Source organism: Setaria viridis, chromosome 2 (genome assembly GCF_005286985.2).
Source record: "Setaria viridis chromosome 2, Setaria_viridis_v4.0, whole genome shotgun sequence".
Lineage (NCBI taxonomy): Eukaryota > Viridiplantae > Streptophyta > Magnoliopsida > Poales > Poaceae > Setaria > Setaria viridis.
In genome coordinates, this window is record NC_048264.2 from 24618510 (window position 1) to 24689712 (window position 71203).

General features: G+C 49.8%; 2 protein-coding genes across 6 annotated transcripts; both read right to left on the reverse strand.

Annotated features, from left to right (window-relative positions):
• Window positions 1-19232: 19232 nt before the first annotated feature.
• On the reverse strand, window positions 19233-22445 carry LOC117842331 (ethylene-responsive transcription factor ERF118). Of its 5 annotated transcripts, none has more exons than XM_034722733.2 (5): window positions 22178-22445; window positions 21610-21792; window positions 20831-20943; window positions 20470-20690; window positions 19233-20376 (listed from the first exon to the last, which is right to left on the reverse strand). In XM_034722733.2, exon 5 carries the CDS (start codon window positions 20345-20347, stop codon window positions 19508-19510), a length of 840 nt encoding a protein of 279 aa, XP_034578624.1. In that variant the 5' UTR covers window positions 20348-20376; window positions 20470-20690; window positions 20831-20943; window positions 21610-21792; window positions 22178-22445; the 3' UTR covers window positions 19233-19507. The 5 variants fall into 5 exon arrangements, with proteins under 5 accessions (XP_034578624.1, XP_034578626.1, XP_034578623.1 ...); XM_034722735.2 differs by having other exon boundaries at window positions 22174-22445; XM_034722732.2 differs by having other exon boundaries at window positions 22010-22445.
• Window positions 22446-38974: 16529 nt separating this feature from the next.
• On the reverse strand, window positions 38975-39859 carry LOC117844187 (uncharacterized). The gene is made up of 2 exons (XM_034724946.1): window positions 39491-39859; window positions 38975-39319 (listed from the first exon to the last, which is right to left on the reverse strand). The coding sequence occupies exons 1-2, from the start codon at window positions 39857-39859 to the stop codon at window positions 38975-38977; spliced, it is 714 nt and encodes a 237-aa protein (XP_034580837.1).
• Between the last annotated feature and the right edge of the window lie 31344 nt (window positions 39860-71203).

Consider the following 71203-nt stretch of genomic DNA (forward strand, 5'->3'; position numbering starts at 1 on the left):
CATTCAACCAAGACAAAGACACTAAAAGAGGATAGGTAGCTGCAAATTTTGCTCAAGTGCAAGTCAAGGATGTCAATGCCACTTATTAATCAGGTCCACGGAGATGGAAAACTGTTCATGTCACTCTACAAGCACAGGAAGACCAAACACTTCAGAAAACCAATAGCCATGATATTTTGTTTTCCCACTAGCTGATATCAATAAAGCTTTAGTGGAAACTGAAGTTACCCACTTGAACTATAAGTATAACTGTATTAGGACGTGAGGAGGACTTTTGGGCTATCAAAAATTTGTGTGACACTTGTGTTCTATTCAGAACAACCACTCGTGAGTCTTGAGAGACTTGCAAAACTTGTTCTTTCGATTCCTGAGGGAGTTGTAGAACGCCGAACTGTGGTTCACCCAGTTTGTGTCTTCATGTCTTTACGGCGTGATTGCGTGGGCTGGTTTCTTTGGTGTGTGGAAGGACGATTGTCTTGGCGGTTCGTTGTGTGTGTAGAACTCGCGGTGCACTGCCTCGTCGTTAGATCATGCAGCAAGAGTTATCAATTTCGTGGATCCTTCAAGAAGATCCAGCCACATCTACTCGTCACACGTAATCCCTAGGCATGTGCACGTCATCTGGTATCAGTGCCTTCGTTTACTTGGTAGGATCGTTCTTCTTTTGGTAGGATAGTTTGTTCCTTTTCCTATAGTCCACAAACAGCCACACCACCAGCAAATTATATACCTATCTTTTCAATTTTGCATCTGAATTTTAGTTTGTAGTTTTGAGTTTTAATCTGTTGAGTCTTGTCTAGTTGCTAGTTCTCCATTGTTCTTTTCTTTTGTTGATCATAAATCACATCATTGATATGCTCCAAATTTTTCTTGTGATTGAGCATTGCTATCTCTAGTTCACAATTACATAAACCTGAGCATTCAATCCTCAATTTTTTTCTCACCAAACGCTTTGCATCAAGTTCCTTTCTTTTTGTTTTGCATAACCCAACCTGCACTACATCCTTATTGTAGCAAGTAAAAAAAATAGAAAAACAAAAGAGAAAGGAAGTGTTCCTATTTTGAAAAAAAGTATCACAAAAAAAAGAGAGGGGGTTTGAACTGCGGTTCAGTTGATGCAAAGTGTGTCACCTCAAATTTGGGTAAAAGTTCTTTCCATCCACATAATTCTTTCTTTTACCGGCAACATAGGTGTGGCGTCCCGCCCCCCAGGGGCCGGGCCCGCTTACACCTGGCAGCTCTCTAGAATATCAAGAATTCCCTCACAGACCAACACAAGTCTTTTCTGCGCACTTTGTCCTCACTCGTGCGCACCCGGGAAGAACTTCCCGGTCGGTCACCCATCCCGAAATTGCTCCGGGCCAAGCACGCTTAACCTCGGAGTTCTTTGAGGATGAGCTTCTGGAAAAGAAGTTGCAACTTATTGGTATGAGTATTCTATCAATCCTATTAAGCCTTGGGCCAGGATGTTACAATAGGCTTGTGGTTCACTTGGATTATTATTCGATTTTGCATCACTAAAGTTTCAGATTGTAGTGACGATACATCCCACCCAGCCTCCCCTCCCCACAGCATCGCGAGCTACCTGCGACATCTCTAATACAATCGTTCTTCCACCACTGATTTGCTACTCCGGTTCTCTCTCTTTCAGGAAGACAAAGACTTGTTTAGTAAGTGGTGAGGGAGTGATTCCACATATTGTTCTATCCTATAGTGTTGCTTGTACTAATATGTCAGGACATGGAGATGGTGCCGCTTTTTCAGTGGAGGAATTCTAGGAGCTACGTACACAAATGAATGATTTGATTCAACAGCTAGAAACTCTCCAATTGAACATGCCACATGGCAAACGGCCACCAAATGAGGATGATGACAATGAGGAGGATGATGAGGCAGCACGTCGTACCGTTGGCCATGGATGTGGTGGGTTTGTTCATGGTTTTGCTAATTTTGGTTGTGCTCGGTGCATTCCTATTGGAGGTGGAGAAGGTTTTGATGCTGATGCTAATTTTGGTCGTGCTCGACACATTCCTATTGGAGGTGGAGGAGGTTTTGATGCTTATCGCCGTCGTGATGATGATGGTTTAGGCAAAGTGAAAGTGTCTATTCCCAAATTTAGTGGAAAGGAAAGTGCTGATGATTATTTTGAGTGGGATACCAAGGTTGATCAGATCTTTGATTTATATGGTTATCCTCCTAAAAAGAAAGCAAAGCTTGCTGCAATTGGGTTCACAGGTTACGCAATCACTTGGTGGAATCAAGTGCGTGCTGAATTGTGTTGTATAGGACATGACCATATTACTTGGGAGGAAATTAAGCGTGAAATGAGGCACCGGTTTGTTCCTACACATTATTCTCATGAGCTGCATTTGAGGCTGAAACGTCTTGTCCAAGGTCATCGTAGTGTAGATGAATATTTTCAGGAAATGGAAATGTGTCTACTTCATATAGGTATCATTGAAGATGAGGAATCTTTGATGGCTCGATTTCTGGTTGGTCTTAATAAACCAATCGTAGACAAGGTGGACATGACTAATTACACCAGTCTTAATGAATTGTTACATTTTGCTAAGAGAGCTGAACGGCAGGTTGTTGATTCTACAAAAAGTTGTGTTTCATTTTCAGCTAACAGCACTCAAGGTCGTCCCCTACCATATCAAAATTCTAGGTCACGAATGCCTTCGTCTTGTGCACCTTCACGCTCATTTGAGGAAAATAACAAGAGTGTTGTTCCATACCAATCTAGTTCTTCATCATCTCAAGCTATAAAGAAGACAAGCAATATCAAATGTTTTAAGTGTGGTGGTCATGGGCATACGCAAGATGAGTGTCCTAATCATCGCGTCATTGTTGTTCTTGCTGATGGCTCATATGATTCACAAAGTGAAGAGGAAGACAAGGAAGATGAAGTTGACGCAAGTGATGCAAACGTTGAAACTCATGAGTATGCTGCTGAAGATGGTGAGTTAGAATTAGGGCTGAATTGCTTGGCTCGTCGGTTCTTTTCTACTACATATAAAGATACCTCATGTGAGGCTTTTCCACATGCCACTGAGGAAATCAGTAGCACTGACTTGGATGAATTGCTTTATGATTCGAGTGATGATGTCCCTAATGAATATAACAGTTCTATGGTTGTTAGCTCCTCTTTTTGTCAAACATCTATGTCTTTGTTGGTTGCACCTCCTGCTGTTGCTACATGTGATGGACACCAATCTATTAAAGATGTTGCTTGTTACCCTGAAGTGGGTATGGAATTGGCATTAAATTATCCAACAGATGATTTGCAGTTTCTTATTCCATTTGAACCTATATGCTTGCCCTCGAACATGGCTGCAAAGGGTAGTTCATTTGTTGTTCGGTGAGTCCTTTCCACACAACTTGTTGCAGCTAAATAAGGAAAACGACATAACTTATTCCAATCATGGTGCAAGATTAAAGGGCAGGTGTGTCGTTTCATTATTTATGGTGGGAGTTGTAATAACATTGTGAGTGCATTGCTTGTTGAGAAGCTCCAATTGCCAACACGTTGTCACCCTCATCCTTATCATATGCAATGGTTGAACAATTCTGGTACAGAGAAGGTTTCCTCCATGGTTCGATTGTCTTTCTCTATTGGGGATTATCATGATGTGGTAGATTATGATGTTGTTCCTATGCAAGCATGCCACTTGCTTCTTGGTCGTCCATGGCACTTTGATGTGGACTCAATGCACACTTGCCATCTTATTCTATCCACCAAACTGAAAAGACAAGAGTGCCACAAAAGAATGAGTGTTTACTGGTGAGCAAGAGTTCTCAAGTTGGCGGATCCTTCGAGAAGGTTGGGCCACATCTACTTGTCACATGTAATCCCTAGGCGTGTGCACATCACCTCCATAAAGGAGCCCCCGTAGCAAGGAAAAGAATGCAGTCTGATGCAAGAAAGTAAATTGCGATAAAGTAAATTTGGTACCCTCGACATTGTTTATAACTTCACAAGCCGAGGGTAGCTCCGAACAAGATGTTTTGGGATAGTACTTACGCAAATTGTCCATGTTCCACGAGTGAGGTAGATCTTGGCCTGTTACTTCGTGTGACAATGTACGCCCCTTCCCAAGCTTCCTGCAATTTCCTGAGGTTCTCCCAATTTTTCTTTCTCTTGATGATGAGGTCACTCACTTTGATCTCTTTGCGAATCACTTTTTTGTCCCTCCACCTCCTTGTTTCTTGCTAGTACTTGTCAAGATTTTCTGTTGTTTGCAGTATTTTAAGTTATATCATGTCTTTTTCAACTTTTACATCATCTGGGCTATGCTCGGCCCTCAGCCCTCTCAAGCTTTTGTTTTTGATTTTGTCAGGTGTCATTGCCTCGGAGCCAAATAGAAGCTGAAAGGGTGTGAATCCCATTGCTCGGAATGTTGTTGTGTTGTGGGACCAGATTACCCTAGGGAGCTCATCCACCCACTTTCCTTTCTTTTGATCGAAGAGACATTTTTTGATAGCTGAGAAAATTAAGCCATTTGCTCTTTCCACAACCTCGTTTGACTGGGGATGATATACCGAGGCAAATTTTACCTTGGTACCGATGCTTCACAGAACTCCTTGAAGTCATAGCAATCAAATTGCTTGCCGTTGTCCACAGTCAGTCCCCTGGAGACTTTGAATCTGCAAATGATGTTTTGCCAAAAGAATTTATGTACTGCGCTCGAGGTTACGTTTGCCAGTGGCTTAGCTTCGATCCATTTTGTGAAGTAGTCGACTGCTACTACAACGAACTTTGCAGTTGCCTTGAGCTATTAGGAGTGGGCCCACTAGGTCCATACCCCATCTTTGTAATAGCCAGGTTGGTGAGATGAGCTGTATTGGGAGTGATGGTGCATTCTGCTGGTTTGCCGTCTTTTAGCAGGCTTCGCAGCTTCTTACCAGGTTTTGTACGTCATGGATTGCGGTGGGCCAATAGAATCCTTGCCTTAGCGCTTTGCTTGTCAGAGCTTTGGCTCCGATGTGCAAGCCACAAAAACCCTTGTGAATTTCTACGAGCAACTCTATCCTGCTTTCTGTGTCTATGCACCGTAGCTAGGGAGTTGATATCCCTGACTTGTATAATTCTCCATCAACTATTGTGTAGCCCCTGGCCTTTTGTTTTAGCCTATTTAGCTCAACCTCGTCGTGAGGCTCGAAGTACCCTCTCTGGTATGCCATAATTTTGGCTCTCTAGTCAAAGCTTTCAATTGTGTTTACAGTCCTCGAGGCAGGTTCCTTTGTTAATGGTGTGCGGATGACCTCATAAAAAACATCATGAGGCATGGGCTGATTCTGTGTTGCTGCCTTTGCCAGCGCATCTACTTCATCATTTTCCGCCCTTGGGATATGTTGTACAGTGAAGCCTTTAAAATATTTTTCCATTGCTCTCACTGCGGTGAGGTACCTGACTAGCTCCGGATCCCTAGCCTCTATTCTTTTCTATATATTCTTTGATTACTTTTGAGTCTATTTTTATTATGAACACTTGTTGGCCCAAGGCCTTCATTTTCCTTAGCCCCATAAGCAGTGCTTCATATTCAATGGTGTTGTTTGTGGACCTCGCATCATTTGCGAAGTTGAGCTTGGCGGCGTATCTCATTTTGATGACCGATGGCGAGGTTATGTTGGCTGAGATTCCAGCCCTCCTATCACACTAGGCCCCATTACAGTGTATGATCCATGGGACCTTGATTTCTTCTTGGCTGACACACGGGGATGTCTAAGCTACAATGAAATCTGCCAGGACCTGTGATTTTATTGCACTTCTTCTTTCAAAGTCCATGACATATTCCGACAGTTCTGATGCCCATTTAGTTATCCTTCCCGAAGCTTCTCTATTTGTAAAGAGATCTTGTAGTGGCTGGCTGGTGACTGCTATAATCTATGGCCCTCGAAATAAGGTCGTAACTTGTGTGCTGCCATAACTACTGCATACACGATTTTTTCAAGCTCCGAGTAGAACAATCTTGACCCCGATAGCGCCTCCAACACAAAGTAGACTAGAATCTACTTCAGCTTTCCATCAATTTCTTTCTCTTGGATTAGAGCGGCGCTGGCAGCCGAGTTCGAGGCTGACACATATAGTAGGAGAGGTGATCTTGGCTCGGGTGGGCACAGCTTAGTCATGTTCGTCAAGTGGTCCTTCAGCTGTTGGAAAGCCTCACTTTGTTGCCCTCCCCACTCAAACTTTTAGAGCTTCGCAGAACTTGGAAGAATGGTAAGATTCGCTCCGCGGCCCTTGGAATGAACTTGTTAAGGGTTGCGATTCTTCCCGTTAGCCTTTTCATATCTTTCATCGAGGCCGGCTCTCTCATATCAACTAGTGCCTATATTTTGTCTTGGTTGGCCTGGATGCCCTTCGTTGAAACTAAGCACCCTAGGACTTTGCCCCATTGGACCCCGAACACAAATTTTTTCTGGGTTGAGTTTCAGGTTTGCTTCTCTTAAATTAGCAAATGTCTTCGCAAGGTCAAGTATGTGATCTTTCCTCTTATCACTTTTTATGACTATGTCATCGACGTAAGCTAAGATATTTCTGCGAAGCTGTTTGGACAAGATTATTGCTATCATTCTTGAGAAAGTTTACCCTACATTTTTTAGCACATCAGGCATCCTCACGAAGCAAAAAGTTCCAAAGGGTGTTATGAAACCTATTTTTCCTTTATCTTCTTTTTTTATTCGAATTTGGTGGTACCCCAAGAATAAGTCCAACAATGATAACATTTCGCTGTTTGCGGCATCGTCCACCACCTTCTCCACTCTTTCTAATGGATAGTCATCTTTAGGGCATGCCTTGTTGAGGTCAATGAAGTCTATACACATTCTCCACCTGCCATTCTTCTTCTTGACTGGTACGGTGTTGGCTAGCCATTCTGGGTAGATAATCGGGCATATGACATTAGCCTCGAGGAGTCTTTCAACCTCGGATTTCACAACTTGGGCTTTTGTTTCTGACATTTTCCTGAGCTTTTGCTTTTTTGGCTTCGCACCTAGCTTTATCTCGAGTCCATGCTCCATTATATCTCTGTCAACCCCTTGGAGGTCACTTGCGGACCAAGTGAAAACATCTTTGTTTTTGTTGAGGAACTTGATTAATTCTTTCTCCTCCTTGGGCTCAAGGTTAGCCCCTATTGTGATATATCTGTCTATGACATAATCATCTAGGAGAACTCTTTTTGTTTCGCCATCCGCGCTTATCTTCACCTTCTCTTTGTCCCTCTTGGGCTCAACAAATGGCTTTTTCGCTTCTTGCTCCTCAACCTCGTTAGGAGTCGTTAGGTGATGGAAATTCTTTTGTCCTAGCGTTACGCTTTTTTCTATATTCCTGGTGGTTTGCTGATCGCCATAGATCATGATGACTCCTTTCAAGGCCGGAATTTTCATACACAAGAATAGTTGCATGATTGCTGCATCGAATCTGTTGATGAACCCTCTGTAACAACCTAGCCTAATTAAACCCTGTTTAATCCTAAGTAACGTCACTAGAGCATAAAGAAGATCAGTGGCAGTTGTGAAGACAAGTAAAAAGACACTTTTGCCCTCACAAGCTAAACCACTGTTTAAAATATAACTCAAATTTTTGCTTAAGAACATAAAATTGTTTCCAACAAAGAGTTGTAGAACACAACTTTCCTAACAACTTTTATTTTTGGTGTTTTGTTTGAATCTGAGCAGAAGACCTTCAAAAACTTGAAGTTCAAAATTGTGTCAATTTAAGAAAAATAGATAAAATTCCAACTTTGAATCTCTTTATCTAAATTTTTTCGAAATAAACTCAAGCTGAACTCTATACAAAAGCTTTAGAGCTTTGAGCCCTTAGCAACTTTGACTAAAGGAGTAAGGTTGAAATCTGCACAAAAGGTTTTCAAAATCTAGGTCAAAGATGGCCAAATTGGTCAACTCAGCCCAAGACCTGCAAATCTAGACCAAGTCTGGAATCACTTCAACCACGCATCTTGGCATGAGCTTATCAAAACTTTCACAGAATGCTAGCAAAACCATTTATAAGAGTTTGAGAGCTAATTTTATACAACAACTTCATCTTTTGAACCCTGGTCAAATTCACCTTAGAAGCTTTTGAAAATTGAGGCTCAAGTCAGCCAAAAACCTTGAAATCAACCAAACTACTGTTTGTGCCTAAGTCTGAAAATCAGATGTTCCCTCAAACTTTAAAGCTGTCTATCTTCAGATCTACTGCGAATTTGAACTCGGTTCAATTACAAAAGTTAAATGTGGATCTGAGGACTACAACTTGTGCAAAGGGAGTAAATGCCACGTAGTTCAAGAATTTGGAGTTAATTGCGCTTGAAGATTGGCCCGATGAAGTAATCCCGCGGATCCCTCGACCAGAGCGCGCGTGCGCCGCGCTCCTCTCGCCGCCAGCCGCATGGACGCCGCTCACCAGCGCTGATCCGTCGCCTCATCCCCGACCGCGACAGAACGCAGCTCCCCACGCGCCCGCGACCGTCCAGCTCCCCTGCCTCGCCTGCAGCGCTGCCCCGACCGCTCGCCTTGCCGCTGCTCTGTCCGCGTGCGCCCCGCGACGCTCTGGCACAGGGTGAAGCCATTCAACTGCGCACACTTGCCTCGCCTGCCGCACCACCCGCCAGTGCCAATGGCCGCTGCCATGGCCAGTCCACCCCGCAGCCGCGCCCCAATGCCCTTCCAGTCCTTTTCGCCAGTACCGCAGCTCCGCCTCGCCTCACCACTTCGCCTTGGCCCTATAAAAGGGGGAGAAGACCGCCGGAACCCACCCTTGCTCGCGCCCTTGCCCCTACCGAAGCTCCCCTGCTCTCGCTCTCATCTCCGCCGCACCCCCTCTTTGTGGAGCTCCCCTCTTCGCCATGCTTCGCCCCTCGCTGACACCCCCACCAGCTTCGCCACCATCTCGCGAAGCTCCGGCGCTCGCCTGTCGCCGCCTCCAAGCCCCGACATCGCCGGAACTCTGCCGCCCCGCTTCGCCACCACAGCAGACCGGTCCACCGCTGTTCTGCCCCCAACGAGCCCTTCACGCCCCCAACCGCCGCCAATCGACTCCTGGTGAGCCCGCACTCCTTCCCCGCCCCTTGCCTCGCCAAAATCGCCGGCGAGTCGCCGAAATTGCGCCAACCGCCACTGCACACGCGCCCGAGGGCACCCCTGTGTCTTCCCATTTCTTCCAGGGACCTTAGCGCTAAAGTTAGGGACCTCTATGCGTTTAACCTATAGACCCAGGCGCTAGATCACAAGTTTACCTCGGTTTTTGTTTTATAATCGGCAGAAAATGTGTTTAACTTTGGAAATTCACCAAAACTCATAGAAAATTTAGATGCCAAATCAATTTTGCTAGACTCATTATAAAGTGTAGTTTTTGATAAAAAATACTTTTGACACATGTCTCTACTAGAATTAATGTTACATGTTTTAATCCTTGTTTAAGCCATTTAAATCATAGTAAATTGCAGAAAAATGATAAAATGATAAACCCAACTCTCAAGTGTTTGTTTCAGAAAATGGAAGCTTATACAAATGATGTGGAGCCTAGCTCAGATGTTTAAGTCTCTGTTTTAGTTTTATCATGGAAATCTAAGGTTGCTTTTGTCTTTTTGCAGAATAATTAAACTAAAGATGATAAAAATATGAAACAAATTGGAATAAGTCAGTGGTGTAGTGTAGTTGTAGAAAAAATATAGAACCTGATCAGAAGTAGAAAGAAAACCACTTTCCTTTTTGAGGAAAAATAATTAGGGTAAATATATGGGAAAAAGATGCCCTTCACTAAAAATTATGAAAAATTCACCAAAAGCTCTATTTCACCTCGGGAACCTACAGTTAAAATTTCATACCCAGATTCGTTATAGTTTCTATCTTAAAAATAGTTAAGCACACACTACCTCATCATAATGAAACAATTTTAATTATTTTTGTGCAACTCTAATGAGTCTCAAATTTATGCAGTAGCTTAATCATGCCAAGGTTCAGTTGCTGGTAAAGTTTCAACTTAATGACTTACTGCTTGAAGATTGAAATAAAAATTGGGAGATGAACCAAATTAAATGGAAGAAAGAAACCTTAAGTAAGGGTAATGGTCTCTTTTGGAAGAGGTACAAAAAAACATTCAGAAATAGGATAATTTTCTGATCTAAAGCTTAATAAACTTAATTTATATATATGTACGCAATCACCATCAAATCAACCCCAGGTTTTATACCACAACACACCTTACCTTACGCAGATAAAGAAGGTTTAGAACCTTGTTTAGGTGAATGTGGTCATAATGTAATTTACACCTCAGTGATAATTCATGTTCTGCATCCTGTGTGAGAAAGTATGGAAGTTGAACTTGATGCATTTGCATTTCGTGCAGAGCTGAACCTTGCTAACGGAACGTACGAGCTTCACCCGGCGCTAGAAGAAGGAGCGTAGCTGATCTGCATCAAGTCGGAGCTGAGCCCGTACCGGAGCAAGCCGAGGACCAGTTCGCTAACTCCCCGTGTGAAGGCAAGCCCCGGAGATGAATTCCTATTTTCTTTAAATACATGCAATATGATTGATTACTTTGATTGCGCATTTACGTTTCTAGGAGTTGATTGAAACCGTAGATGCATGACTTAGTACCCTTTGATATGAACACTAGTATGATAAGCCGAGTAGTTGCAATGCTTAATAGAACTTGGTAAAAGTCGAGTGATTTTTCGTCACTCGCGAGTTATAGGAGTTGATTGCTTTCCTTTTGTTACAACTATAAGGACAATGGATGAGGCAGGGCTCTGTGAACTATTTTTGGTGGTCGGTGGATTGCCCCGTCTGTCTACATGAAATTGGACTAAGGTCGAGATGTGATAGTGTTCGTGATCAAGTATTTGAAAGTACTAATCTCATACCTAGTATGGGATGGGGAAGCCTAGTACCTGATTGAACCGGAATGTGAGCGGATCGTTCCACTGTCTCTGGAATGGAGTTCCCTTGCGGCCACATGTGGTGACAAGTGTGGTCATAGAACGGCAGAGGCTGGGTCTATGGAGCCTTGTACCAAGGGAAGTAGGCCCGACACAGGTCTAGGAATTGATGGGGATGGCTGACAAATGTAGCGACCCTTTGCGGTGCGCGGATGTCGTGGGATTAGGTTCGCCATGCATGGTTAAGAAATTCGAATCGATTCGTCTGCCTCTCACAGTTTGGGACTGCTTGATCGCTATGCTACACTAAGTAAGAATGAAAGATGATGATGATCTAATATTGTTACTTGTATTAATTGCTTGGAAACTATGCTTGGTTTAGTATAGTTTCTAACTTAGAATGGTAAAATAACAGTAGAACTTGTGGCTAAAATATTGAAAGTAAGGACCTACTCTAGTCACTTTTGGCAAAAACAAACCCTAGATCCAAAATGCTTGCATGTCTAGGTGTTGGTGGAAGTAGTTACCACCCGTCGGTTAAGTCTTGTTGAGCGTAGTTGCTCAGCCTTACTTGTGGCACATCTTTTTAGGTGATGTTGATACAACTGAGTTCGCTGCAAGTGGCACTTGGCCTACCCAACTTCCTCCAGGTTGGACATCGAGTAGGATCCCTCCTCGGACGGTAAGGACAGGGATCATTGATGTCATGATCAGCTTCTTCATGATATCATGCAATGACGTCTAGCTTTCGCTTATTTATTTCCTGTGATGACCGGTCCCTAATCTCCCTAGTCAATCGTATCCTAGCCCTGGATCTTAATCATCTGTCTTGTTTTACCGCGCCTGAGTGCTCAGCCTTCCGCCCGGTCCCGACCCCTGAGACCTGACCCCTCCTCGCTTCGCTCCGCTCCCGACCCCGGCAAACCCAGCCCACCGTCAGATCCTTCTACGTCCTTCACAAACGCCGTCCATCCGTCTAGTGGACCCTTGAGATCTTTTTCCCCAGATCTTCCGCGACCGGCGCACTCGAGTTGCATGCCCGCTTCAGAGTCTCCCTGCCGCGTGGCTCGTCTTCTCCGATGCCCGCCGCTCAGTTTTGTCTCTGGCTCGCGACCGAATGGATTCTCGCGCCCCCTTCCCCAATGGCGGCGGAAGCTCCTCTGCAACCTTTCTGCAGCGCCTTGCCTCCCGCGCCCATCATCACACCGCCAGATCCCAGCCGCAGAGCCTGATGTCGCCCGTCTTTTCCGTCACTTCAATCTCAGTCGCGCCGCCTGGTCTCCGCTACACGACGATTCCTCCATCGCCAACCCTGACCACGGTAGCGATAGCTCCTTTCCCCGCCCTGTCAGAAGCCGCCCGACAATCTGTTGCTCCGCGCTCGCCCGTGCGCCCGCGGCTGCCTGTCTTCTCACCTGTGCGCCCTCGATTCTAGCGCCGTTAAACCGGTCGCTTCTATCAAATCTTCCGCACGGCGACGCCCGCCACCGCCAAATCTCAACCACCGGCATACCCGCTCCTGCGCCGCCCTGACGGCAGAACCCAATGACCGCTGGCGTCATCCCCGAGTCCTGCACCACCGCCCTCTTCGCTCAATCGCCGCCCCGGCAGAGCACTCCATTGCTTCTCCCCGGCCTTCGCGTCGCTCCCCTTCTCTCTCTCTCCCGCGACGTTTTCCTTTCCATTCCGGCCGCTATAAAAGGGAATGCACAAGCCCGCCGGAGTTCCCTCCGCCATTGTTATTTTCAACCATTCTCTTGCTCCCTGCTCAAGCTCCTAGCACCACACCCTAAAGCTCTTGAGGAACTCTCCTCTCAGCTCCCCTCCGTTGATATGCACACGCCTATGCAACGCGTGTAGCAAGTTGTGTGGCCCGATCTTCTCGTAGGATCCACGAACTTGATAACTTATCACTGCGTGACCTGGTGAAGAGGCAGTGCACCACGAGGCTGTCCACGCGACGAACTACCGAGACAATCACCCTTCCACATACCGACGAAACAGCCCACGCAATCACGCCCTATAGACGTGAAAGCACGAACTGGATGAACCGCAGTTCAGCGTTCTACAACTCCCTCAGGAATCGAAAGAACAAGTGTTGCAAGCCTCTCAAGACTCACGCATAAACAAAACTCCACGAGTTTGTGTATTCTGAATTTAGTCAATCAAGATCTGACCTTTCATTGTCTAGTACAAGTTACATATAGAGATAGGGGCGTTCAGCTTGGAGTAAATGGCAGCATGCGCATGCACTAGTGGATTTCGTGGCTGGTTCGCACGTCTTTCAGCTTCTGGCAGCAGTTACTAAAATGAGCATAACTCTTTATTGGGAAGTCCAAATAATGAACCGTTTGATGGAGTGGAAAATAGACTTGAAGACGCTTCCATCCACATATATAACACCGTCTAACTCCTTGTATTCTGTCCATGGTGATGCTTGGAATTTATACCATGTGTGTCAGTCATCTAGCTTCTGGTTGCATTCCCATGCAAAGGTGATGAACCACCATTTTATTCATGCACACCATAGGCTTCTTGGTTCAAATGTCCAGAGGCTTGAATACATCTTCATCCCATGCTGGTTCATACACTCCATCATTCCTAAGGACATTGGAACAAGAACTCAAAAGCATAGGCTCATTCAACATAAACTGATTATTAAACATAAGGTTAGAGTTCACCTGAGAATGAATTTCCTTCTCCAATTGTTTAGCTCTACTTCTTGTAATTGGACCAGCTATATCAAGTGGAGTTTCATGTGAAGATGAGTGAATGCTAGGAATGTCCTCATTATCCGTTTTCTCCAAGCCACCTAGCCGCTTGCTCCTCCGTGCTGCGTAAAAGCTCTCTTGTGATCTGCAAGAAGCACCGCTGCCGCCGGAGCACTGCCGGTCTTAGTCGTTGTTCAAAGCCTTAGTCCCTTCGCCCAAGTCTGCTTCTTCCCGACCCCAAGCTTTCCTTTTGGGAAGAAGGTAAGCTGCCGACCCCAGTCCGCTTCGCCCGACCCCTCCTATCCGCCCGACCCCGGTTCCGTCTCGCCCGACCCTATCTGTTCCGCCGACCCTTATCCGCCTCGCCCGAGGGCTCGGCTGTGATCTTTTCTTCAACCCGAGGATGTATGTGTAAAACTTAGGAACCCTTCAGCGCTTGCGTCTGAGGATCCCTAGTGTACCACATCCTCTAGTTCAAGGATCAGATCATAAGTTCCTTTCCGACCCTTGCCTCTTGATCTTCACCAGCTCTCTTGAACCTCCCCCACCCTCCTGCTCTTTGTCACGAGTTTTTGGGCTCAGGCGAACGAGTGTTGCTGTTGAATTAACCGTCTATGCCTAACTCTTGCATTGCATTCATGTAGAGCTGCGCCTCGCCGACGGCTTCTACGAGCTACATCCGGCGCCAGAAGACGAAGCTGTAGCTGAGCTCTTGCCCGCTGAAGCCGAAGTCACCCCCGAAGTCGAGCAGTTCTCTTCCTCTTTGCTCGAAGGCAAGCCCCGGTTGCATGAAAAAAAAAACCTGCGTTGTTTTCCAAACTTGCGCATGCCTTCTGTAACATGTTTGTGCATTTTCGTATAGGAGTTGTTTGAAACCCTAGATGCATGCCTTAGTTATCCCTATGATCTGAACACTAGCTGTTGGACCGAGTAGTTGCATTGCTTAACTAGGAGACGGTAAAAGCCGAGTGATTCCCTGTCACTTGCGAGTTGTAGGAGTTGCATGTCTATCTTTCTGTTATAACTATAAGGACGATGGACGGGGCAGAGTTTTTGGTAACTCTTTGGTGGACGGATGGTTGCCCTGTCTGTCTATGAAAACTTGCTAAGGCCCGACAGTGGTGGTGTTCGTGATCAAGTGTTTGAAAGTACTAGCCTCATACTTAGTATGGGATAAGGAAGCCTAGTACCGGATTGAACCTAGACGTGAGCGGTCGCCCCATTGTTCTTGGAACGGAGTTTCCCCTGCTGGATGTCGCACGTGGTGGCATGCGTGGTCACAGAACGGTAGAGGCCGGGTCTGTGGAACCTTGCACCAAAGGAAATGGGCCCGACACGGGTTAGGGGATTGATGGGGAAGGCCGACACAGGAAGCGACCTCCGGGTACATGGATGTCGTGAGGCTAGGTTCACCATGCATGGTTAAAGAACTCGAATCGATTCGTCTGCCTCTCACAGTTTGAGATTGCTTGATCGCTATGTCACCCTGAGTAAATGAGGAATATGATGATGACATGGTTTTTGTGATATACATTCATACCTTGTTTGGCTCTATGATTGCTTAGAATAGGTTGCAAACCTAGACCGGTTAATGAACGTAGAACCGGAGCTACAACTTGAAAATAGGGTTTTTACTTAGTGCTTTTGGCAAGCAAACCCCTCAGCCAGAAAGCCCTGCATGTCTAGAAGTGTGGAGTAGTTTTACTCCTATCGGTTAAGTCTTGTTGAGCTTAGTAGCTCAGCCTTGTTGTGGCTCCTGTTTTTCAGGTGAAGTTGCTGCTCCCGACCCCTCTCTTGCTGGCGCTTGGTCGCCCCAGCTCCCGCCGGCTGGACGGTCGAGTGGGATCCCTCCTCGGACGGCGAGGAGAGGGATCAGTGATGTCCCGGCTGGCCTCACCAGGACATCCGACCCCGACGATTGCTTCCGCTAGTGTTTACCTTCTGTTGTTTTCGGGAAACTTGTAAAACTCTGATGTTCTTTTCGCAACTAAATCCAGTGGTTAAATTGTTATCTTGGTGGACTTGTTGTACTCTCTGGAACCGCTCACCTTCGAGTGAGTCTGCTAAATCGGTCCTGTTCAAGTGGTTAAATCGGAGGAAAATCCGACGGCACTTCGTGTTTATTTGGCTGAGGCATGAGTGTCGCATATCAGGCGGCTAAATCATGTCTAACCAGTAGATCCGAAGTGGATCCGCCACACTTCTGCTGCTTGAAAACTCTGCAAACTATGTTTGAATTTCGAAACTCATGTTATAATAAATCAATACACTTTGTGTTAATCTGGATGGACTATTGTAATCTCTGTAACCACTCACCATCGTGTGAGTCTTGCTTTCTCGATCCTGAGTTAAGTGGTTTATCGGATGAAATCCGATGGATGACCAAGTTGACTTGTTTAAAGTACAGGATCGCGTGTTAGGCGACTTAAGTGTGCTTTAGCCATGTTAATTTAGGCGGTTCCGCCACACCCTCTCCCGAGGATAGCGAAGTATGGGTAGTACATTTTGATAATGTCGAACATTATGCGTTCTGTTCTTGCGTTGTCCAGATTTCCAAATGAGACGGGGAGTGCAATTTTTCCCAAGGCTTTGACCGGCCTCCCCCCGAAGCCAAGCAACGGGACTTCTGCCGGCCCAAGCAAGTGAGGGTTGATTTTCATCTCTCTAAAGGTGCTTGCAAAGATAATGTCCGCAGAACATCCATTATCCAATAGGACCTTTCCAATTTTCCAGCTAGCAATAATGCCGTCGATCATCATCGCATCATTATGCGAGGCTATTTTCAATTTGAAATCCTCTTCTGCGAAAGAGATGGGCATGTGTGTACACTCTAGCTTGGCTGGAGGACCATCAGGTATGATCGTGTTCACCTGCCTGAAATAATCTCTCTTTCGCCTTTTATTTTCGAACTCGAGGGAAGATCCTCCAGCGATTGGCACTATCATGCCATAGGTTGGTAGAGCATTTGAGCTATCCTCGCGATGGTCGGATTGCGATGATCCTCCTGAGATTGGCATTATCATGTCGTATGTGGGTAAGGCTTTGGGATTGTTGTTTTGTGGATTGTTAGGCTCGGCTTTTGGAATTTCATTGGGTAGATTTGGTGGTGGTAGGGCTATCTTGTGGAGAGGTTCGGAAGGTGCGAAGTTCGCAGTCTGCGGGGCTAGCTGAGTTTGAGGGCAGAATTATGGTGAATGTTGCCACATCATGGTGGGCTGAAAGGTTGCGAGGTTGGGGTTTGGGTAATATGGTGGTTGCAACCAGAAGGTGGTATGATGGATGGTCTTGGGTGCCTGAGCTGCTTTCTTTTCTTCGGCTATTCTTTTGAAGGTCTTTTTTGTTTCAGGGCCAAAATCAGTTGCATGGTCAAGTTGTTAACCATGGAAGCTACAGTAAAACGGTCTCTATTGGTTACTTTGGTTGCTTGGCCTCAGAGGCCCTCTACCTCGGCCTCTATCTCTTCCGGCGTAGCCGCCCCTGGCCGCTACCAAAGTTTGGTTGCTGCTGGTGGTTTTGGTTTTGGTTTTTGATTTTGTTTTGGTTTTGGCTTTGGTTTGGGTGCGAGGGTTGATTACCCTCGATTGCCAGCACTTGTTGAGCTGGGTACAAGTGGTGTTGTTGCTGGTGGTTGTAACATGAGGCTTTCCAGTTTTGGTCTTTTTCAGATTGCCTCTAGCGATTTCTTTCCGCCACTCTCCTCCTGTGGTCTTCATCCGATCTACAATACTTTTCTAGCTCTACGAATAGGGCTTCCATTGTTTTTGTCCGTTTTCTTGAGAGCTTCGAGGCTGTTGGGCCTGGGTTGAGCTTGATGCAGGCTGCTATGGCCACGCTATCCTCCACATCTGGAGTTTGCGACTTGAGTTGGACAAATCTTTTCACATAGCTTGTTGGAGGTATTTTTTATCTTTTTGCACACAATTGAACAGATCTCCCTCATCAGTCACGGCTCTGTGAAAGCCTTGGAAGTTTTGTACCAGCTTGGTTTTAAGATCTATCCAGCTGTATACGAACTGTGGTGGGAGTAGAGAGTACCAATTCAATGCCGCGCCCTCGCATGCTATTATAAATGACTTTGCTAGTACCACGTCATCTCCTCCCGCCGAAGCTATGGCTGTTTCATAGCTCATGAGGAACTAGCAAGGATCTGTTTGCCCGTTGAACTTTGGCAGTGTGACTACTTTGTAGGTTGCGAGCCATGGGGCTGTTTGCAAGCCTAAGGATAATAGAGAACTTTTGTCAATTGTTGTGTATGTGCTCGTTGTCACTGGGGTGTTGTGTCCAACGAGGCTATGATTTGGGTATATGATGGGTGTGTCATTGGTGTCGAAAGTTGGAAGTGGTGGCTGTTGTGGTGTGTTGCGCAAGTATTGCAACTTATTCAGCTCTTGCTACAACTCCGCGAGCTGCCTTTTGGCCTCGTTTAGCCTTGCCAGCTTGCTGGATGTTAACCTTTGCGCTTGGAGCTCTTGAGCAAACTTCTCTTTTTCTCTCTTTAATGCTTCTAGTTGTTTGAGTGTTGAAGCCAGCTCTTCCTCTGTTTCACTGAGGGGGTCATTGTGTATATTTACTGGCGGTTGGACGTAGCTCGAGGTCTCTGCCTCAACTCTTGTTTTATCACTTCTTGTTCTTAGGTTAGTTTCGATTCTTTTTAGTTTTTCTATCTTATCTTTCATGTTCTGCCTTGTCCTTGGTGGTCCTCTTCTTCTTCTGGGGTGGTATCATGGGTCACTTGATGGCTCAGAACATGGTGGGTGCCAATGTTGGGAAACAAATCTCGAGAAGACTCGTATACAACAAAGTTAAGAAAGCACTTACGATTCAACTCTGAGAAGTGAGCATCCATGTACATCGGGGTAGAGCTCCCTTTTATAGTGCCTCGAAGGACACTTTACATTCCACGATTACCCTCTCTCAACTACTACATTCTTGGAATATACTGTACATAGAGGTCTTTTGGAGGTAACTTGTGCGACTTGGTCTCCTCTACCGAGTCACGCTTCTCACGCCCTCAGGCAATCTAGCAAATCACGCTCTTAGGCAATCCCGCAAATCACGTTCTCAGGCGATCCCACGAATCATGCCTTCACATTTCCAATGTCTTTGCGCCTTCAACCTCGTGAAAGAAGTCATCTCAGTTTCGTGCTCGAAGTCATCTTAACCTTGTGCTAGAAAGATGCCAGCCTCGTCCCTTGGATCCTGGCTTGCTCGTTTCAACAATCCCTGAGTAAAACACGATAAACAACCCCGTGCTCGGGGTTATTTTGGAGCGCTCGAGGGTAGACTTTGTTATAGCCTAGTCATCAGGGATTATTTCTTGGCTTCGAGACTAGTCCGTAGAGATGAAGCGAGGCTGGCACGATTTTCACGCCACACGGGTTCTGTGAGGTTAACAACCTTCGCCCGTGGTTAATGATCTTGTGATGCTGGTAGGCTTATGTCGAGCGAAACAACCTCAAGGGTGACCGTCTTTTTTGACAATCCCAACAAATAGTAATATCTGGCTTGTTTTTTCAGAATAAGTTCAATTTCTTCACCCAGCTTTCTAAAACATGATTAAATATTATTTTAAGAATAAAGTTCCTTTCGGCCAAACTATGCGTAACCTAAAGGGCTCCAGCTGCATGTATCATCAGCATGAGCTACTGTCAGATCTGAAATTAGATTAGAATATATACACATTACATGAAACTTTGTTACATAATAGCACTCACTGACGAGTTACTCTAGGAACTGTACAATTTCCGACAAAATTTAGGTCAATCGGCTCCAGATCCCACCCACATCCATGGATAGACTGAAATCTAAATCTGAACTCATTGATGTACTCAGACAACTCAGAAAACATCTGCTTTCCGTGGAATATGACACAATCAGGTGCTGGTTTCAGTATAATACATCTCTGATGCAGCCTCAAAGGACCTGAAGCTCATGTTCAATTGCAGTGAAATCGAACCCACTCCAATCAAGTTCTGCATCCAGATTGAAAGCTGGGTCCTTCATTGGAAGAGGCAGGTGGCTAATGTCAGCCAGGCCAATATAGTCATCATCGAGAGGCTTGTGCACTGCACCAATAAAATCACTGATTGGGAATGCATCTTCCAGCCTGGTGAAATCATCAAGTGGAAGTTCATCAGCCAGGCTGACGGAGTCACCGACAGGAGTCTCATCTATCCGTCCTAGCAAGACATCTACTGAAATCTCCTTAGGTGTGGAGAAGTTCAGTAAGATTTCATCCACAGGCTCTGGGTCTATTTCCATGAACACTCCCTTCTGCACTCGTGCTGTCTGCTCGCATGGGGCAGATGAAGATACACAGGACACTGAAGAGCTTGACAAAGCTGCACGTTCTGATACAGACTCTTGAGCTTTTTTGGCTAACACCTCTGCGTGGATCTGATTTGCATATGCCTGATATGCTGCTGCTGCAGCCTCCTCAGAGTCATATGAGCCAATCCATTTTCGGGTTTTTCTCACAGGATCGCGAATCTCAGCTGCCCAACGACCCCAGGGTCGCTTACGCACACCACGAAACCTGCTTGATTTCCCCTTTTTCTCTGAAACCTCCAGATCCTTTGTTCCACATGGCACAAGCGTCTCCAGACATTTAGATGTCTTCGAGTTCTTCACCGGAACTAGCACCTCTCTAACCATTTTCTTTACCTTGATGTTCTGACCATCTTCATCATCAGAGGAGTCAGTAGCATCTGGATCAGAACAGAAAATACGGACCTTCTGCATACAGGGCATCATCTTGTAGCCCAGCTTTCAGATTGCCTTAACTGCAATGTGAAGACAGGGCGTTATTCATGAAAAGTGCAGGTACAAGGTTACAATTTCAAAGATGAGGAAAAAGCATAGATATACATGTATACCGAGTAAATGTTTAGACAAAATTGGGACAAAGGCTCCTGGTCTGTGCAAAAACTGCAGCACAGAATCTTGCAAATCAGCAGGATTCTCTCAAAATTCTGATGAAAACTCGAGAAAGAAAGATCTGGTTCCTTCCTTGTACAGGACTCAGAAATTGGAAATCTGGCTGACTGTTTGAACTTAAAGGAGGAGGGGTGCTGAAGCCAATCCACACAAAACAAACCTGATAGCATAAAAATAAGACAAGATTATAAGCTGAGGCCCCTTCGAAGTTCCAAAAGGAGAAATCTTAAACAGTGAAAACAAAAACTACTCGTTAATATTGTCCTTTTCAATGTATATATGTCCTTGTTTAAAACTTACCAAGACTGATTATGATTTGGGGGACTCTTGAACTCTTACTGCCTCAGGTGCAGTAAAGTAGGAAGCAAGGGTCTAAATGAAGAAACCCAGAGTACTTCACCCCAAATCCAAATCTGAAACCATTGTGCATTACTATGGGAAACTTTCCAAATTCACATAGACAAACTGAAATTAATAGGAAGCTGCCGGACTATAAAATCAAATAGATATCGACATCTAAACCTCCATCTTGGCATGCCAAACTAGTGCGGTGACATTTTTATGCAAACTGAAGGAGGAGATCAGTTTTAGTGCAGGTCAGCTTCGAAATCTGACACATACTCTAACGTGGTTGTCTCAAAATTTGGTTCACGAGCAAAATTAATGTGACCAGATTAAAGAAGGACAAAATTATCGCATGACATGGCAACAATTTATCAACTGAATCATGGCAAGCTGCATATTTATATTTACAACTGGAAGATGACGAAAAGACACTGACTCCCCTTTTTGGCGGACAGGAAAAGACAAATCCTTGTTGCTTACACTAAACAAACAAGAAGCCAGGACTGCTAAGTTATTAAACTAATAATGCACCACATCAACAGCTTAGATAAAGAAACTACTAATGTCAAACAGAGAGAAAAACATAGTATCTACTAATCTCTGAACTGCCACCTACATGGAAGACCAACAGAGCTCGTTTCATATACGAAGCTAGACAGTGGAGCAGAGTAGACTGAAACAGAGCAGGACATCCTGGCGTAAGCCAACCAATAGAAGCAGGGAAACAGATTTACCGCGAGATTCTGAAGCGAAACCCGCAGTCTCTGGCGCCCCTCTGCCAAGGCTGGAGAAGGGAGCGAGTCGAGGTTGATGACGACGGGAGCTCAGAACCATGGAGCGGCAGAGCAGGCGACATAAATCAACAGCGCGCGCGTGGCGTGCGGCGGCGGCTGCTCCTCCAGTCCTGCTCGCAGAATCTGTTCACATCAGAAAACACCACCGCCAGGAACTGGTGAGAAGAGGTTGGATGGGAATGAAAACGGGGAACAAACAAAAAAAGCTGCCGTCTTTATTATTTTCCCCGAAGCACGATTGATCCCATGGATGGAAAGAAAAAGAGATTAGATTGGCACCTGTGTAATTCCCCAAGAAAATCGCCAAAAAAAAGGAAAAAGGAGCAGAACGAAATCTTACCAGATTACCCGACCAAATCCCCCGAGAAAGAGAAAAGAAAAGAAAGAAAAACTTTCCCGCAAATAGAAACAGGGCAGGCGGAGAGAAGAGGGAGAGATCGATCCCAAACTGCACGCAACGGCATGATCGGGCGCGCGGTTCTTGCGGAGGAAAAGAGCTGGCACCTACACTAGCGTGGGGGCCACGGCGATCTCCGAAGCCCGACCGGAGGACTGGACTGGGTGAAAGCGGTGTAGCCGGCGGAATGGGGGGGCGAGCCGCCCGGAATCCGGATACTGGATCGGATCGGGGAGAGTCCTGCGCGGGGAGAGGAGAGATTTGTGGGCTCTTGATATTTTTGGGGGAGAGCCGAAGTGGAGAGGGCGCGGGGTTTAATGGTGGTCTTCCGGCGGAAGAGCAGGGGAGGAGGGGAGATGAGGAGCGGAGCAGGGAGACGAAACGTGTGAGGCGATGGCGCAGGCTGTGTAATTATAGATGCAAGGCCGGAGGTGCAAAAATTGTACGGGGTACGCCATCCTGTGTACCCACGGATTTACCTGCAGCTGCTAGTACTATAAAGCCAATTGTAGCAGGGGTGGATTATGAAAATTTTCTTTCTTGACTACAATGTTCGGATTCTGCATTAACTATAATGTTTCAAGACTAGTACTTTTTTTAAAAAAAAACTGATTTATGTTGGTTAAGTGCACATGCTGTACACGGACACGAGTACTGCATCCTAAACTATAGTTATAGTTTTACTTAAAAAATTGATAATACTTTATGGAAAAAGAATTTCTTTTTACTTTATTAAATTCAGACAATGAATTACCCATAATCATGTCATTCTCCATCCCTTTCAAACTTTTTTTTATGAAAATTTTCTTTCTTTAGGTTTCATGGTAATGTTGACCAAATATATATGCAATTTTTGTCTACTTTGATGATAATATAATAGTTTTATTCCACTTTAATTAACTAAATATTTTAAGAAACTATTATTACTCAAAGTTTGAACAATAAGTCAATTTGATACCTAGAAACGGATCTAGTAGTAACGGTAAGCACATCACTTCGTTAATTGAGGTGCGATGATACATTGTTATAGATGTTTGAAGAGGAAGAGAAAATAAAACGAGGCTCATTTGTTTAGTAGGCTAGAAAACATGCATGAGTGCTGCATAAAAAACAAATTAGGCAAAAAGGTCAAACAACCACTTATACACAATAGTATTTACAATCGTAGTTATTTATATTTAATTTGCATAAAAAACAAATTAGGCAAAAAGGTCAAACAACCTCTACAATTTTTCCCTTCCACAATGTTTTTGCTAATTCCTTGCTTGCACTGTTGTTCCTCACGCCGTTGTGACATCTAACTTCACATTAATTAGCATACACCTTAGCTCATATAGGGGGTGTTTGGTTCCCTGCCAACATTTGCCACACCACAAAGTTACGCAACCACAAAGATTTAGGGTGTTGCTTGGTTGGTTGCATGTTTTGGCGTGCCACAGCTAGCTAGCAGTTTTGCTGTTCTATTGCTCGCTACAGCGCGCCTAAACTGCGGCGTTGATTTTTTCCGCCACATCTTCGGCGTGGGCGCACTTCTGGCGTGGCCCTGCAGCCAGCAACCAAGCACCCTCATACTTCTTAAGATTGAGTCCAATCAACTTGTCTGAGCAAGGTTCTGTTTGCCACACAAGAAAGACATATATTAAGTCTACTAACAAACTTGCTCGTGCTTTGCAACAGCACAACAAATCTAACAATCACATGTGCATGACTAGTTTTTAGAATGGTGGCACATAAACTATACACATGAAAAAACATATATAAGTTAATTATTGATATGTGCACATCAATTTCCTAATAATTAGAGTCAGGGACAATGGTGTGTAAGCAAAGTTGTTGAAGTTTAAAGGTAGAGCGAAGGGATGCGGCAATTCTGCAGCTGTGTGCTGGAGAGGGCATTTGAGGATGTGTTGGATCCTTGCTTTGGGATGGGTGTTAGAGTTAACTAGGTATAGGCGCGTGCACGCGCCTATACCAAAGATCTTAGCAGAAAGTTGCAATGGAAAATACTGAACCGCCTATACCAAAGATCTTAGCAGAAAGTTGCAATGGAAAATACTGAATGGAAAAAGAAAGAAGTTTATAGGAGGCTTAAAGTTCGTTGATTAGCTAATGAAAAGAGAAAAATGATTCAATAATACTAAGAAAATAAATGATTTTATCTAAATGTTAGCATAATTGACATGAGATAATTTTTGAAATCATGATGAATAGTTCATAACATAAAATAATTGATGCTGTTGCTGCCGACGTCGGAACCAATTCGAAGGGTCGGAGGAAGATGCGAGCGGTGAGAGAAAGGGAGAGCTGGGGATGAGAGATATCAAGTTATTAACCGAAGGGGTAATAATTGGGGTCGGGCTCCCTTATTCATTGCCATAATTACCTCTAATTACTTTCTTTCTCTTCAGTATAGTGCGGCCGTTGATGATGTATCTGATGGCTTTGGAGATGTCCTCCAGGGTACAACCACAGGAAGGAAGGGATTTTCGCGGAGACATCGCATCACCAGCAATTCAAACATTTAAATAGTGGAGACATTGGGCTTGAGATTTGAGGATACGATGTTTGTTGTGCTTGAATTTGATTGGTGTTTGTTTGGTTTGACAACAAAAAATAGTTCAGCTATGTATGTATACACGCTTCGTGCACAAGAATTCTACTCTTTCGTGTATCTTTTGATATGTCACTAATTTTTTTGAAATTGATTATACATTACAGGAGAGAAAATTAGCGGCCCAATCTAATTACGCGGTAATAGCCTGTGCCGTTTTGCATAGTGGTAGTGTGGTGGGGTGCACGAGAGAATAAAGCTAGAAACAGGCCACCAGCGCCTAGAGACGACATAAGACGAGAGTGAGTGTGCGTGTGTCGCTGGCGTGACGCCTGCCGCAGGCGCAGCGTGCGTGGCCCTCACGGATGCGTGCCACCCACAGGCCAGGGGCCTCGAGCCGACCGTCCGTACCCGCACCGTATCGGCGGCGCATCAGAACGGGCGGCGTCACGGATATGGACGGGCCCGATCCTCCCGCCCCAGACCGGTTGCCGGCTGCGCCGTGGGCCTCGTGGCTTTCTTGGACTCCAAGTAGCCGGGGTTCCCGCGGGGCCCACCCGGGCACCGCTTCCCCAGGCGCCAGCCGTCAGTCTACTCCGCTGTACGAGGCGTCAGGCGTCAGCTGGCCAGCGGAGGCGTCGCGCGCAAGCAACACGGATTTTCTTTTCTTTTTCTTTATTCACCTTCTTTTATTTCTTCAGCGCCCGATGAACGTCTGTTGCTGTTGGCGCGAGGAGTTTCCAAATCTGGTAAATCCTTATGAATCAACCCCACCACCATCGGAAGCCCGCTTGTTTGCATTGAGCTTGAGCTTCGGAAAAATGAACACTCTTTTGTGACAAGAGCATCTTTAAGACACATTAGTATCCATAGAAATGAATGCCTCTAATTGAAGGTGCCAATCGACATGAATCTTACAGTATCTTGAAAAAAAATAGCATGGGTGCACTTTTTTTTGGACAAAAGAAGTATTTGTTAATATTTTCATATTCCCTCGAATACGTCTTTTAAGAACTAAAAATCCAAATGTAACAGATCCTATCGAGGACTTCTTAAAATCACTTAGATTATGTCAAAATTAGGATTGAAAAGCATGGTCTGTTAAAATCTTTGTTTAATACTTGCTCGTGGGATGATGGATTTTATAAATATCATACCCGATAACCGGTTATGAAGCTCTGCCTAAGGCTATTCCCACTGCTAATTTCATAGGAGTTTTATCAACAACGTGGCAGGAAATTTAAGAGGGGAGAGAAGGAACCGTTTCATCTAGATGAAACTCTCTTGGCATGAAAACTAAAAAAAAATATGTCATGAAATTAAAGTTACGTGGTGCCTACGAAATAACAATTTAAAAACATTAAATTGTGCATTGAAGGAGCAATTTCAAACACAATTTCATTTTCTTCTTGATGATGTGGTTATCTTGGAAACATAAAAAATGAAATCCTTCACTAGGATTAGCCTAACATAACATGTTGTAGCTAATAATCTGTTATGAAAGTTCACAAAGCTTAAATAGAACAATATAGGACCATGTCATTGGCTGTTCTCCTATAATTCTTCTCCGTGCTATACAGAAGGAAACAAATACATTATAGTAAAAGTTCAAATATGACACTAAGAGTACGATAACGAATGGATTCCATCATTCTTCATCATCCTTTGGCTTCCGCTTTTTTCCAATGCAACAAAAAATGACTATGCCACCTCTGCCCATCCTGAGTACCAATCCAAAACCTATCTAAAAAAAGACGCATCAATTCTAGTGCAAGAATTCTAGGTTGCATGCCTCATAGTCATTGTCATTAGATCACAAGAGCTGGAACTTGAGTGAATATACATATCAGCGCTATTCGAGTTCTCTACACGCTATCATTGTAGTTCACAACCCTCTCAGATTAGATATTGTAGATAGCACACTCTCTCTATAGCTCAAACTATTGACAACAGCGATGATGATGGCATTCTAGAATTTTATGAAGTAAATTAAGAAAAATAACCGCCACTTTCAACCTAAGCAATAAATCACAGTTCATTTTAATTTGGCAAGCTATAGGAAACAAAGGAGATAGCATATGTCACACTCAATGTAATTATATGAGGTGAAGAGCTCATGTGATCAAATGCAGATGGGCACGTTGACTGAGATTAGTGATGTGTAGACAAGATCAACAATGGTGGAGAGAGATAAACAAAAACCTTGCAGCATGTATGTAATAAATCACAAAGGATGGAGCTGATGTCTTATTCACTTTAGTTGTCCGTAGTGAACAAGACTATCATGAAAAGCTGGTGGGGGGATTAGGTGCAGGCGAGAACGTTGGTGATGGGACCGTGGGATGGCATGGAGCTTATGGGGAGCTCACTAGAGAGGGAGAGTAAAGGGAAGGGGCTTCACGGAGGCTCACGGTCTTCATGGAGAGCATGAGCAAGGTGATGCATCTTAACCCAATGTTGAGGGAGATCGGCTTGAGCTCATCCATAGCTCATGGAATAGTAAGAAGGGAATGAAGACTTGGGGAAGCTCGTTGCTCCAACTCTAGTGGGGAAGAGGTGGGTGGCATGGTGGAGAAGTTTGTTGTTGTCATCTTCCGTTGGGCCTCCGGCAAACTCCGACCATGACGGTGGAGATGAGGATTGGGGCTCCTGTTGGTTCATGGGAGGGGGGAGAGAGAGGGGGGGAGAGGGAGAGAAGGAGAGGGAGGGAGAGAGGGACATCAAGGGAGAAACAGGGAGAGAGGGGGGGAGAGAGAGAGCACTGTTAGAGAAACGACCTTCCATCTAGCTACATATGTCTCGGTCGTTTTTGGATCCAGGACTAAAGGAGCTTTAGTCCCGGGTCCGAAAACCTCCACTGACAGGGCCTCTTTAGTCCGGTTAGTAATATCAACCGGGACTAAAGAGCCCATTTTAGTTCCGGTTGTAACGGCTAGAAATGATGAGGGAATCTGGTGGGGCTTTTAGTCCCCATTGGTAACACCAACCGGGACTAAAGAACACCCATTAGTCCCTGTTGGTGTTACCAACAGGGGCAAAAGATTTAGTCCTAGTTGGTAGTTCCAACTGGGACTAGATAGGACTCTTTAGTCTCGGTTGGTGGTTCTTTAGTCCAGGTAATTGTTACCAAGCGGTACTAAATGCTCGTCCTATAAAAATCCCCTTCTTCCTTCCCGAGCCCGAGCCACTCAGACGGAGAGCTCGGGCTCCTTCTCCATGGCGACCAAGCAAGCTTAGGGAGGTGCTATCCAATTTTTTCCCCCTCCAATTTTTTCCCCTCAATTTCGTGGGAATTTTACTCATCCAAAGTGTTGTAAATGTTAGCTACTTCATCCTCCCTTCATTTATTGTTATTATGCTTTAGAGATAGAGAAAATTGAGTTTTTTAGAATGAGCTAGGGAGAATGGAGAGATTTTTTATTTATACATGTTTTTGAGCTACAATTTCATGGATAGCTTGCTTGTTACTTATATATACTTCCTATTAGATAAAGAATTTGTAATATTAGGTGTGGGAAAACATAAAGTAAATGTGTTTATAATATTTATTCCTTGCAATAAAATGAGGTAAATAAAATGTAGGTCAAAGAAATAGAATTCGGTCCTTGCTAATTTTTTTTGGATGCCTTGCTTGTTAAATTTGAGTGACATTCACTAGTTCGATAAAAAGAAAAATGCTAGAATTCTGGAACAAAAGAACAAAGATATACTAAAGATTACAGACGCTCCATAGTATCAAGAATCCTAAAATAATGGTACAACAGAAGAACTTTGAGTCCACAAACTCTGGTCGAATATCATAAAGGAATCTAGAAATAGTTGTCCAAACGCCTTTTGGAGCCATATTTTCATAATAGAAGTATGGTGGCACGATAGCCTGTTCAGGCACTGACCTTGACCCATCAGCTTTTTGTTGGTTTTGGCTTGCCAGATGAGTCGTGCTCAGTGAACAGATCTTTTGCCTCGACAGGCTATTAGGTCACCATACTTCTATTAAGAAAATGTGGCTCCAAAAGTCGCATGGACAAAGTTCCTTTATGATATTTAGCCAGAATTTGTGAACTCAAAGTTCTTGTGTCGTTGTCAAGATTAGCGGATCAAGACTACGGCTAGTAAATTTCTTTTATGCGCGTAAGGCTTCGGATGGTGGCGTGAGGAGACACGGGGTTAGACTGGTTCGGGCAAGGAAAGCCCTACGTCCAGTATGGGGAGCTGCTCGTGTTACTCACGCAGGGTCTGTAGTAGGGGTTACAAACGGGCGAGAGAGGGAGCTGGTCCCAAGTCTCTTGGGTGTGCACTGATGCTCTAGAGGTGAGTGTGTGGGTTCTGTTCGCTTGAGAGTCCTCCTTGTCTCGGGCCGGGTCTCTTGGAGAAGTAAAAGAGATAAGCTAAGTAAAGTAAAATACAAGGAGAGGGACCAAGTCCCCGAGTCGCCGCCTCCTGCTCCGGCCTTCGGCCGCTGTCAACGCAGCCACCGAAAGAGGGCGGCTCCCGCCGGATCCTGTCGCCGGTCCTCCAGGCGACCGTCGCCGCTGGGCATGATGATGATGTCCGGTCGTGGCAACTGTGCATGTTGGGGAAGACGGCTGACCCCTGTTGTCCTGCTTACATCCTGTGGAACACAGACATCATGTCCTTGTCGCCGGATATGCTGGGCGTGAGAACGGGCGACACTCCTATGACGGCCTCGGACAAAAATCCTTCGCGTCAATCTTAATCCGAGCCCCTGATCACCTGTCTTAGTTTTTCCCAAGCCTAAGTGTTCAACCTCCAGCTTTTCCAACCCCTGCGATCCGACCCCTCGCCGTGGTCTCCCTAGTTCCGACCCCGCCGACCCCAACCCACCGTCAGATCTTCCTAAGCCATCCCGCAGCATCGCCCTCCAGTTCGAGCAGTGGACCACTGAAACTGACCGGTGGGCCCACGAGATCTTTTCCCCTAGATCTCCCGCGACAGGTGAACTCGAGTTGCATGCCCGCTTCAGTTTTCCCCCACCGCGTGGCTCAACTCCTCCGACGTCCGCCGCTCCGCCTCGTCTTCGGCTCGCGACCGGATGGAATCCCGCGCCCCCTTCCCCAATCGCAGCGGAAGCCCCTCTGCAACCCTTTCTGCAGTGCCTCGCCGCCCGCGCCCATCATCACATCACCAGATCCCGGTCGCAGAGCCCGATGCCGCCCGTCTTTTCCATCACCTCGCCACAGTCACACCGCCCGGTCTTCGCTACACGACGATTCCTCCTCCGCCAACCCAGACCGCGGCAGCGACAGCCCCTTTTCCCGCCCTGTTAGAAGCCGCCCCGACAATCTGTTGCTCCGCGCTCGCCCGCGCGCCCGCAGCCGCTTGTCTTCTCACCTGTGCGCCCTCGATCCTAGCACCGTTTTCCCGGTCACTTCCATCAGATCCACCGCACGACGACGCCCACCTCCGTCAAATCTCAACCACTGGCAAACCCGCGCCTGCGCCGCCCTAACGCCAGTGCCCAATGACCGCCGGCATCATCCCCGAAGTCCTGCTCCACCACCCTCGTCACTCAATCGCCGCCCGGGCAAAGCACTCCATCACTTCTTCCTCGGCCTTCGCGCCGCTCCCCCTTCTCACTCCTGCGCCGCTATAAAAGGGAATGCAGAAGCCCCGCCGGAGTTTCCCTTGCCCTAGCTGCCATCTCTCTTGCTCCCTGTTCGAGCTCACAGCGCCACCACCCAAGTCTGAGGAACTCTCCTCTCTGCTCAAGCACCATCGCTTTCCCCGATCCGCCAGCCACTGCTTTCAGTGCTGCCCAAGAGCTTGCTTGTGATCCACAAGAAGCACCGCTGCCGCCGGACTTTCTCGCCGCCGTCCCAAGCCCTTAGTTCTTTCGCCCAAGCCTCCTCTATAAGATGAAGGTAGGCTGCCGACCCTTGTTCGCTTCGCCTAACCCCTCTTATCCGCCCGACCCCGATTCCGTCTCGCCCGACCCTGTCTGTTCTGCCGACCCTTGTTCGCTTCGCCCGACCCCTCTTATCCGCCCGACCCCGGTTCCATCTCGCCCGACCCTGTCTGTTTTGCTGACCCTTGTTCGCTTCGCCCGACCCCTCTTATCCGCCCGACCCCGGTTCCGTCTCGCCCGACCCTATCTGTTCCGCCGACCCTTCTCCGCCTTGCCCGAGGGCTCGGCTGTATCTTTTTCTTTGAACCGAGGGTGTATGTGTAAAACTTGTGGACCTTTCAGTGTTGAGTCTGAGGACCCCTAGTACATTAAACCCTCTAGATTAAGGGTCAGATAATAAGTTCCTTCCCTCCGACCCTTACCTCTTGATTTCCATCAACTCCATTGAACCTTCCCACCCTCCTGTAACTTGTCGCAAGTTTCTGGGCTCAGACTTGCAAGTGTTGTTGTTGAAATAACTGTCTATGCTAACTAATGCATTGCATTCGTGTGGAGCTGCGTCTCGCTGACGGCTACTACGAGCTGCACCCGGTGCCAGAAGACGACGGTGTAGCTGAGCTCCTGCCCCCAGAAGCCGAAGCTGCCCCAGAAGTCGAGCAGTCCCCTTCCTCTTTGCTCGAAGGCAAGCCCCGGATGCATGAATCCCCCTATGTTTTACCAGACTTGCGCATGCCTTCTTTAACATGCTTGTACATTTACGTATAGGAGTTTGGAACCCTATATGCATAACTTAGCTCCCTTGATCTGAACACTAGCTGTTGGACCGAGTAGATGCTTGTTTAAATAGGAAACGGTAAAATCCGAGTGATTCCCTGTCACTCGCGAGTTGTAGGAGTTGGATGTTTACCTTCTGTCACAACTATAAGGACGATGGACGGGGCAGGGTTTTGGGTAACTCTTTGGTGGTCGGTTGATCGCCCCGTCTGTCTATGAAACTTGCTAAGGCCCGACAGTGGTGGTGTTCGTGATCAAGTGTTTGAAAGTACTAATCTCATACCTAGTATGGGATGGGGAAGCCTAGTACCTGATTGAACTAGGGCGTGGCTTATACCCCTGCTGTCCCTGGAATGAGGTTCCCATGGTGCATCATGTGGGTGCAAGTGCGGTCACAGTATGACAGAGGCCGGGACTGTGGAGCATTGCATGCCAAGGGAAGTTTGGACCTGACACGCGCCTGGGAATTGATGGGGACGGCTGACAGAGGAAGCGACCCTTGTGGTGCGCGGATGTCGTGAGATTAGGTTCGCCATGCATGGTTAAGAAACTCGAATCGATTCGTCTGCCTCTCACAGTTTGAGACTGCTTGATTGCTATGTCACCCTGAGTAAATAAGGAATCTGATGATGACATGGTTTTGCTGATGTTATATATACTTTTGGTTGGTTCTATGATTGCTTAGAATAGGTTGCAAACTTAGACCAGATAATGAACTTGGAATCGGAGCTAAAACTTGAAAGTAGGGATACATCTAGCGCTTTTGGCAAACAAACCCCTCGGCCAAAAAGCCTTGCATGTCTAGAAGAGGTAGTTAGTGCGCCTCCTGTCGGTTAAGCTTGTTGAGCTTAGTAGCTCAGCCTTGTTGTGGCTCTTCTTTTTCAGGTGAAGTTGCTGCCCCCGCGCCTCCCTCTGTTGGCACTTGGCCGCCCCAACTCCCTCCGGGTTGGACGGTCGAGTGGGATCCCTCCTCGGATGGCGAGGAGAGGGATCATTGACGTCCCGGTTGGCCTCACCAGGGATGTCCGACCCCGACGAGTTCGCTTCCGCTAGTGGTTTCACCTTCTGTTGTTTTTCTTCTGAACCTTGTAAACTCTGATGTGTTTTATGGCCAAACTAAATGGGTAATTTGTTAACTCGGTGGACTTGTTGTATTCTCTGGAACCGCTCACCTTCGTGTGTGTTTGCTAATTGGTCCTGTTCAAGTGGTTAAATCGGATGAAATCCGACGGCACTTCGTGTTTACTTGGTTTAGGCATGAGCGTCGCGTATCATGCGGCTAAATCATGTTTAACCAAGTAGATCCGAAGTGGATCCGCCACAGCTCCCTCCTGTGCCGGGCGACGCTCCCTCCTGTGCCGGGCGGCGCATGCTATGAGTGCCCTTTGACGAATCAGGGGGAGCTGCGGCCACTGTAGCCTGTGCGGTCATGGCTACAGTGTTCCGCCCGGGTACTTGTGGCCGGTCACGTCGAGGGGCGCGGGCGCCTTTCTGCGCGTCGGAGCCACGGCGCATTTATGGCAAGATCGGTGGGGGGCCCATAAGATCCGCGCCCTCGTCTGCCGGCCTGCGCTTGAGGCAGACCCTTGTCTTGTGGGCCCGGATGAGTCCGACCCCCTACGCCCAGGGTCGGGCGAGACGGAGCCTTGCGGCGAGGGGTCGGGCGCACCCGACCCTTGGACCGTGGGTCGGGCGAGACAGAACGAGATGTTCCCTGCCCATGCTGGGTCGGCAGTAATCATCATTACCGCAGGTGGGCTCGGGTCTCCATGATTGTTGTTTTAAGGGGCATTAGGAGGTCGTTAATATTTCCCCCCAACAGTAGCCCCCGAGCCTGTGGTGGAGCGAGGATGCTCCTCCAGAGGCTGCCTTCGTCGTTCGTCGGGGATCTCTGCTCGCCACGCAAGCTGCAGTTAATCAGGGATGGGGAGTGCCGTTTGTTCAGCTTGGCCGGGGAGATTGATTAGGTGAGATGTCCTGTGGATGACTTGGTGCGGGTGGATTTCTTATCGTTTCATAGGCACACCGGTCGGGAGACTAGATCGACTTTTGATCGTTACCCCTTAAGCGTTCGTTCGCTAAGATGGAGGGGGTGAGCCGTGCCACGCTATCCTCGCTGGACGAATCGTGGTGCTCGTAGAGCTACGAACAGGTCAATTCGAGTGGGGTCTCGGTCCCCGTTCGGGGGGGTCCGGCTCGGGCCAAGCTGGTGGCGTACCCCAGATTCCGGCCGGCCAGTTCATATAGTTCCCGAGTCCGTTCGATCGGATCCAGGGCTCGTTGTTTTTCTTCGGGGGAAAACTATGAACTTTGGTGCCGGTCCAGACTCGAATGTGAGGTTGGGATGCCCTAGGCTGTCGCTTGCCCGGGTGATGGCCGCTAGCGGACCCGTCCCTTCTCACCCCTCGCTCGGGGGTGTCCTGGGGCGGCTGTCGAACCCGTAGTGGGCCAGCCTTCGAACCCCTGGACCGTAATGGGCCATAGGGGCGTTTTTAGCTTTGTATCCCTTTTTTACCTATTGGTGGGCCTTGGGCCAGACGTGGAGGAGGTTGTGCGCGTGCGTTCTCCAGGAGGTGAAGTGGTAGAAGGTGCCAGCCCGCGAAACGAGGGTGACAGGGATGTTTTCCTGCAGTAGATCGTGTGCACGGATTCCAAAAAAGAGGGTGTGATGGGGCGTACCTGGCGCTACATTTAACTATGATAAGACCGTCCCTTTCGCTTCCCACATGCCCGCCTATAAGACGGGGGGTCTGCCTCACCGGTTCTTCCCGCAACTGCTCCTAAATCTTTTCGCCTTCTCACGCGCCCTTTGCCTTCTTGCGCGCCGTTCGCCTTCCTCCGCCTAGTGCAACAACTTTCCTCGCCCTCCGCCGTCGACCCCTTCTCCCCTTCGTGATGGAGTCCTGGACGCGCTCAAGCTTCGATACCTCGCGCGCCGACGGCCTCATGAGGAAAGACCTCCTTTGTGAGAGGACCGAGAGGGGAAAATGGCGGTTCCCCGAGAGGGAAGAGGTGCCGAGTCCGCCCGCCGGCTACGTCGTTTTGTTCACCCACTTCCACGAGAGGGGGTTCGCGACCCCGCCGAGCCGCTTCTTCTGCGGGCTGCTGCACTACTACAGGTTGGTGCTGCAGCACCTTAATCCTAATGGGATCCAGCACATCACGGCGTTCATCACGCTGTGCGAGGGGTTCTTGGGCATCGAGCCCAACTTCTCGCTCTGGAAGTACTTTTTTGCGGTCAGCCTGCACCAGAGGGCTGAGAAGAAGGGGAGCCAGTAGCGGGCGACCCTGGTGCCGATAGGGTGCGCCACCATCCACCTCCGGCAGAACCGCGCCAAGGAGTATATGGCGATAAAGACCGCGGTATCCCACAAGTGGTGGCATCAGCAGTGATTCTATGTGAAGAACTACTCCAACTCCCCCTTGCCGGCGTTCACCGGCCGCGTCATCAAAGCGGCACCGGAGCTGTGGTCGTACGGTCCGGTGGAGAAGGAGAAGAAGCGGATCACCGGTCTGCTTCAGGCCATCGAGCACCTGAAGGGAAAGGGGCTGACCGGGGCCAGAGTTATCGGGGCGTACCATGCTCGGAGTGTGGCGCCGCTGATGCTCCGGATTCGCTCGCTCGCTGAGATGGTTCCCGGCGTGCCGACCGAGGGCATCGTCATTGCGACGGGTGCGCTTGCCAGCAGCGAGTCCGGGAGGCGCTGGACGACAAGGATGCCGATTACCCGGTGCCTGGTCACGCTCCAATGCGCCCGGACGAGAATTTCATCGAGCTGGTGAGGACTTCGCGCTCTTGTTCTTTTTTCCTGCACTTCTTGGTTCGTTGCTCTGACGCAGAGTTTTTTCCTTACACCAGGGTCGTGGACTCGCGCCCGCCGGTGCCAGAGGACGCTGAGCGGTGGCAGCAGAACCGCCTCCTCGCCGAGAAGCAGAAGAGGTGTAAGGACAAAGAGACGACGAGGAAGAAAAAGAAGGCCGCTAAGGAGCTCCAACGGCGGCGGCGGGCCAGGTCGTGTCGGACGACGACAACGACGACGATGAGGATGAAGAGGAGGAAGACGAGAAGGAGGAGGAGGAGGAAGAGCTCGTTCTGGCCCCCCGGCCGGGCACGCTCGTCATCCGGGAGCAGCGCCCCCAAACGGCCGCGGGGGACAAGCCGAGCGGACCGCCTGCCCAGGACTCAACCCCGCAAAGCTCTGGGGCCGCGCCCTAGTGGTCGGCGTGGGGCGCGCCTCGGGCGTCGACGGAGCCGACCCCCGACCCTCTGCCTGCGTCCCAAGAGCAGAGGAGTAGCGGCAAGCGGCTGCTGCCAGATGCCCCTGGGTTGGCGTCAGGCTCGGTGGCAAAACGCGCTCGCCGTCCTCGCGCTGAGGGAGTGTAAGTGGGAATTCCTCGCGCATCTTATTCCTTCCCCAGCATCGAGCTATTTTTGATGGTGTTGTTTGTTGTTTCACAGCGCCACCCCTCGGGACTTTGTCCTGCCGCTGGCATCGAAGAAGGCGCTACGGGTGTCGTCCACCTCCGCGGGGTGAGCCGCGACCCCACCGGCGGCGAGCAGCGGTGTCACTGGGGAGACCGCGGAGCCTACTGCGGAGGCGGCCGCTGCAGAGGCAACCGGAGGAAGGGTGCTGCAGCCGAGCACGGGGTAGGGTCTGACCCCTACTCCACCTTCTGCCTTCGCGGCCGACCCTGCGGAACAGGGCGTTGCCCCTGGGGTCCCTCCGACCGGCGAGGTGATAGACCTCGATGACGAGGCGGAGGAGCCTGCGGCTCCAACGGCGACGGCGGAGATGGTGGCGGAGGAGGAGGAGGGAAAGTCCGCCCCCGCGGCCGCGACCGGGATAGCGGCGGCGGTGGAGGCGGGGATACCTGCCTCAGCGGCCGCGACGAAGGCGGCGGCAGCGGTGGAGGCGGGGACGCCTGCCTCGGCGGCCGCGACGAAGGTGGGGACGCCTGCTCCTGCGGCTGCGACGGAGACCGCAGTGGTGGCGGGAGAGGGAACGCCCACTCCGGCAGCCGGGACGGAGACGGTGGTAGCGGCGGATGGAGCGGGACGCACGTCGGCATCGACGACGGCCACGGCAACTTCGACGGAGGCGGCGGCGCATGTGCCGGGGCCGTCGATGAGGCCGGCAGCATCAGGAGCGGTGGCGCCTGCCCCAGCGACGACGTTGGGGACGGCGACGCCGGGGTCGGCCAGAGCGGCCTCCACCCTTGTCTCGGTTCATCCCGTCTCCAAGGCGTGGGGTGGGCCTACCCTGCGCTGGGCGTCCAGTGAGGACCCACAGAGACCCCTCTTCGTGTTGAATGACGCCGAGGAGTGGGACAAGTGGCAGGCGGTGCAGGGCGGGCTAGCAAATGTCCCTGGTGGGAGAGCTGGACGGCGTCGTCGTCCCCGGTGGCCAGGTACGGTTTTCTCCTCGGTGGTTGTTTTCCTCTCGTTCCTCCGTTGCTGAGCATAATTTGTTTTGTAGGCCCCCAAGAGTGCAACCGGGGGAAATCCGATTTCCTCCAGCTCAAGCGGGGGCTCTGGGATCGCTTCTCCGCGGAGAGGTAGCAGACCGGGGAGCTAACCGCGCAGGTCACCGCCGCTCAGCAGGTCATCACCGACCTACGCAGGCATGAGCAGGTGGCCCGGGAGGACGCGCGGCGGGTGGAGGACAAGTTCCAGGCCGTCGTCGAAAAGGCTTGCCTTGATCTTGAGGAGTTCCAAGCTGTTGCCGAGAAGGCCCGCCACAATGCCACGTAGCTCGCACAGCTGAAGAGGGACTATGAGGCCCTTCAGAAAACCGTCGAGCGTATCCAGCGCGAGCGGCAGAAGGCTTGGCAGGAGCTGGACTCCGAGGCGATCCGGAAGGCTGAGGCTAAGAAGATAGCGGCCGGGCTTGGGGAGGAGGTCAGTCAGCTCCACGTGCAAGTGCAGGGGCTTCAGACTGCTGTGGCCCAGGGGCTCGACCGGGAGCGTGAGCTGAAGGGTCAATCCGAGGTCTTTTCTCATTTCTTTGCTTTTGCGGTGTTGCGGTGGTTTCTAACCTTGCGGACTTTTGTGGACAGGCCTCATAGACGAACTCGCCTGACTAAGGGAGATCCTCGATGAGGAATGCGCCAAGCATGGCAACCTGCGGGATACGGTCCGCGTTGTCTGCGATGGCCTCGGCGTGGTCCAGGGGGAGGGGACGAGTTTGTTGGCGGCTCGTGTCCTTGGAGCATACCGACGGGCCTATGAGATTGCTCGGGAGGCGCTTCATGTCGGCATGAGGCGGGCCTTCAGCGTCTTCGGCTCCCACTACTCCGGAATCAACTTCGCCGGGATGAGCGGGGGGGGGGGGGGGGAGGGGGGGGTATGCCTCCAGCTACTCCGAGGCCGAGCTGGATGAGATCGACACGTCGGTGCTCAACCCAGCGGAGGCTCTGGCGAAGCTTCTAGTGGATGAGGCCATCCCGCCTGAGGACCCAGGGACGAGTTAGTTGTATCGGGCTTAGACGTCCCAGAATGTAAATATGTTGGTTAACTTTGAACTTGTTTTTGTGATGGCCGCAGAGACCTTTTCTATAATTTTTTGAAAATTTTTTTGATCCTCTTTCTTGTTTTTTGGGTTTGGAAAGTTTAGAGTGCGGGTTGGGCGTGTTAGTAAGTGCTGACGAGCGAAGGCACCGTAGCCGCTAGGGCGTAGGTTTTTCGCAGTCTGATCAGTCTTGCCTGAGCGTCGTTCGTGCACTCTCTCCTTTTCACGCCCAAACGTTTAGGAAGAGGGTCAGTTCGAAAAGAAATGGTGTTTTGAGAAGATGTCAAGTGTCTTGGGCCGGAGCCCCTGATAGCCCCCGAGGGATATGCGACCCTGGGGCGGAGCCAGGGTCGGATATCCCTGAGTTCGGCACGAAACTCGAACGAGATCGACTCAAAACTGCCCTTTTCCATGAATTAATAAGTTACAGAAGTATGTATGTACAAGCTTGGGAACAATAACTAAGGGTAGAAGCGTCTTAGCTGCTCTATGTTCCAAGCGTTGGTGAAGATCTGCCTGTCGGGGGTCGCCAGCTTGTATGTGTCTGGCCGCCGTACTTGCGCGACGATGAAGGGACCCTCCCATGGAGGGGTCAGCTTGTGCCGGCCTCTGTTGTCCTGGACGAGACGAAGCACCAGGTCGCCGACGTTGAAGGCTCGGCCTCGTACCTTGCGGCTGTGGTATCGTCATAAGGCCTCCTGGTACTTGGCCGAGTACAGTAGGGCCACATCGCGCGCTTCATCAACCTGGTCCTGCACGTTCTCGAGCGATGCTTGGTTCCCTTTTTCATCGTACGCCTTGACCCTCAGCGACCTGTACTCTAGGTCAGTGGGGAGGATTGCTTCAGACCCGTAGACCATGAAGAATGGGGTGAAGCCGGTTGCCCTACTGGGGGTTGTCCTCAGACTCCATAGGACCGCTGGGACCTCCGCAACCCATGGGCCACCAAACTTTTTGAGGCGGTCGAAAATCCTTGGCTTGAGACCCTGGAGTATCATGCCGTTGGCCCGTTAAACCTGCCCATTTGTGCGGGGATGTGCCACGGCCGACCAGTCCACTCGGATGTGGTGGTCATCACAAAACTTGAGGAACTTGTTCCCGGTGAACTGCGTGCCGTTGTCCATGATGATGGAGTTGGGGACTCCAAAGCGGTGGATGATGTCGGTGAAGAATAGTACTGCCTGCTCGGATTTGATCTGCGCGACGGGTCACGCCTCAATCCATTTTGAGAACTTGTCGACGGTGACAAGCAAGTGGGTGAAGCCCCTAGGCACCTTCTTGAAGGGGCCGACGAGGTCCAGACCCCAGACCGTGAATGGCCACGTGATGGGGATGGTCTGGAGCGCCTGTGCGGGCAAATGGGTTTGGCGCACGAAGAATTGGCACCCCTTGCAGGTGCGCACTACGTGGGTGGCGTCGGCTACTGCCGTCGGCCAGTAGAAGCCCTGTCGGAAGGTGTTCCCAACGAGGGTTCTTGGCATGGCGTGGTGGTCGCAGGCCCCGGCGTGGATGTCCTGTATCAACGCCTTCCCTTGCTCGATTGGGATGCAGCGCTGGAGGATGCCGGTGTAGCTCCGCTTGTAGAGCTCCTGGTCGATGATGACGAAGGATTTGGCGCGACGTGCAATCCTGCATGCCTTCGTCTTGTTCGCCGGGAGCGTGTCGCGGATGAGGTAGTCGAGGTATGGGGCTCTCTAGTGAGGCGGGGGGTCGGGCCCCTCTACCAGGTTTGCGTTGATCTCCATGACTTTGGGGTCGGAGGGATCGGCCTGCGGGTCCAGGCCAGATGGAGATTCGCCGACCTTCCCAAGGTCAGCGTCCGAATCCGGGACAGGTGGCACGTTGCCGACCTCTCTCGAGTCGGCGCCCGAGTCCGGGGCAGGTGACGCGTCGCTGACCCTTCCCGGCTCCTTGTAACGGATCGAGGGCTTGTATTGGTCGCTGATGAAGACGCCGTCGGGGACGGGCTTTCGGCCGGATGCCATCTTTGCCAGTTCGTCAGCTGCCTCGTTGAAATGCCTTGCGACGTGGTTGAGCTCTAGTCCATCAAACTTGTCTTCAGGCTTGCGGACTTCATTGCAGTACGCCGCCATCTTGGGGTCATGGCAGCTCCACTCCTTCATGACTTGTTCGACGACTAGCTAAGAGTCACCTCGGATGTCCAGCCGCTGGATGCCCAGCTCGATGGCGATGCGAAGCCTATTGAGGAGAGCCTCGTATTCAATGACATTGTTAGATGCAGGAAAGTGGAGGCGGATCATGTACCTCATGTGCACACCTAGAGGAGAGACGAAGACTAAACCCGCTCCGGCGTGAGCCGTCATCAACGACCCATCGAAGTACATCGTCCAGTACTCCTACTTCTCCGGCGCCGATGGCGTCTGGATCTCCGTCCACTCTGCCACAAAGTCGGTGAGCACTTGGGACTTGATGGCCGTACGGGGGGTGTAGGTGATGCCTTGGTCCATGAGCTCGAGCGCCCACTTCACGATCCATCCTGTGGCGTCTTGATTCCGGATCACTTCGCCGAGGGGGAACGACGAAACGACCACCACCAGGTGGGATGTGAAGTAGTGGCGCAACTTTCTCTTCGTGATGAGGACGGCGTAGATGAGCTTCTAGATCTGTGGGTAGCAAGCCTTGGACTCGGACAAGACCTCGCTGATGAAGTACACCGTGCGTTGCACCTTGAGGGTGTGTCCCTCCTCTTCTCGCTCCACCACCAAAGCCGCGCTAACCACCTGGGTAGTTGCCGCGATGTAGAGCAGGAGGGGCTCCCCATCGGTCCGTGGGACCAGGATCAGGGCCTTTGTCAGGAGGTTCTTGAGCCGGTCAAGCTCCTCCTGGGCCTCGACGGTCCACACAAAGTGGTCGGTCTTCTTTAGGAGTCGGTAGAGAGGGAGCCCCCGTTCGCCGAGGCACGAGATGAAGTGGCTCAGGGCCGCTAGGCATCCCGTGACGCGTTGGACTCCCTTTATGTTTCGAATCAGCCCCATGTCGCTGATGGCTGCTATTTTCTCTGGGTTGGCTTCGATGTCGTGCACGGAGACAATGAAACCCAGCAGCATGCCCCTCGGAACCCCAAAAATGCACTTTTCAGGGTTGAGCTTGATGCGCTTGTCTCTTAGCCTTTCGAAGGCTAGTTCGAGGTCGGGGATGAGTTGGTCGCCCCTTTTGGACTTGACTATGATATCATCTATGTAGGCCTCAACGGTTCACCTGATGAGGTCCCCGAAACACTTAAGCATGCATCGTTGGAATGTAGCCCCCGCGTTTTTGAGGCCGAATGGCATCTTAATGTAGCAATAGTGGCCGAAGGGGGCGATGAAAGAGGTCGCGAGCTGGGCGGACTCTTTCATCACGATTTGATGGTAGCGGGAATACGCGTCAAGGAAGCTAAGGGTTTCGCACCCTGCGGTTGAGTCGACTATCTGATCTATATGTGGCAAAGGAAACAGATCCTTTGGACACGCCTTGTTGAGACTGGTATAATCAACACACATCCTCCATTTCCTATTCTTTTTTTGTACAAGAATAGGATTAGCTAGCCACTCAGGGTGGTACACTTCCTTGATGAATTTGGTCGCCAACAGCTTCTGGAGCTCCTCGCCGATGGCCTTGCGCCTCTCCTCGTCGAAGCGACGCAAGCCTTGCTTCACCGGTCTGGAGCCGGCCTTGATGTTCAAGGAGTGCTCGGCGACTTCCCTCGGAATGCCGGGCATGTCCGAGGGTTTCCACGCAAAAATGTCACTGTTCGCGTGGAGGAAGTCGACGAGCGCACTTTCCTATTTGGGAGATAGGGTAGCGCCGATCCGTACGGTCCAGCCATCAGAGCTGGTGGGGTCGAGGGGGACCTCCTTGACGCCTTCGGTGGCTTCGAAGGAGGTATCAGACTGCTTGGAGTTGGGCGGGTCCTCGGCGCTCTCCGCGAGCTGGATCGCAGGATCCTCCACGCAGGTGATGGCTACAGCGTACTCGTAGCACTCTACATCGCACTCGTACGCCTTCTGGAAAGACGTGCCAACGGTGATGACCCCGTTGGGCCCCGGCAGCTTGAGCTTGAGGTAGGTGTAGTTGGGGATGGCCATGAACTTGGCGTAGCACAGCCGCCCCAGGATGGCGTGGTAGGTTCCACGGAAACCCACCACCTTGAAGGTGAGGATCTCCTTCCTGTAGTTGGAAGAAGTCCCGAAAGTGACAGGCAGATCGATCTGCCGAAGAGGCATCGCCCGTTTCCCCGGCACGATGCCGTGGAACGGCGCCACGCTAGGATGGAGGCAGGAGCGTTTGATCCCCATGGCGTCGAGAAACTCGGTGTAGAGGATGTTGAGGTCGCTGCCTCCGTCCATGAGCACTTTGGTGAGGCACGTTGTACAGATGATGGGGTCGACGACGAGCGGGTAGCGTCCTGGCTGCAGGACGCGCCCCGGGTGGTCGGACTGGTTGAAGGTGATGGTGGGTCCCAACCAGTTGAGGAAGGCCGATGTGGCAGGCTCCGCCGCGTAGACCTCGCGGCGCTCCAGCTTCGGGCGGCGCTTGGAGTCGTAAGCTGCCGGCCCGCCAAAGATCATGAAGCAGCCGTCCACCTTGGGAAAGTCGTCTTCCTTCTCCTCGTCGTCCTTCTTCTCCTCCTCGGGCTTCCGTCTCCAGTCACCCTTCACACGGTTGGCTACAAAATACCTCTTCATGAGGTTGCAGTCTTTGTAGGCGTGCTTAGCGGGGAACTCGTGGTTCGGGCACGGTCCCTCGAGCTGCTTGTCGAAGAAGCCAGGGGTGCCCTCATTGGGCGGCTGTCCCCGCTTGCGCTCAGCAACGGCTACGAGGGGAGCCTCGTGCCACTGCTTGTTCTTCTTCTTTTGCTGGCGGTTGGAGGTGCCTTCGTCGGTGTCCTCTTCCCGCCTCGCCTTGCCTTTGGAACGATTAAAGATCGCTCCAACAGCCTCTTCACCTGAGGCGAAGCTGGTGGCGATGTTGAGGGGCTCCTCCATGGTCCACGGGCCTCTGCTGTAATGACCTCGGTTAAAATCCTTCACGTTAATCTTAATCCGAGTCCCTGATCCCCTGTCTCAGCTTTTCCCGAGTTTAAGTACTCCACCTCCAGTTCGGTCCCGACCCCTGTGATCCGACCCCTCCCCGTCGTTTCCCCAGTTCCGACCCCGCCGACCCCAACTCACCCGCTGGATCTATCTGAGTCCTCCCACAACGCCTCCCTTCAATCTGAGCAGTGGACCACCGAGACTGACCGGTGGACCCACGAGATCTTTCTCCCCGATCTCCCGCGACAGACGCACTCGAGTTGCATGCTCGCTTCAGAGTTCTCTTGCCGCGTGGCTCAACTTCTCCGACGCCCGCCGCTCCGCGCCGTCGCCGGCCGAGACTGGATGGATTCTCGCGCCCCCTTCCCCAATCGCAGCGGAAGCTCCTCTGCTACCCTTTTTGCAGCACCTCGCCGCCCTTGCCCATCATCACCTCGCTAAACCCCGGCTGCAGAGCCTGAGGCCGCCCGTCTTTTCCGTCACTCCTCCACAGTCGCGCCGCCCCGGTCCGTGCTACGCGACGATTCCTCCTCCGCCAACCCAGACCACGGCTGCGACAGCTCCTTTTCTGCCCTGTCAGAGCTCCACCCCCAACAATCTGTTGCTCCGCGCTCGCCCACGCAACCACAGCCGCCCGTCTTCTCACCTGAGCACCCTCGTTTCTAGCGCCGTTTTTCCGGTCACTTCCATCAGATCCACTGCACGACGACGCCCGCCTCCGCCAAATCTCAACCACCGGCAAACCTGCGCCTGCGCCGCCCTGTCATCGGTGCCCAATGACCGCCGGTGTCATCCCCGAAGTCCTGCTCCACCACCCTCATCGCTCAATCGCTGCCCCGGCGGCGCACTCCATTGCTCTTCCCGGTCTTCGCGCCGCCCCAACCCTCTCTCTCGACCGCACGGCTATAAATGGGAATGCCAGAGCTCCGCCGGAGTTCCCCTTCGCCATCGCTGCCCTCCCGCTTTGCTCCCTGTTCGTGCTCACCGCGCCACTACCTAAGTTCCTGAGGAACTCTACTCTCTGCTCAACACCGCCCTTCCCAATCCACCCAGTCGCTTACTCCTCCACGCTGCGCGAACGCTTGCTTGTGGTTCACAAGAGGAATCGCCACCGCCGGAACCCACCGGACCTCGCCACTGTCCCAAGCCTTAGTCTTTCCGCCCGAGTCTGCTCCTTCCCGACCCAAGCCTCATCTGGAAGATGAAGGTAAGCTACTAACCCTTTGTCCATCTTGTCCGACCCCATCTGTTCGTCCGACCCCTTGTCCGCCTCATCCGACCCTTCTGTTCATCCGACCCCTTTCTTCGTCTTGCCCGACCCCGTCTGTTTCGCCGACCCTTCCTCCACCTTGCCCGAGGGCTCGACTGTATGTTTTTCCTTGAACCGAGGGTATATGTGTAAAACTTGGGGACTTTTCATCGTTAAATCTGAGGATCCCTAGCACATATATTCCTCTAGATTAAGGGTATGATCATAAGTTCCTTCCCATCCGACTCAAGCGAACCTCCCCACCCTCCCATAACTTGCCGCAAGTTTCTGGGCTCAAACTTGCAAGTGTCGCTGTTGAAATAACCGTCTAAAATGCTAACCAATGCATTACATTCGTGTAGAGCTGCGTCTCGCCGATGGCTTCTACGAGCTGCACCTGGCGCCAGAAGATTAAGGTGTGGTCGAGCTCTTGCCTCCAAAAGCTGAAGCCGCCCAAGAAGAAGAGCCGGAAGCCTCCTCCTTGTTTGAAGGCAAGCCCTGGATGCATGAATCCCCCTGTGTTTTACCAAACTTGCGCATGCCTTCTTTATCATGCTTGTGAATTTACGTATAGGAGTTGTTTGGAATCGTAGATGCCTGACTTAGTTTTCCCTTGATCTGAACACTAGTTGTTGGACCGAGTAGATGCTTTTGCTTAAATAGGAAACGGTAAAAGCCGAGTGATTTCCTGTCACTCGCGAGTTGTAGGAGTTGGCTGTTTCCTCTTCTGTTACAACTATAAGGACGATGGACGGGGCAAGGTGTTGGGTAACTCTTTAGTGGTCGGCTGATCGCCCCGTCTGTCTATGAAACTTGCTAAGGCCCGACAGTGGTGGTGTTCATGATCAAGTGTTTGAAAGTACTAATCTCATACCTAGTATGGGATGGGGAAGCCTAGTACCTGATTGAACTAGGGCGTGGCTTATACCCCTGCTGTCCCTGGAATGAGGTTCCCATGGTGCATCATGTGGGTGCAAGTGCGGTCACAGTACGGTAGAGACTGGGACTGTGGAGCATTGCATGCCAAGGGAAGTTTGGACCTGACACGTGCCTGGGAATTGATGGGGACGGCCGACACAGGAAGCGACCCTTGTGGTGCGCGGATGTCGTGAGATTAGGTTCGCCATGCATGGTTAAGAAACTCAAATCGATTCGTCTGCGTCTCACAGTTTGAGACTGCTTGATCGCTATGTCACCCTGAGTAAGAAAGGAATCTGATGATGACATGGTCTTGATGAAGTTATATATATACCTTTTGGTTGGTTCTTTGTTTGCTTAGAATAAGTTGCTAACTTAGACCGGATAATGAACTTAGAACCTGAGCTAAAACTTTGAAAATAGGGATCTATATAGTGCTTTTGGCAAACAAACCCCTCAGCCAAAGAGCCTTGCGTGTCTAGAAGTGGCGGAGTAGTTTCCTCCTGTCGGTTAAGTCTTGTTGAGCTTAGTAGCTCAGCCTTGTTGTGGCTCTTCTTTTTTAGGTGAAGTCGCTGCTCCTGAGCCATCCTCTGTTGGCACTTGGTCGCCCCAACTCCCTCCAGGTTGGACGGTCGAGTGGGATCCCTCCTCGGACGGTGAGGAGAGGGATCACTGACGTCTCGGTTGGCCTCACCAGGGATGTCCGACCCGACAAAGTAGCTTCCGCTCGTTGTTTTACCTTCTGTTGTTTTCTTCTGAACCTTGTAAACTCTGATGTTCTGTTATGGCCAAACTAAATGGTTAATTTGTTAACTCAGTGGACTTGTTGTATTCTCTGGAACCGCTCACCTTCATGTGAGTTTGCTATTCGGTCCTGTTCAAGTGGTTAAATCGGATGAAATCCGACGGCACTTCATGTTTACTTGGTTAAGGAATGAGTGTCGCATATCAGGCAACTTAATCATGTTTAATCAAGCCAATCCAAAGTGGATCCGCCACAGCTGGTACCAGAGCCGGTTTTAGCAAGACAGAGAACAGAATAGGCCCTAACACACTTCTTTTAGATAAAAGTTGCAAGAAACTCTTTGAAAAATTTCGTACGATCGTTAAGGATGACTTTAGTACGAGAGGCCCTAGGGGATTTTGGGGTTGTTTTAGGTGGCTAATATTTATTTGGTTATCTTGCTAACCTTCCAGCACTTCTCCACGTTTATCATACGTGTGCCGAGTCCGCATCACGAGTATGCGAGGGTTGATAGGGAGTTCTATTCAAGGGACCCTATCATCGCGGTTGTTTCGCCCACGTTTATCATACGTGCGCAGGTTCCGTATGTTAATCCATACGAAGGTTGGTATGGTTCGATTCCAATGAGCCTATCATCACGGTTGTTCGCCACGTCTATTACACGTGCGCTGATTCCGCATCTCGAGTATGCGAAGGGTTATACGGTTTCATTCAAAGGGGACCTATTTCCACGGTTGAGTGCTGTCCATGCAGCCTTGAACGCATGGGTGCCGTTCCTATAGTGAACGGTAATGTTTGGGGACGCTTTCGTGGGTGCTGGCACGAAAGGTTCATGTGGTTGTGTTTTCTGCAGGTACACTAACCGCGTTCGCTTAGGAGACGTTGCTAGAACCGACTAGTTATTATAGGGAGAGACGTACTTGTTGCCTTGCCACCGGCACTAACCGCGTAAGACCAAGTTTTGGCAGTTGTTTTGGTTAAGAACGAGGTAGGCCGTGCATGCGACATAAGCTAAAAAATCAGTAAAGTCACCCTCCTCAAAAGCGACCTTGCTCGGAAAAGCTCTTCTTCGGTTCTAAGGATTTCTAGTTTCTTCCAGCTTGTTCTCGGTTAAAATCCGGATGCTTTTTCTGTCCGATCCCTCTTCTTAGAGTTCATCTCATGCTGTCTTGGTTTTTGGTTCCAGATGGCTGCCCCCGGACACGTTCTGTATGGCACCGATGGCATCTCCCATTCGATGTGTCTGCACTTCGAGGGTTTTCCCGCTATCTTGTGGGACACCTTGAAGTGGTTCGGGTACCAGTCTCCACCTTTGTATGCGGGACGGTTGTACCTAGAGCAAGGCGTCCAAAGGTGCAACGTGCAGGCAGTAGTACCTCCCCCTCCTGTACGGCCCGTCTGGCCCCAGTTTGGGATCTCAACATACGGCCACACACTGGAAGACACATGGGAGTCAGCTGCTCTACAACTCCTCACTCAATTCTGTCAGCTGCACCCGCTGGAGGTCACCCTGGACCCTATCGGCCTGTTCCCTGCCAGGAACCGGTTAGACCCGCGTGCCTCGACCGCATCAGCAACATCGAGGTGTTGGCCACCTCCCACTCGATGGTCACTATCTCCACCAATGTTAGGTGTATGTCAGCCATATATCGGTTGATTGAGCTTCAAGGACGGGCCATGGCTGTCCTTGCTCGGATCGCCATGGATACTCAGGGACACCTCAATGCCGCCAGAAGAGACATGGTTGGCCAAACATATCAGCTCATCCAAAGAGGCATCCACATCCACGACATGCAGGATAGAATCTCCGAGCTTGAAGGAGAAGTAGCCGATTTGGTGGATGGCATGATCGAGCTGTCAGAGGAAAAGATGGAAGTAGAAATGGAGCTGGCAGTTGCTAATGCTCATCTGGACGAGCATCACGCCGAGCTCGATGACATGCATGCCCTCCAGATGCAGCTGGAAGAACAGGAAGACCCTGAGGAGGTTGAGGAAGCGTCCATCATGGACATTGAAGAGGACGACGCCCCTTCTCCAACTCACAGTGTTCCCTCGTAGATGGAGAGTTGTAGGGAACCCATTCTTTTGTTGTACTCCTCGGCAGCCTAAATTTTGGATAGTCCTGTATTAGGTTAGCCTTGAGTTGAGTATTCCTTGTGTTTTTAGGAACACCCTTGTAAAGATCTCAGTGAAATCAGATCCTAAGTTTGACCCTTGACTCCTTGCAAAACGTTTAGGATGCCAAACTGCGTGAGTTTGTGATGTGACCACACACACCGTTTTCTGTGGGTCTGTCCAAGTTTGGCCGACCCCGGGTCGCGAGATCGGGTGCGCCCGACCCCTCGAGGCAGTTCTCCGCCTCGCCCGACCCCTTCCTGCGTGGTTTGCCTTACCCGACCCCTTTTCTTGAGCTGTTCGCCTAGCCCGACCCCTTGGCCTAAGGTCAGATATAATGGAACTCCTGGAATCTGGTTAGGGTTCGCCCAAAGTCGTGTGCAGAGCTGAGATGGCTGTTAACTAGGATGGCAAGAGGAAGTGTGTGTCTCCCTTATAAAGCTGTGTTGTGTTGCTTTGTGGCCAGAATCGTGTTTGAGGATTTAGCATGTGCATTCCCATCTGTTGGAATACCTCTAAAGCTATGAATTTAATGGAACATTAACTCTTGCAGATGGCGCATCGCACCAGATCCGGCTCTGTGCCCGGCAGCAGCGAGCAAAGACAGGATCTTCCCCCACCCCCACCCCCGTCTCCACTAGAGGCGATCTTAGCGGCTCAAACCGAGCTGTTGAGGCATTTGGTACAGGGACAACAACAGCAGCAGCCCCATGGTGGAAGGGCTTAACAGCAACCGCATGTGGCTCGCTATGAGGACTTCTTGGGGACGCAGCCCCCATTGTTCCAGAAGACCCAAGACCCGCTCGACGCAGATGCCTAGGTTCGCACCATCGAATCCAAGTTCGAGCTTCTCACCGCCCAGTGCCCCGACCACAACAAGGCCCGGTTTGTAGCTCAGCAGCTACGTGGTTCCGCCCGGCTCTGGTGGGATCACTACCACGCCATGTTGCCAGCCGACCATATTGTCAGCAGGGACGATTTCAAAACCGCGTTCAGGGGCCATCATATTCCGGATGGTCTCCTGGAGCGCAAGCTCAATGAGTTCCTGGCGCTTACCCAGGGAAACAGAGACGTCCTGCACTACGCCCAAGCTTTTAATGACCTTTGTTGTTATGCCGGTTATCATGCGGACACAGATGAGAAGAAGCGGGACAAATTCCGCAGAGGGCTAAGCTTGGAACTCCGGGAAAGGTTAAACCCAACTAAGGTGGACACCTACAATGAGTTGGTCAATTTGGCCATCTCCCAGGAGGATTGCATGCAGGCTCTCTGTGGCATTTCCAAGCCAGCCTGCCCGAAGGTTCCGGATGGTTCCTCCACAGGCGCCTAGCCGACGCCAGCATTCGAGAGGATGGATCACCCGACCCCCGCCAGCGGCAGCGCCTCATTTTCCTGGTATCCAACCACAGGCACCCCGACCAACCCTGCCGCCACCCCCACGTCCTGCAACGGGTAACCGCTACTTTACCTGCGGCGATGTGAGGCATTTCGCCAAGGACTGCCCCAGAAATCAGAGCCAGCACCCCGGGCAGAGCAATGCAATGCTCAACAAAGGGAAGAGACCCAAGATGCAAGTTCGCCAAGGTCGACTGAACTTCACCCACGCAGTGGAGCTTCCTGAAGGTGCGCCGATAATGACGGGTACCTTTCTGATTCACAGTTTTTCAGCTTTGGTTTTGTTTGACTTAGGAGCTTCACATAGCTTTATCGGGAGAAAGACCCGTGACAAGTGTGGGTTACAGGAATGCCAAACAAGAGGGTCTTTTAGAATATCCACCCCAGGTGGAATAATCACATCTGATAGGATGAGTGTCAATGTGCCTATCCAGCCAGGCCAAAACCTTTTTAAGGAGAATCTTGTTATCCTTGACCTGGAAGGAATAGATATCATCCTTGGGATGGATTGGATGACCAGACACCAAGTAGTTCTAGACACAGCTGCCCGAACCATCCACATCAACTCACCCTTTCATGGCAGTTCTACCCTATCCTTGAACTATCCTAAGTCCGCACTTCCCTGTGCATACCCCCTATCGGAAGCCCGGCTAGAAAGCCTCCCTGTTGTTTGTGAGTACCCGGATGTGTTCCCAGAGGACTTGCCCGGCATGCCACCCGATAGAGATGTGGAGTTTTCCATAGAGTTGATCCCCGGTACCGCTCCAATATCCAAGAGACCCTATCGGATGCCACCAGCTGAGCTGGCCAAGTTGAAGACCCAGTTACATGACCTGTTGGAAAAGGGTTTCATCCAACCTAGTGCATCGCCCTGGGGTTGCCCGGCCCTGTTTGTGAAGAAGAAGGACGACAGTCTACGCATGTGTGTAGACTACCGACCCCTCAATGCGGTGACTATCAAAAAAAAGTACCCACTCCCCCGCATTGATGTCTTGTTTGATCAGTTAGCTGGAGCTAGAGTGTTCTCCAAGATTGATCTTCGTTCAGGTTATCACCAGATCAAGATCCTACCATGTGACATCCCTAAGACTGCCTTCTCCACAAGATATGGACTCTACGAGTACCTGGTCATGTCTTTTGGACTCACCAATGCACCCGCATACTTTATGTATCTCATGAACTCGGTGTTCATGTCCGAGTTGGACAAGTTTGTAGTGGTGTTCATTGATGATATCCTGGTGTACTCAAAGAACGAAGAAGAACATGCCAATCACCTTCATGTAGTTCTCCAACGGCTGAGAGATCATCAGCTCTATGCCAAGTTCTCCAAGTGTGAATTTTGGTTAGATAGTGTCAAGTTCTTGGGACACACTATCTCTAGGAATGGCATAGCCGTCGACCCCAGCAAGGTACAGGAAGTCATGGACTGGAAGCCTCCCGCCTCAGTGCATCAGATCCGAAGTTTCCTTGGACTAGCAGGCTACTATCGGCGTTTCATACCGGACTTCTCCAAGATAGCTAAGCCGATGACTGAGCTACTGAAGAAAGAGGTCAAATTTGTATGGAACAACAAGTGTGAAGAAGCCTTCAAGACCCTGAAACACTTGCTGACCTCAGCCCCGGTTTTGGCTCAACCCGACCCCTCTAGGCCGTTTGACGTGTACTGTGACGCCTCTGGCACTGGACTTGGGTGTGTTCTTATGCAAGACAACCGAGTCATTGCCTATGCCTCACGGGCGTTACGACCTCATGAGCTGAACTACCCGACCCATGATCTTGAGTTGGCAGCGGTGATTCATGCTTTAAAGATATGGAGACACTATCTGATGGGCACTCACTGCAACATCTACACCGACCACAAGAGCCTCAAGTACATCTTCACCCAAGCCGACCTCAACATGCGCCAAAGAAGATGGTTAGAGTTGATAAAGGACTATGATTTGGAAGTGCACTATCACCCCGGCAAGGCCAATGTGGTGGCCGATGCTCTTAGCTGCAAGACCTCTTGCAACTGCTTGTCGGCAACAACCTTCACCGAGACTTTGTGTCATGAGATGGGAAAACTCAGTTTGGAAATTATTTCCCATGGAACCCTCGGCCACATCGCCCTTGAGTCTGTTTTGGAAGACCAAATAAGGTCAGCACAAGTAGAGGATGAGGAAGTCAGGTGGATCACAAGGAAGATTTCCTTGAAGGATGAAGGCTATAAGCAGTTTCGGTAGGATGAGACTGGGAAAGTGTATTATGGAAACCGACTGGTAGTCCTAGCCGACCCCAATTTGAGGAAGCAAATCCTAGATGAAGCCCATCTTTCTAAGTTCTCACTCCATCCTGGCAGCAATAAGATGTACCATGACCTCCATCAAACCTTCTGGTGGAGTGGAATGAAGCCGGAAATCGCCCGGTATGTTTCAGAGTGTGACACCTGCCAACGAGTCAAGGCCAGTCATCTAAAAGTAGCAGGTACCCTGCAGCCCCTACCTATTCCCTCTTGGAAATGGGAAGATATCAGCATGGATTTCATTGTTGGACTGCCCCTTTCATCACAGCGACATGATTCCATTTGGGTTATAGTGGACCGTTTGACCAAGACCGCCCACTTCCTTCCTATCCACACCACCCACACGGTCAAGCGGTATGCAGAGTTGTATCTTGACCGCATAGTTTCCCTACATGGTGTGCCCAAGACCATCATCTCTGATCGAGGAGTTCAGTTTGTAGCCCGCTTTTGGGAACAACTACAAGCATCCATGGGCACCAAGCTCATCCGTAGCTCAACCTATCATCCTCAAACCGATGGTCAAACTGAAAGAGTCAATCAGATCCTTGAAGATATGTTGAGAGCTTGTGTCATCCACTATGAGAAGAATTGGGACAAGTGCTTGCCATTGGCGGAGTTCTCCTACAACAATAGCTACCAAGCCAGTTTGAAGATGGCACCGTTTGAAGCATTGTATGGATGAAGATGCCGGACACCATTGAATTGGTCCCAAGCGGGAGAGAGACAAACTTATGGCCCCGACTTAGTGGTAGAAGCCGAAGAGCAAGTGAAGGTAATTCAAGCCAACCTCAAAGCTGCCCAATCCCGACATAAGAGTTACTCCGACCGGAGAAAAAGACCCCTGCAGTTTGACATTGGTGATCATGTGTATCTTCGGGTCTCCCCGACAAAAGGAGTACAACGGTTTGGAGTAAAGGGAAAATTGGCTCCCTGTTACATTGGCCCATACGAGATTGTGGAAATTTATGGACCAGTTGCTTACCGGATCCAACTCCCAGAACAGCTATCGGCCATACACGATGTTTTCCATGTGTCTCAACTGAAGAAATGTATCCAAGTCCCAAATGAGATCTTAGAACAGGAGCAGCTTAAAATTGAGCCTGACCTAACCTATGCAGAATACCCGGCCAAGGTCCTTGACCAGAAGGAGAGGCGCACCCGACGCCAAGTGGTTAAAATGTACAAGATCCTCTGGAGAAACCACACGGAGGATGAAGCAACGTGGGAAACAGAAGAGTACTTGAACAAACTTTTCCCAGGTTTTCTTTCCAGCCAAGGAGGTAAGGACTACACACCCCCACCGGTTACTTCTACATCTGAATCTCGGGACGAGATTCTTTTTAAGGGGGGTAGGCTGTAACGACCTCGGTTAAAATCCTTCATGTTAAACTTAATCCGAGTCCCTGATCCCCTGTCTCAGCTTTTCCCGAGTTTAAGTACTCCACCTCCAGTTCGGTCCCGACCCCTGTGATCCGACCCCTCCCCGTCGTTTCCCCAGTTCCGACCCTGCCGACCCCAACTAACCCGCTGGATCTATCTGAGTCCTCCCACAACGCCTCCCTTCAATCTGAGCAATGGATCACTGAGATTGACCGGTGGACCCACGAGATCTTTCTCCCCGATCTCCCGCGACAGACGCACTCGAGTTGCATGCCCGCTTCAGAGTTCTCTTGCCGCGTGGCTCAACTTCTCCGACGCCCGCCGCTCCGCCCCGTCGCCGGGTGCGACCGGATGGATTCTCGCGCCCCCTTTCCCAATCGCAGCGGAAGCTCCTCTGCTACCCTTTCTGCAGCACCTCGCCACCCGCGCCCATCATCACCTCGCTAAACCCCCACTGCAGAGCCCGAGGCCGCCCGTCTTTTCCGTCGCCCCTCCACAGTCGCACCGCCCCGGTCCGCGCTACGCGACGATACCTCCTCCGCCAACCCAGACCACGGCTGCGATAGCTCCTTTTCCGCCCTATCAGAGCTCCACCCCCGACAATCTGTTGCTCCGCGCTCGCCCGCGCGACCGCAGCCGCCTGTCTTCTCACCTGAGCACCCTTGTTTCTAGCGCCGTTTTCCTGGTCACTTCCATCAGATCTACCGCACGACGACGCCTGCCTCCGCCAAATCTCAACCACCGGCAAACCCGCACCTGCGCCGCCCTGTCATCGGTGCCCAATGACCGCCGGTGTCATCCCCGAAGTCCTGCTCCACCGCCCTCGTCGCTCAATCGCTGCCCCGGCAGCGCACTCCATCGCTCTTCCCGGTCTTCACGTCGCCCCAACCCTCTCTCTCGACCGCACGGCTATAAAAGGGAATGCCAGAGCTCCGCCGGAGTTCCCCTTCGCCATCGCTGCCCTCCCGCTTTGCTCCCTGTTCGTGCTCACCGCGCCACTGCCTAAGTTCCTGAGGAACTCTACTCTCTGCTCAACACCGCCCTTCCCAATCCACCCAGTCGCTTATTCCTCCACGCTGCGCGAACGCTTGCTTGTGGTTCACAAGAGGAATCGCCGCCGCCGGAACCCACCGGACCTCGCCGCTGTCCCAAGCCTTAGTCTTTCCGCCTGAGTCTGCTCCTTCCCGACCCCAAGCCTCATCTGGAAGATGAAGGTAAGCTACTGACCCTTTGTCCGTCTTGTCCGACCCCATCTGTTCGTCCGACCCCTTGTCCGCCTCATCCGACCCTTCTGTTCATCCGACCCCTTTCTTCGTCTCGCCCGACCCCATCTGTTTCGCCGACCCTTCCTCCACCTCGCCCGAGGGCTCGACTGTATGTTTTTCCTTGAACCGAGGGTATATGTGTAAAACTTGGGGACTTTTCATCGTTAAATCTGAGGACCCCTAGCACATATATTCCTCTAGATTAAGGGTCTGATCATAAGTTCCTTCCCATCTGATCCTTATATCTTGATCTCCACCAACTCAAGCGAACCTCCCCACCCTCCCGTAACTTGCCGCAAGTTTCTGGGCTCAAACTTGCAAGTGTCGCTGTTGAAATAACCGTCTAAAATGCTAACTAATGCATTGCATTCGTGTAGAGCTGCGTCTCGCTGATGGCTTCTACGAGCTGCACCTGGCGCCAGAAGATTAAGGTGTGGTCGAGCTCTTGCCTCCAAAAGCTGAAGCCGCCCAATAAGAAGAGCCGGAAGCCTCCTCCTTGTTTGAAGGCAAGCCCTGGATGCATGAATCCCCCTGTGTTTTACCAAACTTGCGCATGCCTTCTTTATCATGCTTGTGCATTTACTTATAGGAGTTGTTTGGAATCGTAGATGCCTGACTTAGTTTTCCCTTGATCTGAACACTAGCTGTTGGACCGAGTAGATGCTTTTGCTTAAATAGGAAACGGTAAAAGCCGAGTGATTTCCTGTCACTCGTGAGTTGTAGGAGTTGGTTGTTTCCTCTTCTGTTACAACTATAAGGATGATGGACGGGGCAAGGTGTTGGGTAACTCTTTAGTGGTCGGCTGATCGCCCCGTCTGTCTATGAAACTTGCTAAGGCCCGACAGTGGTGGTGTTCGTGATCAAGTGTTTGAAAGTACTAATCTCATACCTAGTATGGGATGGGGAAGCCTAGTACCTGATTGAACTAGGGCGTGGCTTATACCCCTGCTGTCCCTGGAATGAGGTTCCCATGGTGCATCACGTGGGTGCAAGTGTGGTCACAGTACGGTAGAGACTGGGACTGTGGAGCATTGCATGCCAAGGGAAGTTTGGACCTGACACGTGCCTGGGAATTGATGGGGACGGCCGACACAGGAAGCGACCCTTGTGGTGCGCGGATGTCGTGAGATTAGGTTCGCCATGCATGGTTAAGAAACTCAAATTTATTCGTCTGTGTCTCACAGTTTGAGACTGCTTGATCGCTATGTCACCCTGAGTAAGAAAGGAATCTGATGATGACATGGTCTTGATGAAGTTATATATATACCTTTTGGTTGGTTCTATGTTTGCTTAGAATAAGTTGCTAACTTAGACCGGATAATGAACTTAGAACCTGAGCTAAAACTTTTAAAATAGGGATGTACATAGTGCTTTTGGCAAACAAACCCCTCAGCCAAAGAGCCTTGCATGTCTAGAAGTGGCGGAGTAGTTTCCTCCTATCGGTTAAGTCTTGTTGAGCTTAGTAGCTCAGCCTTGTTGTGGCTCTTCTTTTTCAGGTGAAGTCGCTGCTCCTGAGCCATCCTCTGTTGGCACTTGGCCGCCCCAACTCCCTTCGGGTTGGACGGTTGAGTGGGATCCCTCCTCGGACAGCGAGGAGAGGGATCACTGACGTCCCGGTTGGCCTCACCAGGGATGTCCGACCCGACGAAGTAGCTTCCGCTCGTTGTTTTACCTTCTGTTGTTTTTTTCTGAACCTTGTAAACTCTGATGTTATTTTATGGCCAAACTAAATGGTTAATTTGTTAACTCAGTGGACTTGTTGTATTCTCTGGAACCGCTCATCTTCATGTGAGTTTGCTATTCGGTCCTGTTCAAGTGGTTAAATCAGATGAAATCCGACGGCACTTCATGTTTACTTGGTTAAGGCATGAGTGTCGCATATCAGGTGGCTTAATCATGTTTAATCAAGCCAATCTGAAGTGGATCCGCCAAGCTGCGTCCCAGCTCGTGGACAAGGGGCCGGCAGGAAGTTCCTGTCAGGAAAGCTCCTATGACATCGGCGTCGGCGACATTGGAGATCTCGGCGCGCTTCCTAGAGAAGCGTCAGATGTAGTCCCGGAGGGACTCGTCTGACCCCTAGCAGCAGTTCCGGAGGTCCCAAGAATTGCCAGGGCGCATGTACATGCCCTGGAAGTTCCCCACGAAGATCTTCTTTAGGTCGTTCCACTACGGATCCGACCCGAAGGGATGTGTTCCAGCTAGGCTCACGCCGAGTCGGCTAGAAAGAGCGAGAGATTGCGGATGATGAACATATCATCATCCGCCCCACCGGCCTAACATGCAAGCCGGTAGTCGCTGAGCCAAAGCCCGGGGTTCGTCTCCCCAGAGTACTTGGCCACGTTCGTGGGCTGCCTGAAGCGTGCCGGGAATGGTGCGTTCAGGATGCGTGCGGAGAAGGCCCTGGGCCCCGCTGGGTCAAGGCTCGGGCTGCGATCTTCTTCGCTGTCATAGCAGCCACCACGGTGGACGTGATAGCCGCGGTCCACTCCGTCCTCCCTGTCCGTGTGGGAGCACCTCCGCGCGTCCAGAGTGTCGCGAGTGTCGCGAATGGGACCGACGCACTGGTGAACGGACTGAGCCGCGCCTCCTGCGGGCGGCGGTGTCCGTCGAGCGGGCGCTGCCTGGTTTGCCCTGGGAGGAGGCTGGTGGATAGACTCCCCACGCCTCTCGGAAGGTGCGGTGGGCGCTGCCCTGCTGGCGTTTTGTCCACATTGCCGGCACGCATAGCTCTCCGCCTGTTGGATGGTGGCGCACTCGAGCAGGTTGCGCACCTCGTGGTACGCCTGACGCTCCTCGGGCATCGCCGGCTCAAGGAGTCGTCGGAGCAGGACCGCTGCTACGGCGATATTCTAGTTGGCGCGGGCGAAGAGCTGAGGGCAATCCTCGTCCGTGCAAATGTGTTGCTGGACGTCGCGCGCCTCGCCTTCATTGCGGGGGCGCTCGACCTCCAGGTGGGGTGCCACGCGCACCTCCGGCTGTCGTGGCCGCACCAGGGCCTTGGCAAGGGCCCCAGTCGTGGCTGCGGCGCGCGGTGGGGGAGTGCGCTGCCTTCCTTTGATGCCGTCATCGTTGGATTCCTCGGAGTGAGCGTCGGCCATGAAGCACTCGCGCGAGGGGTGGTGGCTCCCGCTGTTGGTGCCGGCGTCAGAAGTTGTCATCGCCACGCCCACGAGCTCGTTGCTCACGGGCAGCACGGTCATGGACCGCGCCGGGAGGCGACCGTAGGTCGCCACAGCATTGCGCAGCCCGAAGGGCCACTCCTCCGAAGGTGGCCCCATGGCGCGCGCCCAGCCGCTCGCCACTATCCCGACGGCAGAGCCAGAGATGACGGTGTGAGCGGGCAAGACAAGGAGAGGGATCAGCTCGATTCTCTCCCCCGTGGCAAGGAAATCCAAGCTCCCAAAGCGGACGATGGAGCCCGGATCAAAGCTGGCATCACGGCTGGCCATCTAAAGCCGGTGATGTACGCGCAAAGGCCCCCTACCTGGCGCGCCAACTGTCGTTGTCAAGATTATTTGATCAAGACTACGGCTACTAAATTTCTTTTATGCGCGTAAGGCTTTGGATGGTGGCGTGAGGAGACACAGGGTTAGACTGGTTCAGGCAAGGAAAGCTGCTCATGTTACTCACGCAGGGTCTATAGTAGGGGTTACAAACGGGCGAGAGAGGGAGCTGGTCCCAAGTCTCTTGGGTGTGCACTGATGCTCTAGAGGTGAGTGTGTGGGTTCTGTTCGCTTGAGAGTCCTCCTTGTCTCGGGGCCCTGGTTCTCCTTTTATAGCGCAAGGAGGGTTCAGGGTTACAGGTGAGACCGGGTCTCTTGGAGAAGTAAAAGAGATAAGCTAAGTAAAGTAATATACAAGGAGAGGGACCAAGTCCCCGGGTCACGGCCTCCTGCTCCGGCCTTCGGCTTCTGTCAGCGCAGCCACCGAAGGAGGGCGGCTCCCACCGGATCCTGTCGCTGGTCCTCCGGGCGACCGTCGCCGCTGGGCATGATGATGATGTCCGGTCGTCGCAACAGTGCACGTTGGGGAAGACGGCTGACCCCTGTTATCTTCCTTACATCCCGTGGAACACGGATGTCACGTCCCTGTTGCCGGATATGCTGGGCGTGAGAACGGGCGGCGCTCCCTCCTGTGCCGGGCGGTGCATGCTATGAGTGCCTTTTGACGAATCAGAGGGAGCCGCGACCACTGTAGCCTGTGCAGTCGTGGCTACAGTGTTCTGCCCGGGTACTTGTGGCTGGTCACGTCGAGGGGCGCGGGCACCTTTCTGCGTGTCAGAGCCACGGTGCATTTATGGCAAGATTGGTGGGGGGCCCATGAGATCCGCGCCCTCGTCTGCCAGCCTGTGCCCTAGGCAGACCCTTGTCTTGTGGGCCCGAATGAGTCCGACCCCCTACGCCCAGGGTCGGGCGAGGCGGAGCCTTGCGGTGAGGGGTCGGGCGCACCTGACCCTTGGACCATGGGTCAGGCAAGGCGGAGTTTCACCATCGAGGGGTCAGGAGTGTCCAACCTCGGGGCCCTGGGTCAAGCGAGACGGAACAAGATGTTCCCTGCCCATGCTGGGTTGGCGGTAATCATCATTACCGCAGCTGGGCCCGGGTCTCCATGATTGATGTTTTAAGGGGCATTAGGAGGTCGTTAATATTTCCCCCCAACATCTTGTGTTCTACCATTATTTTAGGATTCTTGACTCTGTGAAGTCCACTATGGAGCATCAGTAGCCTTTAGTGTATCTTTGTTGTCTTGTTCCAGGATTCTAGCATTTTTCTTTTTGTCAAACTAGTGAATGATACGAAGGTTGACTAGTGTAATTTTCATGTCACTCTAATTTAACATGCATTATATTTTTTTTACCAATAATTCACTTATCTCATGTTTATTGCAAGGACTAAATATTATAAGCACATTTAATTATTTTTTTCCCCTACCTAATATTGATCAAGTTATTTATCTAATATGAAGCCCTATGTCCATTTTTCACATAATACGATGCAGATGGACCGGCAATGGATATACCACCTCCGCTCCTCCAATACCAGAGAACAGTGTCTGGACATGGTATGAATGTGCTTACACTTGCACATAGCATGAATGTGCTTACACTATTCTCTGGTACTGGAGGAGTAGAGGTGGATCTCCATAGACTTGAAATTCGCATGAACAATGTGATTTCAGTCGAGAAATCCGAGGTGAATAGGAGTGTTCTAAAGAGCTGATGGGATCAGACGCATACAGGCACACTCACTGAGATTAGTGATGTGCAAACACTTACTTCGGAGAAGATTGAGTCATGTGCAGAGATGGCTTGAAGGGCAAACATTCTACTCTGTGGTACCATTATTTTAGGATTCTTGACTCCGTGAACTCCACTATGGAGCGTCTATAGTCTTTAGTGTATTTTTATTGTCTTGTTCCAGAATTCTAGCATTTTCATTTTTGTCGAACTAGTGAATGATATGAAGGTTGATTGGTGTAATTTTTATGTCACTCTAATTTAACAATAATTATATTTCTTTGGCCAATAATTTACTTATCTCATGTTTATTGCAAGGACTAGATATTATAAACACGTTTACTGTATTTTTTCCCCTACCTAGTATTAATCAAGTTCTTTATCTAATATGAAGCCCTATGTCCATTTTTGTGTAATATGATGCAGATGGATTGACAACGCAGACAGACGGACCAATGAGTTTGTTGATGGCTTGCATTACTTTCTTGAAGTGGCCAAAGCCAACAAGCTAGAAAAGTGATTCATATGTTGTCCATACTTCCAGTGCAGTAACAAGAAGGAGTACTCTTCCTGGCAAACTCTTCCCAGCCACTTGTTTAGTTACGGTTTCATGCCTAACTATTTGGTTTGGACCAAGCATAGTGAAAGAGGAGTTATAATGGAAGATGGCAAAGAAGAAGAGGATGATAACAACATTCCGGACTAGGCTGTAGGCCAAGCTTTTGCAGATACTACAATGGGTGAGGTTGACGAAGAATAGTTTGCAAAAAATGGTCCTATTGATGATCTTGGTCAGGTGCTACGAGATGCATAGAAATACTGCGAAAGTGAGAAGGAATCAGAAAGTTGCAGCGTTGATAGATGATCACAAAAAATTGGTGTACCCAGATTGCAAGCAGGGGCATAAAAAGTTGGGTACCACACTGAAAATGTTGTAATGGAAGGTAAAATATAGTGTGCCCGATAAGGCATTTCAGGGGATATTGAAAATTGTAAAGAACATGCTTCTCGAGAATAACAAATTGCCGTCCACAACATATGAAGCAAAACAGGTTGTTTGCCCTCTAGGATTGGAGGTTCAGAAGATACATGCATGTTCTAATTACTGTATCCTCTATCATGGTGAATACAAGAATTTGGATGCTTTATGTGCAGCGCAATGCGGTATAAGATCAGGCGAGATGATCCTGGTGATGTAGAGGGGCAGCCTCCCAAGAAAAGAGTTCAACCAAGTGTAACGACCTTGTTAAATCAGCCGAGTTAATCTTAATCCGAGTCCCTAATCCCGTTGGCTTAGCTCCCCTGAGCTTAAGCGCTCAACCTCCAGTTCCCGGTTCCGACCCCTGAAAACCCAACCAGAACCACCGGTTCCTTCTAAGTCTCAACAGCAGTGTTCCTTTCCATCTTGAGCAGAGGAGAAAACCAAACTGACGGGTGGACCCGCAATCTTTTTCCGGATCTCCCGAGGCAGACGTGCCCGAGCAGCATATGCCCGCTTCAGAGCTTCTCCGCCGCGTGGCTTGATCTCTCCGACGCCTGCCGCTTCGCCCAGTCGCCGGCCGCGACAGGATGGATTCCCGCGCCCTCCTTCCCAATCGTCGCGGAAGCCCCTCTGCAACCCTTTCTGCATCGCCTTGTCTCGCTCGCGCCCTCACCGGCTGCGCCATGGTGCCCCGTCACCACCGTGGCAGAGCTTGCTGCTGCTGCGTCAGACCGCGTCGCGGCCCGCGCCCATCATTTCGCCGGATCCCCGGCTACAAGACTCGATGCCTTCCTGCTTTTCCGCCTCTCCACAATCGCGCCGCCCACAGACTCGCTCCGCGACGATTCCTCCATCGCCAACCCCAACTCCGGTCGCGACAGCTCCTTTTCCGCCTTGCCAGAACTGTGCTCCGGCAATGCCGCTATTTCGTGCTCGACCGCGATGCCGTTCGCCCTGTCTTTTCACCTGTTGCAACCTTGCTTGTAGCGCCGTTCTCCCTGTCACACCAATCAAATCCGCCGCTCGACGACGCCCGCCTCCGCCAAATCTCAACCCCGGCAAAACCGCGCCTGCGCCGTCGTGTCTCCAGTGCCCAATGGCCGAAGACGCTATCTTCGAAGTTCTGTTCCGCCGCCCATCGCCGCTCAATCGCTGCCATGGTAGCGCACTCCATCCTTTTTTTCCGGTCTTCATGCTACTCCAACTCTCTCTCTTCCGCGCAGCTATAAAAGGGAATGCCAGAGTCCCACCAGAGTTCCTTCGCCGTTGCTGTTTCACCATCCCTACTCTGAGCACACTTGAGCAATCCCACTGAAACTCTTGAGAAGTTCCACTCTCCGCTCAAGTCCGCTTCTCCCCAACCCACTCAGCCGTCTACTCCTTCGCGCTGTGCTAGAGCTTCCTTGTTGCCCACAAGAAGCCTCGCTGCCGCCGGAGCACCATCAAACCTCACTGCCGCCCAAGCCTTAGTGCTTAAGTCCTTCCACCTAAGTTTGCTCCTTCCTGACCTCAAAGCTTCACCTATAAACCTGAAGGTAAGCTGCCGACCCCTTTTTCCGGTTCGCCCGACCCCTTTTTCCGGTTTACCCGACCCTTTTTTTTTCTATTTCGCCCGACCCCTTTTTCCGTCTCGCCCGACCCTGTCTGTTTTGCCGATCCTTATCCGCCTCGCCCGAGGACTCGGCTGTATCCTTTTCCTTGACCCGAGGGTACCTGTGTAAAAGATCGGGATTTCTCTGCGTTAAGTCTGAGGACCCCGAACACAGTTATCCCTTAAAGTTTAAGGGTCAGATCACAAGTTTATTCCCATCCGACCCTTTTATCCTGTTCTCCACCAACTAGAACTTCCCCCACTTTTTCTGTAGCTTTGCTACAAGTGTCCGAGCTTTAACTGCAAGTGTTGTTGAAATAACCGTCTAAACACTAACTCCTGCATTGCATTCGTGTAGAGTTACACCTAGCTGACGGCGTCTACGAGCTACACCCGGCGCCTGAAGATGGAGCTGTAGCTGAGCTACCAATCCCAGAAGCTGAAGCCGCCCCAGCTGAAGACCAGTTTCCCTCCCCTCCGCTTGAAGGCAAGCCCCGGAGCATGAACCCCAAATTTCTAAACTTGCACATGCCTTCCTTCTCATGTTTGTGCATTTACGTATAGGAGTTGTTTGCAACCATAGATGCATGACATAGTTCCTTGATCTGAACACTAGTTTGTTAGGCTGAGTAGTTGCTATGCTTAAATAGGAATCAGTAAAAGTCGAGTGATTTCTGTCACTCGCGAGTTATAAGAGTTGGTTGTTTCTCCTTCTGTTACAACTATAAGGACGACAGACGGGGCAGGGTTTTGGTTAAGTCTTTTGGTGATCGGCTGATCGCCCTGTCTGTTTACTGAATCTGTTAAGGCCCCACAGTAGTGGTGTTCGTGATCAAGTGTTTGAAAGTACTAACCTCATACTCAGTATGGGATGGGGAAGCCTAGTACCTGATTGAACCTAGACGTGAGCAGTCGCCCCACTGTCCTTGGAACAAAGTTCCCCTGCGGCTGCATGTGGTGGCAAGTGTGGTCACAGAACGGCAGAGGCCGGGTTTGTGGAACCTTGCACCAAAGGAAGTGGGCCCGACACGAGTTACGGAATTGATGGGGAAGGCGGACACAGGAAGCCACCCTCGGTGGTGCGCGGATGTCGTGAGGTTAGGTTCACCATGCATGGTTAAAAAACTCGAATCGATTCGTCTGCCTCTCACAGTTTGAGACTGCTTGATCATAATGCTACACTAAGTAATGAAGGAATCTGATGATGACATGGTCTTGATGATGAGCTAATATACATAAAGTTGGATCTATGTTTGCTTAGAGTAAGTTGCAAATGTAGACTGGTTAATGAACTTAGAATTTGAGCAAAAATTTGAAAATAAGGATCTACATAGTGCTTTTGGCAAACAAACCCCTCAGCCAAAGAGCCTTGCATGTATAGAAGTGGTGGAGTAGTTCTTCCCACCGGTCGGTTAAGTCTTGTTGAGCTTAGAAGCTCAACCTTGTTTGTGGCTCTCTTTTTAGGTGAAGTTGCAGTTTCTGAGCTTGCTGCTAGCTCATGGCCACCCCAACTTGTTGGGTTACGAGGTAGGCTACACTAGCGCAAATCAAAATTTCTACCGCGTAAAACCAGGAAGAACTGTCGTATAAGGATCACGGGATTACCACTCGACGCACTACTAGTGCGGAAGATGTAGATATGCGTCGGTGCAGTGAAGACGATCACGTAGTCGTACGTAGTCGATCACGTCAACGTCCAGCAGCTCTTCTGCAGCTCGTCCACGTGCAGCAAGATCGCCCTTGTGCCGCGGCTCGTCGTTGGCTCGTCGTGGCTTGTCGGCGGCTCGTCCAAGTGCTGCAGGCGCAACACCTCCAAGGTATCCACACGTGCAGGGAGGAAGCGTCGCAAGCCGGACTGCTAGATCCACGAGTTGCAACAGGCGAGGGCGTGGGGAGGCGCGGCAGATGTGTTTCGCGAAAAGGTGTAAACCCTAGGGCGCCCCCACCCCTCTATTTATAGAGGTTCCTAACGGGCCTCTGGGTCCGAGGCCCATTAGTACTTGTAAACCTAATCCAACTCAGATCACATCCGAATTGGACTTCCAGCCCCTTAAGTGTGTGACCCTATGGGTTCGGATACGTATAGACATGGCCCGAGTACTCCTACTTGGCCCAATAGTCGGTAGCGGCCTCTAGCAAGACATGCCAACTCCTATACGCACACGAAGATCATATCAGACGAACCATCACAACATAATATACATGCTATTCCCTTTGCCTCACGATATTTGGTCTAGCTTCAAGCCGACCGCTCTTTCTCGATTCTGTGATTCGGAATCTCTTTGTAGGTTAACTCTTAACCGTACGTAGCATGGCCATGCATTTTCGGATCCGATCACTCGAGGGGCCTAGAGATATCACTCTCAATCAGAGAGGGGCAAATCCCATCTTGATTGACCATGTCTCATAGCATGCTTCTTGACAAACCCGAAAGCTACCTTTATAACTACCATGTCACGGCGTAGCATTTGATAGCCCCTAAGTATGTCGATCCACATCTTGAATACATGCGACAATCTCAGGTCTAAGGACAAAGCATATATGTTGTTTAAAGAGAGAACTACTTCTCGTGTTGGGTCAGTCCTAGCACATGTCTCCACATGTGTCCACATTATTAGTTCAACATCTCCATATCCATGACTTGTGAAACATAGTCATCAACTAATACATGTGCTAGTCTAATATTCATGTGTGTCCTCACACGAACTCCGACTAGGGACAACTTTAGAATAACCATACAAGTAAAGAGTTTCACATACAATTCACATAATTGCAAATCAATTCAAGTAGCCTTTAATGGAAATTCAATGAACACAATATACAAATCATGGATACAAATGGAATATCATCATCTCTATGATTGCCTCTAGGGAATACCTCCAACAGTCTCCTACTTGCACTAGAGTCAATCTAGAAGGTACCTAATACCCATAGCTATTACATGTGCATCATGCTTAGCCTGCGGGAGTAGTTTTGTCAATGGATCAGAAATGTTCAGATCCGTGTGTATTTTGCATATCTTGATCTCACCCCGGTTAACGAAGTCTCGAATGAGATGAAATCGCCGCATTACGTGTTTCTTCTTCTGGTGGTTCCTTGGCTCCTTTGCTTGCGCAATTGCCCCATTATTATCACAGTAGAGATTCAATGGGCTGGACGTATTTGGGAACACACCAAGCTCAATGAGGAAATTCCTTATCCAAACACCCTCCTTCGCGGCTTCCGAAGCCATGATGTACTCGGCTTCCGTCGTAGAATCGACCACCGTCTCCTGCTTGGAACTCTTCCAGCTAACAGCACCACCATTTAACGTGAACACAAATCCTGATTGTGACTTTTAATCATCTCTGTCGGTTTGGAAACTAGCATCGGTGTAACCTGTTACAACGAGCTCCTCCTCACCTCCATAGACGAGGAATATATCTTTAGTTCTTCTCAAGTACATAAGAATGTTATTCACCGCTGTCCAGTGACTCTCACCTGGATCAGACTGGTGTCTGCTTGTCATACTTAGCGCATATGAAACATCTGGGTGAGTACTTATCATTGCATACATGATAGATCCAATAGCTGAGGCATATGTCACTCTACTCATGCGATTCCACTCATCATCAGTCGAAGGACACTGAGTCTTGCTGAGATGTATTCCATGTGACATAGGCAAGAACCCTTTCTTTGCCTCTTCCATGCTGAACCGCTTCAACACTTTGTCAATGTAAGTATCTTGGCTTAATCCTATAAGCCTTCTCGATCTATCTCTATAGATCTTAATGCCCAGAATATATGCCGCTTCCCCTAAGTCCTTCATCGAAAAACTATTTTTCAGTGAAGTCTTTACGGACTCAAGCATAGGAATGTTATTTCCAATCAGTAATATGTCATCCACATATAAGATTAGAAATACTACAGAGCTCCCACTAACCTTCTTGTAAACACAAAACTCTTCTTCGTTCATGGTCAAGTCAAACCCTTTGACCACTTCATCAAAACGAATGTTCCAACTCCTAGATGCTTGCCTCAATCCATAAATGGATCTCTGAAGCTTGCATACCTTTCCAGCATTTTTCGGATCGACAAAACCCTCGGGCTGTACCATATACACGTCCTCAGCTAGGTTTCCATTCAGGAAAGCTGTCTTGACATCCATCTGCCATATCTCATAATCGAAATATGCAGCTAAAGCTAGAATAATCCGAATGGACTTAAGCATCTCTATGGGCGAGAAGGTCTCGTCGTAGTCAACTCCTTGAACTTATCAAAAACCTTTTGCGACAAGTCATGCTTTATAGATGTGAACATTTCCATCCATGTCCTTTTTCTTCTTATAGATCCACTTGCACTCTATGGCTTTAACACCATCAGGCGGGTCAACCAAGTTCCAAACTTGATTGTCTCCCATGGACTCTATTTCGGATTGCATGGCACTCTGCCATTTTTCGGAGTCTGGGTCCATCATTGCTTCTGCATATGTCGCAGGCTCATCATTGTCCAATAATAATATTTCCCGCATTTCACGGAGCCTTGCCGACCTTCGTGGTTGTGGCGGTGCTTCTCTTGCCATGTGTATCTCAACTTGTTCTGCTACGTTAGCATCACTCATCGATTCTTGCCCGATCGGCTCATCTTGAACTTCTTCAAGATGCACTGTCTTTCCACTCTTTTCTCCTTTGAGAAACTCTTTCTCTAGGAAAACCCCGTTCCGAGCGACAAACACTTTGCCTTCTGATCGGTTGTAAAAATAATATCCCAAAGTTTCCTTTGGATATCCCATGAAAATGCACTTATCCGACTTGGGTGTGATCTTATCCGACTGAAGTCGCTTGACAAACACTTCACATCCCCAAATCTTTAGAAAAGATAAACTAGGAACCTTTCCAGTCCATATCTCATATGGTGTCTTAACTACGGATTTAGATGGTACCCTATTAAGTGTGAAAACTGCTGTTTCTAGAGCGTATCCCCAAAATGATAACGGTAGGTCTGACTGGCTCATCATTGATCGAACCATGTCTAACAAAGTTCGATTACGTCGCTCGGATACACCGTTTCTCTGAGGTGTTCCAGGCGGCGTAAGTTGTGGAATAATTTTGCAACTCTTTAGATGATTGCTAAACTTGTGGCTCAAATACTCGCCTCCACGACCAGATCGTAAGGCCTTAATTTTCTTGCCACGCTGATTTTCAACTTCATTCTGAAATTCCTTAAACTTTTCAAAGGTTTCAGACTTGTGCCTCATCAAGTAGACATAGCCATATCTACTAAAATCATCAGTGAAAGTTATGAAGTATTGGAATCCTCCTCTAGCCGTCGTGCTCATTGGTCCGCATACATCACTATGTACGAGTTCCAACAAGTCTACTCCTCTCTCAGGAAATCCTATGAAAGGCGTCTTGGTCATCTTGCCTAGCAAGCAAGCCTCACATGTCTCGTATGATTCAAAATCAAACGAAGTTAGAAGTCCATCAGAATGGAGCTTCTTCATGCGCTTTTCACTTATATGACCCAAACGACAATGCCACATGTAGGTAGGACTCAAATCATTAGGCCGAGGCCTTTTAGCACTTACGTTACAGACAGGTGAACCATCAAGATTTAAAACAAATAATCCATTCACAATGGGTGCAAAAGCCATAAACATATCATTCTTAGATATCACACAACCATTGTTTTCACTCGCAAATGAATAACCATCCTTCATCAAGTATGAAGGAGACAAAATGTTTCGACTTAAACTAGGAATGAAATAACAATTATTCAACTCCATAATAAATCCTGACGGGAGGTGGAGTTGCATCGTCCCGACGGTCAACGCAGCAACTCTTGCATTATTGCCCACGCGGAAATTAACTTCTCCTCTTTCCACGCTTCTACTTCTTATCATTCCCTACATCGAATTGCAAATATGAGCAACCGATCCGGTATCAAATACCTAAGAATTAATAATTGTATCAGCGAGAAAATGTTGTCTATAACATTAACAACAAGCGTACCTGAGGTAGAAGTACTCTTACTTCCGCCATTCTTCAACGAAGCTAGGTACTGCTTGCAGTTTCTCTTCCAGTGACCAAGTTCATGACAGTAAAAGCACTCTTTGTCTGGAGCAGGTCCAGGTCCAGCTTTAACCTTGGGCGCTGGGTTTGGCTTAGACGTTCCAGCCTTGCCCTTCTTCTTCTAAGAATTGCCCTTCTTAAAGCTAGGCTTGTTCTGTATAGCCATCACATGGCTGGTACTAGCGCTTTTCTTGATGTCAGCCTCTGCTGTTTTAAGCATGCCACACAGTTCATTCAGACCCTTCTCCGTCCCATGCATATGGTAGTTCGAGATGAAGTTCCCATAGCTAGGCAGAAGAGACGAAAGAATGAAATCAGTGGCCAACTCTTGGCCCAGTGGGAAGCCCAGCTTCTCTAACCGTTGAGTGTAACCAACCATCTTGATTACGTGTGGTCCTACTGCTGCGTCTTCTGCTAGCTTGCTCTCCACAAAGGCCTTAGACACATTGAACCTTTCAGTCCTGGCCTGTGTTTGGACATGTCTCTAAGCGCCACGATCATATCGTGCACCTCATGGTTTGTTTTGAACTGCATCTGCAGCTCGGGTTCCATGCAAGCAAGCATAAGGCAGCTTACTTCGAGGTTAGCATCACATGCTTTCTTGTAAGCATTCTTAGCAGCAGCGGGTGCATCATCAGCAGGTTCTTCTGGTAGTGGGTTGTCTAGAACATCTTCTTTTTTCTCAGCCCTGAGAACAATTCTCAGGTTACGAATCCAATCCGAGTAATTTGTTCCATTCAACTTGTCCTTCTCAAGGACCGAACGCAAAGCAAACGGTGTAGTGCTGCTAGGTGCCATTTAATCTACAACAAAAGTAATGCAAAATACACTAAAATAAACGTATCCATGATAGAGCAAATCACATTAAACTATTTTAACAGAATCTACTCCCACTAAAATCAATATTCCTCTATTGAAACTTAAGGATTCAGGATCCACAACTAACAAGTCTACTAGTGAGCTTTAGCATCACCGCTAGCAAACAAGGTAGATCGGTAAGCAACCTTTGCTAATCATATCACATATGACTCCTGTTGTTGGGTGACATCTCTATGTCTTGGCGCCCAACCTTTATGCCCCAAGGTCCTTAACCGTTAAAATAACCTTGTTAAGCAAACCAACCCTTATGCGTGTAAGTGTCCGACACAAACCCGTCTAGTCAAGGAAAACTAGTGGCACCCTAATTTCATAGACCCACCACTAATTGTACAAGACATGGGACGGTGCAAGTTTTAGTTGGGAGGGCATACTAACTTAAACTTTGTGAGGGATCGTTCTACTTCTAACATCACAGCATGCAGAAAGTAAAACATAAACAGAATAGCATTCACACAGTTGTGACACAGTATAACCCGTTTTCATATGGTGATCTCCATCTCCATAGAACCTGTTCACCATGGTGATCTCCATCTCCATATTCCATGTGTGCCATCCTCCTGGTGATGAGTCCTCCAAGAACTAGAACATGCTATTACGCCTAATAGCTAGTAAAGAAGCTAGTAATGAAGATTACATAGTTGCTTGGATCATCACAGATTGGCATGCAGACCATTAAATACAATAAAGTGACAACACATATGGCTCCTGCCGTGTTGCCGTACGCGCGACACGCAGGTCACGAATGAGTTACACACATGCATCACATACACAAAGGGCCATACTGATCACAAGATACATACATCCTGCAAAACAGAGTTAAGCGTCCTAACGTTCCAAACTTCGGAGGCCCGAAACTCCATCTTCCAAGCCGAATTTGGGAAATCTAATTTCGCCGAAAATGGCAAAGCGGTTGAATTTCATGTGTAACTTTTTCTGTAGATCAATTTTCATATAAAATTCGCCCCGATCCGAGATCGTAGCGAAAAGTTACGGCTGATTTACTGAAGCATACGCATACAGCAAAAATCCCGACCCCCAGTAGTAGATCCCATCTACTATTGCACATCTAATGCGCCTGGCGTATGACCCTGGATTTCGATTCGACCAATCATATTGATCTTCGCTCACTGCAACTGGAATTACGTGTATCACTTAACTCCGATGGCGGAAACCGATCGGTAGGAGTATATCGTTACACTACCATTGCAGCAAGGGCACGAAAACAGGACATAGATCAAATTGAAAACTTGCATATCTCCATATGCACACATCTCGAATTCAAAACTAAACGGCTACGGCTCTGATACCACTGTTGGGTTACGAGGTAGGCTACACTAGCGCAAATCAAAATTTCTATCGCATAAAACCAGGAAGAACTGCCGTATAAGGATCACGGGATTACCACTCGACACACTACTAGTGCGGAAGATGAAGATATGCGTCGGTGCAGTGAAGACGATCACATAGTCGTACATAGTCGATCAACGTAGTCGTACGTAGTTGATCACGCCAACGTCCAGCAGCTCCTCAGCAGCTCGTCCACGTGCAGCAAGATCGCCCTTGTGCCGCGGCTCATCGTCGGCTCATCGGCGGCTCATCGTGGCTCGTCGGCGGCTCGTCCAAGTGCTGCAGACACAACACCTCCAAGGTATCCACACGTGCAGGGAGGAAGCATCGCAAGCCGGGCTGCTAGATCCACGAGTTGCAACAGGCGAGGGCGTGGGGAGGCGCGACAGATGTGTTTTGCGAAAAGGTGTAAACCCTAGGGCGCCCCCACCCCTCTATTTATAGAGGTTCCTAACGAGCCTCTGGGTCCAAGGCCCATTAGTACTTCTAAACCTAATCCAACTCAGATCACATCCGAATTGGACTTCCAGCCCCTTAAGTGTGTGACCCTATGGGTTCGGATACGTATAGACATGGCCCGAGTACTCCTACTCAGCCCAATAGTCGGTAGTGGCCTCTAGCAAGACGTGCCAACTCCTATACGCACACAAAGATCATATCAGACAAACCATCACAACATAATATACATGCTATTCCCTTTGCCTCACGATATTTGGTCTAGCTTCAAGCCGACCGCTCTTTCTCGATCCTGTGATTCGGAATCTCTTTGTAGGTTAACTCTTAACCGTACGTAGCATGACCATGCATTTTCGGATCCGATCACTCGAGGGGCCCAGAGATATCACTCTCAATCAGAGAGGGGCAAATCCCATCTTGATTGACCATGTCTCATAGCATGCTTCTTGACAAACCCGAAAGCTACCTTTATAACTACCATGTCACGGCGTAGCGTTTGATAGCCCCTAAGT

What these genes read in the sequence shown, in the direction of transcription:
- LOC117842331 (XM_034722733.2), bottom strand. Translation starts at nt 20,347, where the DNA reads ATGATGCCCTGTATGCAGAAGGTCCGTATTTTCTGTTCTGATCCAGAT.
- LOC117844187 (XM_034724946.1), bottom strand. Translation starts at nt 39,859, where the DNA reads ATGGCGGCGTACTGCAATGAAGTCCGCAAGCCTGAAGACAAGTTTGAT. An exon ending in TGGAGATCAACGCAAACCTG is followed by an intron (nt 39,320 to 39,490) that starts GTAGAGGGGCCC and finishes GGCATCCTCCAG; the next exon opens with CGCTGCATCCCAATCGAGCA.